This window comes from Oryctolagus cuniculus, chromosome 3 (genome assembly GCF_051225735.1).
Source record: "Oryctolagus cuniculus isolate XC-2025 breed Fujian yellow rabbit chromosome 3, ASM5122573v1, whole genome shotgun sequence".
In the NCBI taxonomy this organism is placed as follows: domain Eukaryota; kingdom Metazoa; phylum Chordata; class Mammalia; order Lagomorpha; family Leporidae; genus Oryctolagus; species Oryctolagus cuniculus.
The window spans coordinates 119,073,677-119,145,765 of record NC_142869.1 but is presented as its reverse complement, the minus strand read 5'-3'; positions in this window follow the sequence as shown (position 1 = coordinate 119,145,765).

The window sequence follows — 72,089 nt, the reverse complement described above, 5'->3', positions numbered from 1 at the left end:
AAGGAACCATGGAGCTAGTTTGGAGAACAGAAGGTGACCCTAAACAAAACACAGAATCAATGCAAGTAGGGAAACTGGGTGGCATCAGATGATGCGGTCCTCACCTTTCCTGGCAGGTGCTAAACAAAAAATACATCAAACCAAAACTCATTACTTGTTAAGGTGGATTCATTCTGAGAGGAGGAGCGTGGTGTGGGCAAGAGGTGCGGAGTCACCACACAGACCCCGGGAGCCGGGTGAAAGCAAGCCAGAAGTGAGCAGCCTGCAGACTCGTTTATTTCAGTTGGTACAGCAGCTGATATAGCCAAGGCAGCCAATCCAGTCAAGGGGCGGTCTATGCCCTAACCAATCACAGCCTGTTGCCAGGAAGTTTCTCTTGCCAGCAGCCATCTTGGCATGGCCTTCTCATTCCACCACAATTACTCACAACCTCTTAAAGTTTCTCATTACCCCTTTTCTTACCTTAGAGTTCTAGTACATAATAATCCTATTTCTTGTTGTGAGGAAATATGTATTCGACACCCTATTAATGTTAATTCTATTTCTTTTTCTGTGTTTTTAAGATTTACTTTATTTATTTGAAAGACTTAGAGAGAGAGAGAGGGAGGAGAGGGAGGGATGGAGAAAAGGAGAGAGAGAGAAAGAGAATCTTTCAGTCCCTGGTTCACTCCACCAATGGCTGCAACAGTTGGGGCTGAGCCAGGTCAAAGCCAATAGCCTAGAATTTCACACAGATTTCTCGCATGGATGCAGGGGCCCAAGCACCTGGGGCATCCTCTGCTGATTTCCCAGGTGCATTAGCAGGAAGCTGGATTGGAAGTGGAGCAGATGGGATTCAAACCAAATCAATATAAGATGTTGGTGTTGCCCAAGGTAGCAACTTCTAAGTTGTGAGAATTGACATCAACTTCATTATTTTCCTAGTATTTGAACTTGTATACCTTGGTCAATTTATTCACAATAAAAATAATGGTATTGGGATGAGAAAGAAAATAATGAGCTTTCTTTAAAGGAAAGGAGTGAAAATGCTAAAACTTGGACAGCATTCAGTCAGTTAGATACACAGATGATGTAAATGAGTTTCCTTTTTTGTATTTTTATATTTTTAAGACTTGCTGCCTCCAATAACCACGCACATGCAGGTGCTGTGGTACCCAGCGGAGCATACCCAAGAACGTGTGTGTCCTCTCCCTTACTAAGCAACTCTGAGGTCCCTGCTGTACCACTGCCAAGTGCAACTCCCTCCAGGCCCACAGGCACCAGCTGCCCGCCTTGGCACCACGGGGTCAGGTGTGGTGTCCACATAACTCAGGCACCCCCACACTCAGTGCCCTAGCAGAGATAAGCGAGGGCCACCCCAATGACAGTGGCAAGAGCTTCTTCTTCAGGGCTTGCCAAAGCCAGGGAGTCAGCCGGTGTCACCTGTGCTCAGCAGACACAGAGCAGACAGAGGGGAGAGAAAGCTTTAAAAGGCAGCTCAGTTCACAATAGCAAAGATGTCAGCCTGGGTGCCAATCACCTGGTGGTTGGATACATATAGATACGATGGAGTATCACTCAGCCCTGCCAAGGAATGAAATCCTGACCTTTGCCACAAAATGGATGGAAGTGGATATCATTATACTAAGCAGAATAAGCCAGACCTAGAAAGGCAAGTATCATGCTTTCTCTTTTTTGTGGTCATTAATATAGAGAGAGGAAGTATTTTTTTAAAGTGGCAAAAAGGATGGGGCCGGCACAGTGGCACAGTGGGTAAAGCCGCCACCTGCAGTGCCGGCACCCCATATGGGGGCTGGTTCAAGTCCTGGCTGCTCTACTTCCAATCCAGCTTTCTGCTATGGCCTGGGGAAGCAGTAGAAGATGGCCAAAGTCCTTGGGCCCCTGCACCCATGTGGGAGACCCAGAAGAAGATCCTGGCTTCAGATGGGTGCAGCTAAAGTCATTGCGGCCAACTGGGGAGTGAACCAGCAGATGGTTCACTCTGCTTCTCTCTGTGTGTAACTCTTTCAAATAAATAAATAAATCTTAAAAAAAAAAAAAAGAAAAAGAAAAGGAAGACATAGGGGTTTGCAAGTTCCTCCTCCCTCACCAGCAGGAAGTCTCCTGCAGGGCACATGCCCCACAGTCATCACAGTGTTGTGTGTGTGGAGCTGGACAGCTGCCCAGGACGCCTGCCAGGGGAGGCAGTCACACAGGTAAGTCAGCAAGGACACTAAGCAGGAGGACAGCTTTGGCAAAAATGATTGAACGTTTCAAAGCACCCAAGGCAGGGCTGGGGCAGCCACTGTGTTTGTCAGGGCACCAGGGGACAGGCAAGGAATTCCCAGGAGAGGGGACACTTGGACCCAGCGTTGGAATATGAGGAACCCCCGAAGCAGGCTGTGGGGAAGCAGGGGAGGAGGGCGTGGCAGCCCCCTGGGTTCCCTGTGCCTGGAGAAGCATAAAGAAGGGCTTACGGAATGAGATATGGCTGGCATTTAGGGACCGTCTACAATGGGGTGCAAAGAACAGAGGAAAGAAACCCCTCAAAGGTGGAGCCAGTCAGGGACAGGTGCAGCAGCAGAGACGAGGCTTGGAAGCAGAAGCGGGAGCACTGGGGAGCGGGTCTCAGAGTGTGCACTGGGAGGTCACAAAGGACCTGGGGCATCTCAGGTGCTGCTGGGACAGCAGCAATGGCCAAAGTTCAAAGGCCAGTCCTAGGGAGGCAGTGGCAAGGGCAGTGCTGCTGTGAGCCTGGGGCCCTGGGCAGGGCTCCTGGATGAGGTGGGTGTCTGGCTGCTGCTGCCCCTCTTTGTCCCCTGAGAGGAAGGCTTTTTCTTGGGCCCGCTCCCCAGGTCTCAGGACCAGCTGCGGGTAAACTCACTTATTCAAGCTTCCGTGGTGAGTGAGCAGCAATGCTCAAAACTGCCTCCATCCATCTGACTCCAAGGCCATGCAGAACAAAGCCACAGGCAACAACTCGGTAAATCCTGCTATAATGTGAGTGCATTGAGACTGCGCATGCCCCGGCCATGCCTGTCAAATCAGGCTGACTCTCCTCCAAGCACAGTCGGTCGGTGTGGGGTGACCCACATGCTGTGCTTTGCAGGACAGCAGGTGTCTTTGTCCCTGTCTCCTCCTCCTCAGACCTGGGAAAGCTGCCCCAGGCCTGAGCACAGAGGTCGGGGCTGCCGTTCCCTGATTTGGTGACCTGGCTGCACATCCTAGTATGGTTCTTTCTCTGTTAGAACTGGTGACATGTAGGCACGAGTTGCAAGAGAACTCATTCTTTCAACCTCATATGCGTCCTTCTCCCATCACACACTGCGGTTTGTCCTATCAGTCTTCTCCCCCTGATGCAGTGACCCTCCATCTGGGGAGGGCTTTGGCTGTCTGCTCAGCCTACCACAGCAGTGATGCTGTCACTAGTGCTGTAGGATTTAGACAAGAGAGGGACACAGATAATCTGAAACAGGTTATTCCCTTGAGCTTGAAAGTGCATCTTGCAACACTGAACTGTCAGTGGGAGCAGAACTCCCCCAGACAGAGAGCTGCAGAGGACGGCGTGAGCCAGGGTCCGCAGCATGCAATGTGTGGCGATGCATGTTGCATGCAGGAAGGGTCCTCCATGTCCCCATTTTTACCTCCTGGACACTTACCCTTGCTATAAAAGCCCCTTTAAAAGCTTCTCCAGGAGGTGGTTTCTCTAAGGAGCTCTCCCATCACGCTGTCTCCTTTATTTGTTACAATAGAGCTTTCCTCTGAGCAAGTTCCACTTGAGGCTGAGAACCAGGGGACACCCCAAGCTAGCAGACCCAATGTATCTGCTAACACTGACCTGTAGCTCTCCAGACTGGCTCAGAAGAGACCACGCAGCTCTGACTTCTAATTATTTGAAAGGCAAGGATACAGAGAAGGGGAGAGAGAGAGAGAGAGATAGAGAGAGAGAGAGAGAGAGAGAGAGAGAGAGAAATCTCCCATCTGCTGGTTCACTCCCCAAATGGTTATAATGGCAGGGGTTGGGCCAGGCCAAAGTCAGGAGCAAGGAACTCTATCCAGGTATCCCACGTGGGTGGCAGGGGCCCAAGGACGGAGCAACCAGGACTTGGAAGAGTGCTCCAAATATCATGTGATAATGTCCTAAGTGGTGGCTTCACTCACTAAACCACAATCCTGGCCACTGTGCCTTTGACTTTAACTGCTAGATTGCTCCACTTGGAAGCCTTTAACTTCTGGGTATCTGCAGCCCAACTGCCCTGAGGTTGCTATGCTATGGAGAAGCCCAAACTCAACCACCTGCAGATGCACCGTGAGCAAGCTGGGAGATCGCAGAAGGGAGAGATGCGGGGCTCCCTCTGATTGCTTCATCCACCCACCCTGCCTGCATGCACCCAAGGGATACTCTGAGCTGGATTGTCTCACTGCACGCCTCCTGAACGTGACCCATAGGATCAATGGGAGAGAATTACAATGATGGCTGCTGTTTTAAGCTGCTCATCACTATCCACCTGCAACACAGGTGCTTGTCTACTGCCCTTCTAAGCAAGGCAGAAACTGAAGGTCAGACAAAAGAAGTAACTCCCTTAGGCAAGGCCAGGAAGTCCATCCCCCGCTGTCCAGCTCCAGAATGTCTGCTTCTAACCAACATCCTGTGCTGCTTGTTGCTGGGATCAGACAAGAGGCAGCCAGGGTAGGTCCAGACAGGCTCATGCTGTGCTGGGGACCTGCTCACACTCAGTGCTCCTCCTCCATGACCGACTTGCTGCCACCATCCTGGGGCTGGCTCTGTGAGCTTCGGTCTGCCCTACACGTCCCCTGCACTAGCTGAAGGTTTTCCTTCCAGACAGCTGCAGTATCTGCTTTTAAGGACAACAGATGGTGTAAAACCTATTCTGAAAAAAAAAAAAAAACCCACGTAATCACATTGCATTTCTTAAACAGATTCAATAGCAATCAGGACCAAATTAGACAAGGATAATCACAGGTGGAGGAAGTCCTTTGTTGTCCTCGGGGTCATTCCTCACCCAGGGAAAGATAATGGGAGCTTGAAGAGAGCTGAGGGAAAATCAAACCTTTAAGTCTAAATTTACGTGTACAAAGCATGCAAGGCTTTCTGGCTGGCTCCTTTTAAGAGGAAGGGGCTTTCCCGTGTCATGAGTTTCAGCAGCACCACTCATGCCCAACCTCAACTCTCTTCTGCACCGCAGAATCCACAGGGGAGGCAGCACCTGTCCCACAACCCCTCCCCGCCACGAGGTGACCACCCCTGCTCTACCAGAGTTGTCTTAGGATTTTTTTAAAGTATTTAAAAATTAGAGCTCTTTCTTCTTTTTGAATATGTACAATAGCAAGAGAACATTTTATGCTTATGATTTGTTCTGTATTTGGGAAATGAAGCTCTAGGAAGATCACTGTTTTCACAGAGGAGAGGGACAAGTAGGAAGGGGGCGGGACCAGCACTGTGGGGCAAAGCAAGGAAACTCCTGGAGATGGCAGATGCTACACTAGTAGTTGTGCATTTAGTTTTTCTTGTATGCATTACAAGGTGTCTCTCCCCTTAAAAAGAGAGAGATGAGAGAGAGAGAGGGAGAGAGAAATTTGAAAGGCAATTACAAAGAGAAAGATCTTCCATCTGCTGGTTCACTCCCCAAATGGCCTCAATGACCAGGGTTGGACCAGACCAAAGCCAGGAGCATAGAACCTCATCTGAGTCTCCCACATGGGTGACAGGGACCCATGCACTTGAGTCATCTTCTGCTGCCTTCCTAGGTACATCAGCAGGGAACTGGACTGGGAGCAGAGCAGCCAGAACAAGAACCGGTACTCTGATGCCAGATGCCAACATTGCAGGCGGTGGGATAGCCCTGCTGTGCCACAACACGGGCTCCAAGGTGTCCCTTCTTCTGCCTCTCCTAGAAACCTTCCACACAGTGTGCTACTGCTGCTGCTGGAGTCTGGGTCAGGGTTTCTGTTGCTGTGTTTTTGTTGTGGTTGGTGATGGATACAATAAAATGCTGCCTCTAACCTCACCATGAGTGTGGGGAAGAGGCTCCCCACAGGCATCTGTCGCCTTCAGCTTACTCTGACTAGCCAATGAGTCGTTGGTGAGTTGGTGACAATGGTGGCCAATATTGCTTCGGTGACTTGTTTGTTTAGTTGGGTTGGTCCTTTTTACCTTTATTAGGGGATATAGCATACTCATCACTGTTTAATTGTAAGATCATTTTTCATACTGAAATTCCTTCGTATGCAATACAATTAAGTGAAGATTGGTGATAATACAACTGTAGAACAGCCGTTGTCATCCAGGTTGGTAATGTCCTTACTCAGACCTTGCTGCTGTCAGGAGATGCCCCCCCCCCCAAAAAAAAAAGTGTGCCATGTAGTTCAGTTTTTATTTTTTAAAAGATTTTATTTATTTATTTGAAAGTTAGAGTTACAGACAGTGAGAAGGAGAGACAGAGAGAAAGGTCTTCCGTGTCCGCTGGCTCATTCCCCAAATGGCCACAATGGCTGGAGCTGTGCCAATCCGAAGCCAGAAGCCTCCTCTGGGTCTCCCACGCGGGTGCAGGGGTCCATCTCTACCGCTTTCCCAGGCCAAAGCAGAGAGCTGGATCAGAAGAGGGGCAGCCAGGACTAGAACCAGCGCCCATATGGGATGCCAGCACTGCAGGCAGAGGATTAACCTACTACGTCACAGCGCTGGCCTCTGTAATTCAGCTTTTATGGGGAGAGAAATGCTTCCATTGCACAAATGCTCTGGCAACTTGTGGAAGCCAATAGAAGACAGCTTTGGTCAGCATGATGTGTGCAAATGGGATGCTCATATTCAAAGGGGTCTGGGCCATAACTCACTGCCATATACAAAGGAAGGAAGCTTATTTGGCTGATGGTTCTGGAGGCTGGGAAGGCCAAGGTCAAGGGACTGCACCTGCTGAGGACCTTCTTGCTGCACCATAAGAAGGAGGCCACCGTGTGCTGGCTCAGGTCTCTCGCCCTCCTCTTGTAAGCCTGTAATTCTATCATGACTTCCTCTAGTCCTGATTACCTCCCCAATGCTCCACCTTCACAGGGCATTAATGCAGGAATTTGTGAGTTAAATTCCCAGCATGGGAATTTGGGGGGACACAGTAAAACCACAGCAAAGGCCAAGAAAGACTTGAGCAGCAAGTGGAATTGAGATGCTGGGTGCTCTACAGGCCCAGCACAATGGCTCCCACACTTAAGCTATAGCACTGTCTCCCAGATGGCCATCAGACAAGGCTGCCGGCTCCATCTCCAGAGTTCCTGATTTCAGTTTGTCTGGGGTAGGTACCAACAGTTTGCACTTCTAACAGGTCCTCGGGTGTTGCTGTTGGTCCTGTACCACACCTAAAAATAGATGTGGCAGAAAACACACTGTGCTGTTGATGTGTGTCAGTCCTTGGGTCAAATGGGCTTCTTAATTTCAGATCACATTTGATTTCTCAAATAACATTTTTCCTTGATTATTCAATCAAAAACATCTTTGAAGATAATTGTAGGGATTAAATGGGATTGTGTCAATGATGTGGGTGAGAAGTGAAGGCATTTAATAAATAATAGTGAGATTACTTAAGTTTCATTAAAAACTTTCTCCTATAAATATTTGCCTTTTTTAGGAAGCTATGTGAAAATGTAGACATTTCTTGATATTTCATACTTTATTATTCATTCTTTAGAGAAGCATTTGAATACTTAGTGTATGCCAGACTTCAGGCTAGTTACTGGAATTTACCTGGCTATATAGTCATTGTATTAAATGGGCAACAAATCTACCTTTTGAACAACTCCTGATTGGAATAAGGCAAATTAGCTACTTATGAGCATGGAGAATCTGCATGAGCAGGGTGGGCACTAGCAGTTTCTTTCTGAATGAAATGGGGTGATAGAAACTGTATTTACTGATCAACGCCCTTGGGATATGAAGACAAGGGCAGGTTCAAGGTTTAAGTACCTGCACTTGTTTAGTCCTGTGATGGGCAAAATTCATGATTTCTCCAATTAGTAAATAATCCCAACTTCATTCCCTGTATTAAAACTGGTTATTTCCACACAGAATTACAGAGAAGTGTTTGCTGATGCAAACACCATGGATCTAAGGCAACAGAACAGATGCTATTGCTGTGATGTGTTGAGTCAGGCACCATCATTTTCTCTTGGCTGACTCTGGGAAGGGGGTCTGCCTTATCTTCCTCCTTAAAATGGAAGAAATTCAACTTGATTTTCAAGCTTCTTGGAAGTACAGGAAGTAAGACAGGCAGAGTTAGACAGAGGAGAGAGAGACAGAGAAAGGTCTTCCTTTTTCCGCTGGTTCACCCCCTCCCCTCAAGCGGCTGCTACAGCCTGTGCGCTGAGCCGATCCGAAGCCAGGAGCCAGGTGCTTCCTCCTGGTCTCCCATGCGGGTGCAGGGCCCAAGGACCTGGGCCATCCTCCACTGCACTCCCGGGCCATAGCAGAGAGCTGGACCGGAAGAGGAGCAACCAGGATAGAATCCGCCGCCCCAACCGGGACTAGAACCCTGGGTGCCGGCGCCGCATGCAGAGGATTAGCCAAGTGAGCTGCGGCACCGGCCAAATTTAATATATTTTCAACAATGATTTTGAGACAAGTATAGTCGTGCTATTTAAGAGACATGTGTTGCCAAGTCCTTGGGCCCTGCACCCGCATGGGAGACCAGGAGGAAGCACCTGGCTCCTGGCTTCGGCTCAGCCCGGTGCGCCGGCTGCGGCGCACCGGCCGCAGTGGCCATTGGAGGCAAAGGAAGACATTTCTCTCTGTCTCTCTTTCTCACTGTCCACTCAGCCTGTCAAAAAAAAAAAAAAAAAAAGACATATGTTCCTTGATCTCAATGATCTCTTCCCATCTGCAGAACACAGAATTCCCTCATTTGTATTTAATGTAAATCCCAGGGTCTCCAGCTGAATCCTTTTCCAAACCTCTGAGTTGGCTAAAGCAACAAAAATGATATTATTCTATCAGATGACTCTTATTAGGCAAGACAAGTCAAATATATACAAATATATACCTTAAATATAAATAAATACATACCTCAAAAAATCTTGGAAATTGACATTAAAAATAAGTTTATTGTAGTTCACAACATTGAAATACATTCACACAAGAGATCTGCAAAGAGTTCATGGAAAATGCATATTATGAAAAAAACTATGCATAAATTTCAAAAACTTTGCATCAAAATAAATTTGTCTTTTAATTCAACTTTCCATGAACACAACTATGCTTGCTGTTTACCAGCAAGTAAATTTTAGTGGTAAAATTAATCTGTAGACCCATTGGAGATTTTTTCCTCCTTTACTTTACACCTCCTGCTTTTATCTCTCACTTCCAACTCAACTCTGCTGGAGCACTCATCCAGCAGTACAGAGGGTATGCATGAGGCAGCTGTGGAGATGGGTGTGGCCACATTCCACAGACTTGTGGGATCCCAAAATCTCAGCAGGAGACCCACAACCACATTTCAGAGCATTCAACAACATCTGTCAGTTCTGTCTCCCACTTGATGTTTTAGCTCCTCCCATGTGTGGACCAGGTAGCATTGGGCCAATACAATTTTCCCTAGCCCAACTTGCGCCAGAGTCTGGCTTGAGGTGACAAATATTTGCCCAGATATTTGTAAAAAAAAAATCAGCAGCTTTGGGACTGGTGCTGTGGCATAGTGTGTAAAGCTGCCACCTGCAGTGCCAGCATCCCATATGGGCACTGGTTCGAGTCCCAGCTGCTCTACTTCTGATCCAACTCTCTGCTATGGCCTGGGAAAGCAGTAGAAGATGGCCCAAGTCCTTGTGCACCTGCACCCGCTTGGGAAGACCTGGAGGCAGCTCCTGGCTCCTGGCTTCAGATCAGCACAGCTCCGGCCATTGTGGCTAACTGGGGAGTGAACCAGTGGATGGAAAACCTCTCTCTCTCTCTCTCTCTCTCTCTCTCTCTCTCTGCCTCTCCTTCTCTCTGTGTGTCACTCTGACTTTCAAATAAACAAATAAATTTTAAAAAAATCAACAGCTTCATGGCATTTGTATACTATTCTTGACAGGGAACCCAAAAGAAAGAAAAGAAGGGGAGGGATTTGGGCACTAACACATCAGTAAACAACTCTTGCATTGACAAGATTATGCTTCTCAATAAATCAATTTCATTTTCCTCCCTTGTTTGTCACTGTTTTGAGTTAAAAAGCCTACAGCTTCATGCACAGTGACTAAATTGTAAAGAAGACCAAAAAGACCCAGGCTTTTTAAGACCCCACTCACCCATGGAAGTAGAAGGGAAAAAAACCAACCCTCAACTCTAAAGTCTATTCAAAAATTTTATGTGACTTCTGGTTTCAATTCCAATAAACAAAGAGCTTGGGTCACTTCCATGTTAACCATAAGAAAAAGTAGAACACACTTAAAAGTCAATATTTTTTTGGACCCTTCAGAGAGTTGAGGTTACAGGGCCAACTGCCACCTTCAAGTCTAGGAGGACAGATGCCCTCCCAATCAGACAGAGCTGGAATCTGCTTACCTGGAGCAGAGGCTACTGGAGCCAAAAACCTAGTGGAAGCACTCCATGGTGATTTCAACAAATTTCTGGATGCAAAATGTGGACTTGACTGACCGAGAAAACTCCCAAGGGTCACCATTCTCTAGGAAACCCATGAGCTTCTCAGAGTGAAGACCAAGAAAGAACCCCCATTCAGGGCTGTGACAAATGAGGAAGGCAGGAGTAGGCAGTGTGATCCAAGGCCAGAAATTTCTCCACAACGAAGACCTGTACCCCAGGCAGGACAGGGGGGATGGGCACTGCCAGTGATGGATCCAAGATGGGAAAAGGAATTACCCCACTCCAACCACCTGCATGTATGAGGAGAAATGGGCCAAAAGTGTCAGCACTTCAAGGCGACTGATTGGGAATCCTGAAGCCAAGGATTGGCGAAGGAGACAAGGCTTCAAAAAGCAAGATCATTAGAGAAATATTTGTGAAGATTCCAGACCACAAACACAAACAAACAAATAAAACCCTGAGGCTTCATGAGAAGGCTGCAGAATGCTGCCCCTACCCCACACTTCACCATTATTACATCAAGAGGACTCCAGGAATGAGCACTATGGTGAGCAGGTTGAGCCGCATCTGGGGATACCACATCCCAAATCAGAGTGTCAGTTCCAGTCCTGGTGCTTCTGCTGCCAGTCCTGCTCCCTGCTGATGAGCTGGGAAGCAGCAGATGATGACTCAAGCACTTGAGTTCCTACTATTCATCTGGGATAACTGGATGGAGTTCCTGGCTCCTGGCTTTGGCCTGATCCACTCCCACTGTTGTGGCCATTTAGGAAATGAGTAGATGCAATATCTCTCTCTCCCCCTCTCTCTCTCCCTCCTTCCCTCCCATCCCTGTCTCTATGCCTTTTCAATCAATTCATCTTTTACTAAAGAAAGACTCCAATATAATATCATACCAGAAAATTAAGACTAAAGGAGCTACAAGACACACAATCTCTGAGGACTATACAGGGAGTCTCCAAAGTAAAATGGAGCTAAAAACAAGAACATGAGAGAAATTTCAAACCCCTGGTAACTATAGCTACAGTAAGCATTAAACACAGCCCAACTGCTAACCAGATTAATATAAATCCTCACTCTAAAGGCCTATTTTTCTCATTTCTTATTGCCCAATTAAGATGGCTGGTTTTCAACAAAAAATGCAATTCATGTCAAAAGCTAAGGGAAAAAACCATCCCAAGAGGAAAATCACTTCAGAAGCTAGCTTAAATATGACATAGAGTTTGGAATTGTCAGACATGAAATTTAAAAGAATTATAGTTAATATGCTAAAGCTTCTAATTGAAAAAGTAGACATCATGCAAAACAAATGTTAATGTGAGCACAGAGGTGAAAAATCTAAGAATCAAAATGAAATGTTAGAAATCCAAAATATTGTTCTAAAAATGAAGAATACCTGAACAGACTCATTCGTAACACAGCCAAGGAAAGGAATCAGTTATCTTGAAAGCAAAATGGCAGACACTTCCCAAGTTAAAATGCAAAGATAAAAAATAATAAAAGAGAAAATATTAATAATAACAAAATAGAACAGAACATTCAGGAAATGTGAGACAATATCAAAAGATGTAACAGGAGAAATTAGTACACCAGAAATAAAAGAATGAAGGGAGGCAGCAGAAAATATATTTGAAATAATATTGACTAAGAATTTTCTAGAAATGTAAATTAAACACTATCCCTTGGATCCAGGAAGACTGGAGAACACAAAACAGGATAACTACTTCTTCCACCCTCTAATGCATGTGGGCATGCATTGAAACTGGAGAAAGAGGAGATCCAAGATGGTTGAGTAGGGTATTGCCACCCTAACTTCAGCAGCTCAGGGATACATAAAGAACAAAGGAAGGACCACATTTCCAGGGACCTGACTGACAGAAAATGTTGGTGAATTAGTGAAAAAATTATAAAGAGTCTGTGGCACAAAAGGGAAGAGGACAAGAGATCCTGTTGCAGCCAGCCACATGGTACAGCCAGCTGTAGGCTGTGAGCCGCCATCTCGGCACACCCAGGTAGGAAGAAATGGCCACACGCCCTGATCTTGCAGTTTTAGCTGGGAGAGAGTTCCACAGTCACCCAGGGCCTTTCACCTCAGCCTGGAGAGCTGACTGGGGTCTGAGCACCTGCCTGGCTTGGAGTAGGGAAGCTGCATTGCTTCCCTCCCTTACCCCACTCCCACAGAGCAGCATATAAGCAGCAAAAAGTTGGCACAGTGCATCCCTGTTCTTTTACGAAGATCAGAGTCAGAGTCAGGGTAAAGGACAAACCCCCTGCATCCTGCAACTCCGGAAGTTTTTGGGCATTAGTCCTGGAGCTACACTCAGACATTCTATGTGAGCCAGGTGATTCACCTTAGTTTCTGGGGGCTAACATCAGAATCAGCCTACCAAAAAAAATCCACTCTCTTTCTGAAAGATCTAGGTAATAATCCTACTATACCTTGCAACCCCAGGACTATAACAATTAGTTCTACACTCCTTGATGCCACTAGAATCTACCCAGCAGACCTAGGGAAGAACATACCTGCATTCCACCACTCTTGACTCATCCCCAACAGAGCAAAATCTCCTGAATACCTTATAGTCACCTTGTAGGACTGGAGCAGTGTTCAATTCACATCCCCTAGTCCTAAGACTAGTGCTGTTGGTATTCTAAGCCCCAGCACCAGTTAGGTTTTCCTGCAGGACCTGAGGAAGGGTCCCTACTCATCACAAGGTCCTAGAGCCACAACAAGTGGGGCCACAAGCCCTGGCATCACTCAGGCTTGCCAACAGGACAAGGGGACAGCCATCCTTATCTCTCTCAGCTCCAAGAACAAGGCCCTGGCTTTCAGTCACCAGGGAGACTGCACCAAACTCTGCAGGGTAAAAAAAAATACACCCTAGGAAACTGAAAATCATCTCAAAGCCACACTTCCATCCCTATGAACTGCAGCAGGCTAGATCACTTGCTCACTTATAGACACAACTGACATCTATTAAGACAAAACAAGTCAGAGACAACACTCCTGGGCACACGTAGAACAAAAACCAAAGCAACAAGCCAAGTGAAACCTTACATTCCAGCTACACCATAAACTCTTTTCCAATAAAATCTACTCCATAAAGAAGAAAAGATGGTTACACCAGATGTGCAAATGTCCATGTAGGGACACAGGAGACATGAAGAAGCAAGGTAACATGACACCTCCAAGGGAACACAATAATCCTCCAGAACTAGATCCTGAACTGAAGGAAATCTGTGAAATGATTGTAAGGAAGCTCAGTGAGATGCAAGAGAGTACAGACAGACAGATTAAAGAAATGAGAAAATCAATAAGTGACATGGGTGAAAATATTACTAAGGAGATTGAACTCATTAAAGAAGAATCAAACAGAAATTCTAAAGATGAAATCTTCAATCAGTGAAACAAAATACAATTGCAAGCTTTAGCAGCAGAATAGACCAAGTATAGGAAAGAATTTCTAACCTCAAGGATAAGAATTTTGAAATAACCCAACCAGACAAAAATAAAGAGAAAATAGTTAAAAGGAATGAAGAAAGTCTATGTGAGGGTCCGGCACTGTGGTGTAGCAGGTAAGCCACCACCAGCAGCGTTGGCATCCCATATAGGCACCGGTTTGAGTCCCAGCTGCTGCACTTCAGATCCAGCTCTCTGCTATGGCCTGAAAAAGCAGTAGGAGGTGGCCCAAGTCCTTGGGCCCCTGCATCCACGTGGGAGACCCAGAAGGCATTCCTGGCTCCTGACTTTGGATCAGCCCAGCCCTAAGTATTGCAGCCATTTGAGGAGTGAACCAGTAGATGGATGACCTCTCTCTCTCTCTGCCTCTGCCTCTCTGTAACTCTGAATTTCAAATAAATAAATAAATCTTTTTAAAAAAAGAAAGTCTATGTGAAAGGCAGGATACCATTAAATAACCAAATATTCATATTATAGATATTCCTAAAAAAGAAGTAAAAGAAAAAGGCATTGAGAATCTGTTAAAATAAATAATAGTTGAAAATTTCCCAGGTCTTTAAAGAGACATGGAGATCCAACTCAGGAATCGCAAAGATCACCAAGCAGACTCAACCAAAAAAGATCCTCTCTAAGGCATATTGTAGTCAAATTGTGAAAAGTTAAAGACAAGGAGAGAATCCTGAAGAGAGCAAGAGAAAAGCATCAAGCGGGGTAAAGGAAAACCAATCAGATGAACATCAGACTTCTCAGCAGAAACCCTACAGGCCAGAGGAGAGTGGGATGATATATTCAAGGTCTTAACAGAAAAAAATATTTCAACATAGAATATTTTATCCAGTGAAGCTATTCTTTTAAATTGAAGGAGAAATAAAGTATTTTCTAGGTATGCAAAAACTGAGAGGCTTTACCACCACCAGAGCAACCTTACAAGAAATTCTGAGGGGTGTTCTACATTAGAAGTAAATTCAAAAACACTTGATACCATGAAATTCATTAACAGAGCAGGTAAGATCAGAAACCAACAAAATGACAGGTTTTAGTTCTTACCTATCAATACTAATCTTGAATGTAGATGGATTAAATTCTCCAACCAAAAGACTTTGGTTAGCTGAATGGTAAATAAATAAGACCCCACTGTGTGCAGCCTACAAGAAACTTGCTTCACAAATACACACACAGACTTAAAGCAAAGGGCTGAGAAAAGATAAACCAGGTAAATGGCAACCAAAAAATGGGCAGGAATAGCTGTCCTGACATCAAATAAAAAAGGTTTTATATAAAAATTATAATAAGATATAAATATGGACATGTGTGTTGATAAAAGGTTAATTTAGCAACAAGACATAATAGTCATAAATATTTACATATGTACCCAAGACCACTCAGAAATATATAGCAAATACTATTAGACCTTATGGAGAGAGAGAATCCAACACAAGGACAGTGGTTGACTTCAACGTCCCACTCATCAATGCATAGATCATCCAGACAGAAAATCAATAAAGATACATTGGAGTTGAAACATACTGTAGAGGCCGGCGCCACAGCTCAATAGGCTAATCCTCCGCCTGTGGTGCCGGCACCCCAGGTTCTAGTTCCGGTCGGGGCGCCAGATTCTATCCCGGTTGCTCTTCTTCCAGGCCATCTCTATGCTGTAGCCCGGGAAGGCAGTGGAGGATGGCTCAAGTGCTTGGGCCCTGCACCTGCACGGGAGACCAGGAGAAGCACCTGGCTCCTGGCTTCGGATCAGCGTGTTGTGCCAGCTGTAGCAGCCATTTGGGGGGTGAACCAATGGAAGGAAGACCTTTCTCTCTGTCTCTCTCTCTCACTGTCCACTCTGCCTGTCAAAAAATAAATAAAAAAAAAGAAACATACTGTAGAGCAAATGGCCCTATAAGACATTTACAAGACTTTTCACCCAGCAACTACAGAATACACATTCTTCTCATCAGCACATGGAACATTTTCTAGGATAGACCACATATTAGTCCACAAACCAAGTCTCAGCAAGATTGAAATCATACCATGTATCTTCTCAGACCACGAAGGAATAAAACTAGAAATCAACAACATTAAGAATAATAGAACACTTATAAATACTAGGAAATTGAGCAACATGTTATTGAACGGTCAATGGATTATTGAAGAAATTAAAAAGGAAATAAAAAAGCTTTCTTGAAATAAGTTAAAAAAATGGAAATACAGCATATAAAAACCTATGGGATACAGGAAAAGCAGTATTGAGAGGAGTTTATAGCATTAAATGAGGAATATCTCAAAAAAAGGGGGGTTGTCTCAAATTAAAGGTCTCATGATGCACCTTGAAGACGTAGAAAAACAAGGATAAACCAAACCCAAAATGAGCAAGAGGCAAGAGATAATAAGGATCAGAGCACAAATAATTAAATTGATATTAAACAATAAATACAAAAGATCAACAAAAAAGTTATTTTTTGAGAAGATAAACAAAATAGATAAACATTTAGGTAGGTTAACAAAGAAAAAACTCAAATAAAATTAGAGATTAAAAAAAGACATTACAACTGACACCACTGAAATACAAAAAAAGCATAAGAAAAAGCATATGCTAATAAACTGGAAAACCTCAAAGAAATGGATAAATTCCTGGATACATATAACTTTCTAAGATTACATCAAGGAGATTTAGACAATGTAAACAGACTCATAAGCAGCAGTGAGACTAAAGCCATAATCAAAATCTTCCTTCCAGGAAAAGTCCAGGACTTGATGGCTTTACTACTGAATTCTACAAAACATTCAAAGAGAAAGTACCTCCAACATTTTCAAAACTATCCCAAAAGGCTGAAAAGGATGCAACTCTGCCAAACTCTTTTTATGAGGCCAGGATCACTCTGATACCAACCAGCTTGGTGCTGGCATTAAAACCAATACTGGTCGGCGCCCCAGCTCACTAGGCTAATCCTCCGCCTTGCAGTGCCGGCACACCGGGTTCTAGTCCCGGTCGGGGTGCCGGATTCTGTCCCGGTTGCCCCTCTTCCAGGCCAGCTCTCTGCTGTGGCCAGGGAATGCAGTGGAGGATGGCCCAAGTACTTGAGCCCTGCACCCGCTGGGAGACCAGGATAAGCACCTGGCTCCTGCCATCGGATCAGCACAGCACGCCGGCAGCGGCGGCCATTGGAGGGTGAACCAACGGCAAAGGAAGACCTTTCTCTCTGTCTCTCTCTCACTGTCCACTCTGCCTGTCAAAAAATAAAAATAAATAAAAATACATGGATCACTAGAACAGAATAGAAAGCCCAGAAATTAATCCATCAATCAGCTGATTTTTGTTTGGCAGTTATTTTTATCCAGGCTAGTGCTTCACAGGTTTCAGTGGATTTTTTCTTTTGAAAAGATGTATTTATTTATTTATTTATTTATTTGAAAGTCAGATTTACAGAGAAAGAGAGAGAGAAGAGGAGGAGGAGGAGAGCGAGGGGGAGAGAGGGGGAGAGAGGGAGAGGGAGAGAGGGAGAGAGGGAGAGAGGGAGAGAGGGAGAGAGGGAGAGAGGGAGAGAGAGAGAGAGGAGAGATCTTCCATTCACTGTTTCACTCCCTAAATGGCTGCAACAACCAGGACTGGGCCAGAAGCCAGGAGCTTCATCTGTGTCTCCTATATGGACTCAAGGGCCCAAGCACTTTGCCATCCTTTGCTGCTTTCCCAGGTACATTATCAGGGAGCTGGATCAGAAGGGGAGCAGCCAGAATTCGAACCAGAGCCCATATGCAATGCTGGCACTGTAGACAGTGGCCTGAGTCACTGCACCCCAGCACCAGCTCCAGGCAACTGATTTTTTAAACAGATTTATTTATGTGAAGGGCAGTTGAGAGAGAGAGAGAGAGAAAGAGAAAGAGAGAGAGAGAGTCTTCCATCTGCTTTTTAACTCCCCAAATGGTCACAATTGCTGGAGCTCAGCTGATCCGAAGCCGGGAGCCAGGAGCCTCTTCACCTAGGTCTCCCAAAACGGTGCAGGGGCCCAAGCACTTGGAACATCCTCTGTTGCTTTTCTAGGCATACAGGGAACTGGATCAGAAGTGGAGCATCTGGGACTCAAACAGGCGGCTGTATGAGACTTCAGCTTCAGAGGAGGGGGCTTTACTCGCTATGCCACATCAGCCCCCAGCCAACTGATTTTTTACTGAAGTGCTCAGATCATACAGTGGAGTTAGGATAACCTCTCCAACAAATGGTGTTGGTAAAACCAGATATTCCTGGACAAGACCCCCAAAGCACAGGCAACAAAAACAAAATTAAACAAATGGAACTATATCTAATTCAGAAGCTTTTGCACAGCAAAAGATATGATCAATAGAGTGAAAAGATATCCAACAGAACGGGAAAAATTATTTGCCAGCTACCTATCCCATAAAGGATTAACATCCCATCTATATCAGCTACTACAGAAACTCAGCAACAACACCAACAAACCAACCAATCCATTTTAGAAATGGGTGAAGGACTTGAACAGACAGTTCTCAAAAGAAGAAATACAAATGGCCAACAAATATATGAAAAAATGCTCATCATCACTAGCCATCAGGGAAATGCAAAATAAAACCACAATGACATTGCCTCCCTCTGCCAGAATATCTAAATTGCAAAACAGAGAGTAAAAATGCTGATGAGGATGTGGAGAAAGGGAAACACTTATACACTGTTGGTGGGAATGTAAATTAGTGCAGCCCACTGTGGAAAGCAGTGCAGAAATTTCTTTAAAAAACTAGAAATAGTCTTGCCAAATAATCCGGCAATTCTGCTACTGGGTATGTACCCAAAAGACATGAACACACTGTATCAAAGAGACACCAGCCCACTAGGTTTACAACTACACTGTTCATCATAGCCAAAGTGTGGAATCAACCAAGATGTCCCTCATCAGATGACTGGATAAAGAAAATGTGGTATATACACACAATGAAATATTATTATTCAGCTATAAAAAAGAAATGGGCTGGCGTCACAGCTCACTAGGCTAATCCTCCACCTGCGGCGCTGGCATTCCGGAATCTAGTCCCGGTTGGGGCACTGGTCCTGTCCCGGTTGCTCCTCTTCCAGGCCAGCTCTCTGCTGTGGCCCGGGAAGGCAGTGGAGGATGGCCCAAGTGCTTGGGCCCAGCACCCACATGGGAGACCAGGAAGAAGCACCTGGATCCTGGCTTCAGTCAGCGCAGAGCGCCAGCCGTAGCAACCATTTGGGGAGTGAACCAATGGAAGGAAGACCTTTCTCTCTGTCTCTCTTTCTCTCACTGTCTAACTCTGCCTGTCAAGAAAGAAAAAGAAAGAAAGAAAGAAAGAAAGAAAGAAAGAAAGAAAGAAAGAAAGAAAGAAAGAAAGAAAGAAAGAAAGAAAGACAGGAAGGAAGGAAGAAAGGAAGGAAGGAAGGAAGGAAGGAAGGAAGGAAGGAAGGAAGGAAGGAGGGAGGGAAGGAAGGAAGGAAGGAAGGAAGGAAGGAAGGAAGGAAGGAAGGAAACTCTACTATTTGCAGCCAAATGGGCACAACTGAAGGACTTCATGGTGGTTGAAATAAGCTGTACACAGAAAGACAAATACTGCATGTTCTCCCTTATATGTGGGAGCTAAAAGGAAGGAAGGAAGGAAGGAAGGAAGGAAGGAAGGAAGGAAGGAAGGAAGGAAGGACCTACATATATCAGTATTGCTGCAAATACACTTTTGTAAAACTTTGTTTTATACCTTTGTAAAGCTAATGGTTAAGAATGTTACACTAGTATAGTTTTGATGATCTGTGATTACTTTAAAATTGACTGTATATGGGTGAAATGGTCATTTTCCATTCAATTACTGTTTATAGTTGTTGTTTATATTCCCACTAAACTAGGGTCTTCTTTCTTTTTACTTGCTAAACTTCTGAGTCAGTGAGGTATTAAGCCTTTTTATTGTCATGTAATTCTAATATATGTGATCTCAAAAACTAAAAGAAGACAGAAAGAAAAGGAGCAGGAAGGAGGCTGGGAAAGAGAAAGTGAGAAAGAGGAAGGGAATAGCATTGTATTCTTAGATTTGTATCTACAAACAATACTAAATCTATTAAAAACTAATTAACCTTTTTATTAAACAATACGAAATAATAAATACATAAAACTGGAGAAAGCCAAAGGCAAAGAGAAAAGAAAGATCTTCAGTATAAAAGAAATTACACACCTGTATAGAGAATCAAGTTTAAGAATTCAAATGGACTTCTCACTGAAAACCATAGAAGAGAGAGGAAGTGGAATGAAATATCTAAACTACAGGAAGGAAAAAACAACTAACATGGAACTCTATATCGATCAAAACATTGTTTCAAATGTGGGAGAAAAGATTCTTCTCAAAGTCTGAGGGAATACATCACCAATAGGGCTGCCTTGCAAAAACTTGTTTAAAGGCAATTCACAAAAGACAATAATTCACATGAGACAATAGGATCAACATAAAGAAAGGAAGTGCATCAGCATATGAACAAAGAAAAATAAAATAAATGTCAAATTTAATCAATTTACTAGAAAGATAGAAGCTGAAAGAAAGGGGAAAAGAGAAGGGAGAGGCAGAGGAAGAAAGAGAGAGAGAGACAGAGAGAGAGAGAAGGGGGTGATCTCTAAATGCCCACAGTTGCCAGGTCTGGGTCAGGCTGAAAGCAGGTGCTGGGAACTCAACCCCTGTCTCTAGGTCATATGAGTGGGTGTTAGGGACTCAGCTACTGGAGACATCACCACTGCCTCCAAGGGGCACATTAGCAAGAAGTTAGAATGGGGAGTGGACAACATGGATTAAAGATCTAAATCTATGACCCGACACCATCAAATTATTAGAGAACATTAGAGAAACCCAGCAAGGACTTCATGGAAAAGACCCTGGAGGCACAGGCAATCAAAGCCAAAATTAACAACTGGGATTGCATCAAATTGAGAAGTTTCTGTACTTCAAAAGAAACAGTCAGGAAAGTGAAGAGGCAACTGACAGAATGGGAAAAAATATTTGCAAACTATGCTACAGATAAAGGATTAATAACCAGAATCTATAAAGAGATCAAGAAACTCCACAACAACAAAACAAACAACCCACTTAAGAGATGGGCCAAGGACCTCAATAGACATTTTTCAAAAGAGGAAATCCAAATGGCCAACAGACACATGAAAAAATGTTCAATGTCACTAGCAATCAGGGAAATGCAAATCAAAACCACAACGAGGTTTCACCTCACCCTGGTTAGAATGGCTCACATTCAGAAATCTACCAACAACAGATGCTGGTGAGGATGTGGGGGAAAAGGGACACTAACCCACTGTTGGTGGAAATGCAAACTGGGAAAGCCACTGTGGAAGTCAGTCTGGAGATTCCTCAGAAACCTGAATATAACCCTACCATACAACCCAGCCATCCCACTCCTTGGAATTTACCCAATGGAACTGAAATTGGCAAACAAACAAGCTGTCTGCACATTAATGTTTATGGCAGCTCAATTCACAATAGCTAAGACCTGGAACCAATGCAAATGCCCATCAACAGTAGACTGGATAAAGAAATTATGGGACATGTACTCTATAGAATACTATACAGCAGTAAAAAACAATGAAATCCAGGCCAGCACTGTGGCTCAATAAGCTAATCCTCCTCCTGTGGAGCTGGCACCCCGGGTTCTAGTCCCGGTCGGGATGCCAGATTCCGTCCCGTTTGCCCCTCTTCCAGGCCAGCTCTCTGCTGTGGCCTGGGAGTGCAGTGGAGGATGGCCCATGTCCTTGGGCCCTGCACCCACATGGGAGACCAAGAGAAGCACCTGGCTCCTGGCTCTTGGGCCCTGCACCCACATGGGAGACCAGTAAAAGCACCTGGCTCCTGGCTTCAGATCAGTGCAGTTCACTGGCCGCAGCGGCCATTGAGGGGTGAACCAATGGAAAAGGAAGACCTTTCTCTCTGTCTCTCTCTCTCACTGTCCACTCTGCCTGTGAAAAAAAAATGAAATTGGTCATTTGCAACAAAATGGAGGAACCTGGAAAACACCATGCTGAGTGAAATAAGCCAGTCCCAAAGGAACAAATATCATATGTTCTCCCTGATCGTTGACAACTAACCAAGCACCAAAAAGGAAAACTGTTGATGTGAAATGGACACTGTAAGAGTGACATGATCAGCCCTTGCCCTGACTGTTGATGTACAACTTAATACTTTATCCCTTTTAGTATTTTTTTTGTTCTACTTAATACTGTTGGTTGAACTCTCTAATTAACACACAATTATTCTTAGGTGTTGAAATTTAACTGAAAAGTGATCTCTGTTAAATATCAGAGTGAGAATAAGAGAGGGAGGAGATGTACAATTTGGGACATGCTCAATCTGACCTGCCCCAAATGGTAGATTTAGAAACGTGCCAGGGGATTCCAATTCAATCCCATCAAGGTAGCATGTACCAATGCCATCTCACTAGTCCAAGTGATCAATTTCTGTTCACAATTGATCATAATGATAGGTTGAAGAGTCAAAGGGATCACATAAACAAGACCAGTGTCTGCAAATACTAACTAATAGAATGAAAAAGGTAGAGAACAATCCAACATGGGAAATGGGACACACAGCAGACTCACAGAATGGCAGATGTCCTAAATAGCACTCTGGCCTCAGAATCAGCCCTTAAGGCATTCAGATCTGGCTGAAGAGCCCATGAGAGTATTGTAGGCATGGAAAGCCAAGACACTCTGGAAAAAAAACTAAATGAAAGATCTCTGAGAGTGAGATCCCAGTGGAAAGAACAGGCCATCAAAGAAGGAGGTACCTTTCTCTGAAGGGAGGAGAGAACTTCCACTTTGGCTATGGCCTTGTCTAAATAAGATCAGAGTCGGCGAACTCAAAAGGCTTCCATAGCCTTGGCAACTCATGACAAGAGCCTAGGGTGATTACTGACGCCGTAAACAAGAGTGTCAATTAAATCAACAACAGGAGTCATTGTGCACTTACTCCTCATGTAGGATCTCTGTCCTTAATGTGTTGTACATTGTGAATTAATGCTATAACTACTACTCAAACAGTATTTTACACTTTGTGTTTCGGTGTGGGTGCAAACTGTTGAAATCTTTACTTAATATATGCTAAATTGATCTGTATATAAAGATAATTGAAAATGAATCTTGATGTGAATGGAATGGGAGAGGGAGTGGGAGAGGGGAGGGTTGCAGGTGTGAGGGAAGTTATGGGGTGGGGGAGCCATTGTAATCCATAAGCTATACTTTGGAAATTTGTATTCATTAAATAAAAGTTAAAAAAAAGAATGGGGAGTGGAACCAGTACTCGAATGCAAGCTCTCTGATACAAGATGTGGGCATCCCAAGAAGCATCTTAGCCTCTATGCCAAATGTTTTGTTTTTCTAATTCTTAATCCATCTATAAACAACTATTTGTCTATGGCAATAATAGTAACAGTATATTGTGAAATTATAGCATATGAACAAATAAAATGAATGGCATTTATCCTCCAAAGGATGAGAGGGAAGAATAATGAATGCTGTATTATAAGGTACCTGCACTACACGTAAAGTGGTTTACTGTTATTCCAAAGATGTGGAAAGAACATTTAATCAAATTCAACATCCTTTTAAAATAAAAATTCTCAGCAAGTAAGGTATGGAAGATGTATGCTTCAATACAATTAAAGTATCTGTAGGTAACATCATTTGGAACAGTGAAAAATTGAAAGATAATCTTCTAAGATCTGGAAGAAAAGATGCCCACTATCACTGTTTCGATGCAACATATTACTGGAAATCCTAGCTGGAGCAATTAGGCTGGACAAAGAAATCAAAAACACCCAAAAAGGAAAGAAAAAGTTAAATGGTCTCTGCAGATGACATGATTTTATATACAGAAAACCCTAACATTCCACCAAAAATGAAAATGTTTATACCTGATAAGTTTAGAAAAGTTGAAAAAAAAACCAGGATCAACATAACAAAAATAGAGCTATTTCTATATGCTAACAACAGATTACTCAAAAAGTAAATTTAAAAAATAATTCCATATGCAATAGCATCAGAAAAAAATGATAATTTCCTTTGGAGTAAATTTAACTAAGGACCTAAAAGATATGCATGTAGAAAACTATAAAACACTGATAAAAGAGACTGAAGATAACACAAATATATAAAAAGATACCTGTTCATCAACTGGACAGGTTAAAATGTCCATACTACCCACAGTGATCTACAGATACAATGCAATCCCTATTAAAATTCTAATGTCATTTTTCACAGAAATAGAAAAAGTAACCTGAAAATTTATGTGGAACCACAAAGAAACATGAACACCCAAAAAAGCTTGGACAAAAAGAACAGCACTGGGAGAATCATATTGCCTGATCTCAAAATATATTATAAAACTAGAGTAATCAAAATAGCACTGTAATAGAGTAGAGAGCCCAGAAGTCAATCCATAAATTTTCAGCTAATTGATTTTCAACAACAGTGGCAAGAACACACAATGGGACAATACAGGCTCTTCAACAATGTTGTAAAAAATGGGCATCCACGTGCAGAAGATGAAGTTGTGCCTTTATCTCTCATCATATACAAAAGTCAACTCAAAATGGATAAAAGACATAAATGAAAAGCCTGAAACTATAAAACAACTAAAAGAAAACAGAAGTTACATGACAGTAGTCTGGGTAATCCAAAAGCATAGTAAAAATAGACAAATGAGATAACATCAAACTACAAAGGAAACAATTGAAAGCTTGCAAAGACAACAAATACATTGGGAGAAAATAGCTGTAAACCATGCAGCTCATATCCAAAATATACAAGGAACTCAAACAACCTGAGCAAGAAAACAACCCAATGAAAACATGGGCAAAGGATCTGAATAGCTATTTCTCAAAAAAAGACAAACAAAGGTCAACAAGTATAAGAAAAATGTATGACATCACTAATCGTTAGAGAAATGCAAATGAAAACCACAATGAGCTCTCAGTTCACACCCACTGGAATGGCTAAATCAGAAAGGTGAGAGAGAAATATTGGCAAATATTTGGGCAAAGGAACCATTATATGCTGTTTATGGAATGTCAATAAATATAGCTTTTTTATGAAAACAGTATGAAGATTCCTCAAAAAAATTAGTTACCATAGTTGATTCAGAAGTCGCAATTCTGAGCATATATCCAAAGAAAATGAAATGAGCATGTTGAAGAGAGCCTTCATTCCCATGTCCCCTGTAGCATTATTCACATTGGTTGTGATACGGTGACAGCCAAGGGTCCACTGGATGAATAGATAAGGAAAACGTGATATATATGCAAAACTAAATACTATGTAGCCGTATAAAAAGGAAAATCCGTTATCTTGAATACCTGGATGAACCTGGAAGACATTATGTGAAGTGAAATAAGCCAGGCACAGAAACACTAACATTGCATGTCCTCAGCGAAATGGGAAAATCTAAAAATGTCAGGTTCACAGCAGGAGAGACTGGAATGGCGGTTACCAGATGCTAGGGCAAGGGTGTGGGTAGGAGTGATGCTCGGACAAGGACAAAGCAGATGTTAGTTAAAAGAAAATTTGTATTTACATGGGAAAAGCAAATTCTAGTGTTGTATTGTCACTATAGTTTATAACTATTGTTTCAAAATCACTAAAGGAGTGTATCTTCTTTATTTTTTCATTTTATTTATTTGAAAAGAATAAAAACAGAAAAAAAAGGAAAGAATTCTTATCTGGCAGTTCAGCCTCTAAATGCCAACAATATATGGGGCTGGGCTGGGACCAGAGCTGGGAGCCAAGAATATAATCCAGGTCTCCTTCATAGGTGGCAGGAACCCAATTACTTGAGCTGTCATCAATGTCTCCCACTGTCTACATTACCTGGAAACCAAAGTTTGGAAGTGGAGCCGGGAATTGAACCCAGAAACTTCAACAACAGAAGAGGTGGACATCTTAGCTGCTATGTTAAATATGCACTCGCAGGTGCCAGGACTCTAGTGCAGTTGGTTAAAGCCCTGGCCTGAAGTGCTGGCATCACTTATGGGTGCTGGTTCGAGTCCCAGTTACTCCACTTCCGATCCAGTTCCCTGCTAATGTGCCTGGGAAAGCAGGGGAGGATGGCCCAAGTCCTTGGGCCCCTGCATCTACTTGGGAGACCTGGAAGAAGCTATTGGTTCCTGGTTTCAGACTGGCTCTGCTCTGGCTTTTTGTGGCCGTTTGGGGAGTGAATCAGTGGATGGAAGACCTCCCTCTCTCTGTAACTCTTTTAAATAAATAAAACAAGTATTTTAAAAAATCCATTCCCAATAGTAGATTTTGAATGATCTCATCATGGAAAAAATAAGAATATGAGGTGCTGAATATGTTAATTTGCTTGATTTCATCATTCCACAATATATGCCTATAACAACATCATATTGCATCAACTATGTATAGTTATTTTTAATAATTTTTATAATTATTTGTCAGTTAAAATAATGTCATAAAAGTGGACTTTAAAATTTAGAGTTTGGGGGCCGGCACTGTGGCTCATTTGGTTAATCTGCCTGTGGCGCCGGCATCCCATATGGGCCCGGGTTCTAGTCCTGGCTGCTCCTCTTCCAGACCAGCTCTCTGCTGTAGCCCAGGAAGGCAGCGGAGGATGGCCCAGGTGCTTGGGTGCCTGTACCTGCATGGGAGATCAGGAGAAAGCACCTGGCTCCTGGCTTCGGATCTGCACAGTGCGCCGGCCGTGGTGGCCATTTGGGGGGTGAACCAACAGAAGGAAGACCTTTCTCTCTGTCTCTCTCACTATCTAACTCTATCTGTCAAACAAATAAAAAAAAATTTGGAGTTTGAACGCTAGAGTAGCTGCTATTTTTTAAATGTTTGATATGATAAGACAGGAAATAAAATGGATTTATTTTAAATTCCTGATTAAAACTGCAATATAATACAAACGTACTAAACACATAAGTACCTATAAAGTAATAATCAGCAAAATAATGAAATAAAAACAATAGAACTAAAGGAGAAACAGACACATTAACCACTAAAGTTAGTGAGTTTAACACCTTTCTTTTGGTAATGGACAGGTGATACAGACAGAAAATCAGTGATGCTTTACTTGAACCACACAGCACCATCAATCAAGAGGATGTAGTTGACATTTTGAGTCTGCTTCACTCAACAGTGGCAGAGCACAGCTTCCCACGCTCAAGTGGAGCACTCACCAAGATCTGGGCCACAAAACATGCTGTAACACATTCAAGAGTAGAAGTTACACAGGGTTAGTTCTCAGACCATGGTGGAATTAACTGGAAATAGATAATAGAAATGGAGCTGGAGAGTCCTCAGGTATTTGAAAATTAAGCTTCAACATAACACATATGTCAAAGAAAAATCCTCAGAAACTATTTTACATCAACAAAAAATGAAAACTCATCAAAATTTGTGGAGTACAGTGAAAGTAGGGAAATTTATGGCAACAAAAATATAATAGAAATGAAGAATAATTGTTTAAAAGATGTATTTAGTCGTAAGTCAGAGTTACAGAGAAAGAGGGAGAAACTGGGCAAGAGAGCTCTTCCATGTGCTGGTTCGCTCCCCAGGTGGCTGCAGCGGCTAGAGCTGGGCCAGGCCACAGCCAACAGCCAGGAACTTCATCTGGACCTCCCATGCAGGTGGCAGGGGACCAAACGCTTGGTTCACCTGCTGCTTTCCCAGCCCAATAGCAGAGAGCTGGATCACAACTGGAGCAGCTGAAACAGGAACCAGCACCCATATGGAACGCCAGTGCTGAAGGCAGTGGCTCTACCCACTACACCACAAGGCCGGCCCTAAAGAAAAATTTTAAATGCATACATTACATTTCCTGCCGCGGCTCACTAGGCTAATCCTCCTCCTTGCGGCGCCGGCACACCGGGTTCTAGTCCCGGTCGGGGCGCCGGATTCTGTCCAGGTTGCCCCTCTTCCAGGCCAGCTCTCTGCTGTAGCCAGAGAGTGCAATGGAGGATGGCCCAAGTACTTGGGCTCTGCACCCCATGGGAGACCAGGATAAGCACCTGGCTCCTGCCATCAGATCAGCGCGGTGCGCTGGCCGCAGTGCGCCGGCCGCGGCAGCCATTGGAGGGTGAACCAATGGCAAAAGGAAGACCTTTCTCTCTCTCTCTCTCACTGTCCACTCTGCCTGTCAAAAAATAAAATAAAATAAAAACAATTTAAGACTAATGTAAGCACAAGAAAAGAAATAATAAAAATTAGAATAGAGCGATTAAGATGAAAGATGAACAATAGTAGGGAAAACCAGTGAAACCAAAAATATTTCCTCAAATTTATTTATAAGAGCAACAAAATTGCCAGGCTAATCAAGGAAAAAAAATGAAAGCAAGAGCTTGCAAATTACTCTCTTATAAATGAAAAAGGGGGGCTGGCACTGCGGCACAACAGGTTAACACCCTGGCCTGAAGTGCCAGTAACCCATATGGGCACCAGTTCAAGTCCCAGCTGCTCCACTTCCAGTCCAGCTCTCTGCTATGGCCTGGGAAAGCAGTAGAGGATGGCCCAAGTCCTTGGGCCCCTGCATCCGAGTGCAGACCCAGAAGAAGCTCCTGGCTCCTGGCTTCGGATCGGCTCAGCTCCTGCCGTTGCGGCCAATTGGGGAGTGAGCGATCGGATGGAAGACCTCTCTCTCTCTCTCTCTCTCTCTCTGCCTCTTCTCTGTGTAACTTTGACTTTCAAATAAATAAATAAATCTTTTTAAAAAGAAGAAGAAGTAAGAAAACAGTCTTTATTTCAGATGACTTGCTTTTCTACACAGGAAACCACCAACAGTCTGTAAAACAAGAAGACAAAAATTTTGCCTGGTATCAGTAAGAGATTTTAGTAAGATTGAAGGATTCAAGGTCAGCATTAAAAGTCAATTGTTAGCCGGTGCCGTGGCTCACTAGGATAATCCTCCACCTTGCGGCGCCGGCACACCGGGTTCTAGTCCCGGTCGGGGCGCCAGATTCTATCCCGGTTGCCCCTCTTCCAGCCAGCTCTCTGCTGTGGCCAGGGAGTGCAGTGGAGGATGGCCCAAGTGCTTGGGCCCTGCACCCCATGGGAGACCAGGATAAGTACCTGGCTCCTGCCATCGGATCAGCGCGGTGCACCAGCCACAGCGCGCCAGCAGTGACGGCCATTGGAGGGTGAACCAACAGCAAAGGAAGACCTTTCTCTCTGTCTCTCTTTCTCACTGTCCACTCTGCCTGTCAAAAAAAAAAAAAAAAAAGTCAATTGTTTTCCTGTACACCAACAATGAACAAATAGAACTGAATTTTTTTTTAATGGAAGGAGATTCCATATGTTCAAGCTTTCTCCTATCTTTTTTTTTTTAATTTTATTTATTTATTTGACAGGTAGAGTTATAGACAGTGAGAGGGAGAGACAGAGAGAAAGGTCTTCCTTCCATTGGTTCACCCCCCAAATGGCCGCCACAGCCAATGCACTGCACAGATCCAAAGCCAGGAGCCAGGTGCTTCCTCCTGGTCTCCCATGCGGGTTCAGGACCCAAGCACCTGTGCCATCCTCCACTGCCCTCCCGGGCCACAGCAGAAAGATGAACTGGAAGAGGAGCAACCAGGACTAGAACCCCGGGGCCCATATGGGATTCCAGCACTGTAGGCGGAGGATTAGCCAAGTGAGCCATGGCCTCTGCCCCAGAACTGAAAATTTTAAAAATACTAATTATACTAGTGTGTCAAAACAACTAAGGACCCAGCTGTAAATCTAACAAAATATGTACAAGAAGATCTGTATCCAGAAAGTTACAAAACCTTTAGGAAAGAAGTCAAAGTTCTAAATCAATGAAGAGATTTCTCCAAGTTCATGCATTGAAAAATTAAATTGTTAAGATGTCACATCTTCCCAGACTGATGGAGTTAATGCAGTATAATTCAAAGTCTCAGCAAACTACTTTGTAGATCTTGACAAACTGATTCTAAAATGTATAAAGTAAAATGCCTCTCTCAAGTAGAAGAACAAAAATGGGGGACTCACACTACACAATTTCAAGATTTACTAAAAAGATACAGAAGTGAAGAGAGCATAGTATTGGTGAAAGAATACATAAGGTCACAAACCAACCATTTTGATTATCTTAATATACAGAAGATCAGCTTAGTATACCTTAAGTAAGTATTTCAACAGTTTGCTCCCACACAGAAACATAAAGTGAAAAATAATAGATGATTTTTTTAAAATGATGATGAAATCAGATCAGACCTATTGTCATGTTTAATCCCAGTGAGAGTCAAGTTGGGAATTGAAAATTTCTTTCTTTTTTTTTTTTTTTTTTTTTTTTACAGAAGATCAGTTTAGTGTACATTAAGTAAAGATTTCAGTCGTTTGCACCCCCATAGAAACACAAAGTGAAATATACTGTTTGAGTACTCGTTATAGCATTAAGCCTCAGTGTACAGCACGTTAAGGACCGAGATCCTACATGAGGAGTAAGTGCACAGTGACTCCTGTTGTTGACTTTACCAATTGACACTCCTGTTTATGGCATCAGTAATCTCCCTATGCACCAGTTATGAGTTTCCAAGGCTATGGAAGCCCCTTGAGTTCTCCGACTCTTATCTTGTTTAGACACGGTCATAGTCAAAGTGGAGGTTCTCTCCTCCCTTCAGAGAAAGGCACCTCCCTCTTTGAAGACCTGTTCTTTCCACTGGGATCTCACTCACAGAGATCTTTTTGCCAGAGTGTCTTGGCTTTCCATGCCTGAAATACTCTCATGGGCTTTTCAGCCAGATCCGAGTGCCTTTAGGGCTGATTCTGAGGCCAGAGTGCTATTTAGGACATCCGCCATTCTATGAGTCTGCTGAGTATCTCACTTCCCATGTTGGATCACTCTCCCCTTTATTTATTCTATCGGTTGGTGTTAGCAGATACTAGACTTGTTTATGTGCTCCCTTTGACTCTTAGTCCTTTCATTATGATCAATTGTGAACTGAAATTGATCACCTGGAGTAGTGAGATGGCATTGGCACATGCCACCTTGATGGGATTGAATTGGAATCCCCTGGTATGTTTCCAACTCTACCAATTGGGGCAAGTCAGCCCGAGCATGTCCCAAATTATACATCTCTTCCCTCTCTTATTCCCACTCTTATGTTTAACAGGGATCACATTTCGGTTAATTTTCAACACTTAAGAATAACTGTGTGATAATTACAGAATTAAACCAGTCATATTAAGTAGAACAGACAAAAAAAAAATACTATGAGGGATAATGTATTAAGTTGTCCATTAGCAGTCAGAGCTATGCTGATCAAGTCACCATTTCTCATAGTGTCCATTTCACTTCAGGAGGTTTCCTTTTTGGTGTTGAGTCAGTTGTCACCGATCAGGGAGAACATATGGTATTTGTCCCTTTGGGACTGGCTTACTTCACTCAGCATGATGTGTTCCAGATTCCTCCATTTTGTTGCAAATGACTGGATTTCGTTGTTTCTTACTGCGGTATAGTACTCTAAAGAATACATATCCCATAATTTCTTTATCCAGTCTACCGTTGATGGGCATTTAGGTTGGTTCCAGGTCTTGGCTATTGTGAATTGTGCTGCAATAAACATTAGGGTGCAGACCGCTTTTTTGTTTATCAATTTAAACTCCTTTGGGTAAATTCCAAGGAGTGGGATGGCTGGGTCGAATGGTAGGGTTATATTCAGGTTTCTGAGGAATCTCCAGACTGATTTCCATAGTGGCTTGACCAGTTTGCATTCCCACCAACAGTGGGTTAGTGTCCCTTTTTCCCCACATCCTCGCCAGCATCTGTTGTTGGTAGATTTCTGTATGTGAGCCATTCTAACCGGGGTGAGGTGAAACCTCATTGTGGTTTTGATTTGCATTTCCCTGATTGCTAGTGACCTTGAACATTTTTTCATGTGCCTGTTGGCCATTTGGATTTCCTCTTTTGAAAAATGTCTATTGAAGTCCTTGGCCCATCTCTTAAGTGGGTTGTTGACAAACCAACCATTTTGATATCATAATCAATTGTGAAGTCATAAACACCATTGTGACATCACAAACCTATGATGTCACATTGTGACATCATAAACCATTATTGTGATATCATAATCGATTGTGCTACCATGAAAACCACTGTGATGACATATACCAATATTGTGATTTATATTACGAAGGATATAAAATTGTGATTTCATAAACCAAAAAAAAAATAAAAAGAAAGGATAGATAAGAAAATCAGTGGATCAGAATAGAAAATTCATAGATAGATGCAGCCTTTATGGCAACAGGAGGCTGGGAAGACCCCTACTTCTCTCTGGAACATGTGATTAATCGATTTTCCTTTTATATAAATCCTTAGAAAAACCCATGGTTTCTTTTATTGGAGAATTCTTTTCTTGTTTTTTTTTTTAATAAAGATTTATTTATTTATTTGAAAGGCAGAGGTGGAGAAAGGCAGAGGTAGAGAGAGAGAGAGAGAGAGAGAGAGAGGTCTTCCATCCATTGCTTTACTCCCCAGATGCAACTGCTGGAGCTGGGACAATCCAAAGCTGGTAACCAGGAGCTTCTGGCTCTCCCAAGTGGGTGCAGGGGCCCTGGGACCTGGGCCATCTTCCACTGCTTTCCCAGGCCATAGCAGAGAGCTGGATCAGAAGTGAAGCAGCTGGGACTAGAACTGATGCCCATATGGGATGCTGGTACTGCAGGAGGAGGTTTTACCCGCTACGTCACAGCGCCAGCCCTAGGGAATTCTATTCGAAAACAAGATCTGCACACTTGGTATGCTCACTGCTCTTGGAGCATCTTTGCTGCTAGGCATTCTGGGCTGACAGAGCAAGCAAGGGGGTGCAACCATGTGTGCACACATATCACTAAATACCTCTGCTTTCACCATCATGTCTGTATGGAAATAAACACTAGTTCATAACAGTAACTCCAATTCTAGCTCCTATTTGTTATCACATGGGTCATTCCAGCCTCCTTGCCACTCTACAATTCTGTAACTCCCCACCACAACAAGGACTGATGCTAAGACTGTGGCAAAGAATATGTATCTGAGTCCATATCAGTCAGAAAGTAAAAAAATGGTCAAATTAAGAAATCATGATAGGGCTAGGTAAAGGGACATAGGGCACAAAAGAGACCTTCCGAAGCCAAAGCTGGAACAAGTTGAGTAAATAAGATGAAGTATTATTGTACTATCACTCAGAGCATGATGTAAATACCCATGTATCCATACTAACATGGATGGCTGAATTGATAAGTAAAATGAGAGCCTACACAAATCTCTCAAGCAGAAGAATTCTAAAAATAAAAATGCAAACATAACAAAACCTTCGGTTGCACAGAGCATATTTTCCCATCTGTCAGGTGCAGATGGGGCATAACAACTTCTTTCCAAGGAATTCATTGGAAGGGGAAGAAAGGGTAATTTCATGGCTTGACTTTAGCCAGGTGATGGAGCTTCAATAGCAGTGTCATGTTGATAGCATGTACCTTTGATGTGATGTGTTGAAAATTGTACTTTACATCTGTGGGCTTCCTCCTAAAAGTCCATAACACCAGTCTACGTGTAGGAAAAACAGACAAATCCCAGTTGTCCAGCACATGACCAGTCCTCTTAAAATCTCTCAATACTATTTCCACTTAAAAAATAAAAAGGAAAGTCTGAAAACCTTTCAGAACCAGAAGGAGCCTGAGATGGCCGATGACTCTGTGTGGTACGTGGGCCTGCATGCAATCCTGGAACAATAAGGTAGAACCAAGGAATTCTGGACACGCATGGATGTTATAAAGGATGTATCAAAACTGATCCATCATATGAAAAATTATCGTAATAATGTAAGTAGTAAGAACAGAGGAAGCTAGGTCTAGGATATATGCAAATTCTCTGCTTAGCCCTGTAACTTCTCTAGAAATAAAAAATCAATTACAAAATAGTTGACATCATAATCAAGAGAACATTAGCCCAATTTTTAATCTTCTGAACATCCCAGGAAACTCTGAACAATTCCTCTTAGGTCTGGGATAATTGTCTTCTCTGAGAATAGAACGTTAGAAACCACAATTCCACAGCTTTCCCGTTGGATCCCGCAGGTGCTGTGAGCTTTATTTCTGCAATGAATTTCTGCATTCAGCAATCTTTCCTCCCTATGAAAGATCAGACTAGCCCCAGAATCTAATTAAAAGTCTCCATTCAGGGGACTCAGCAGGAATCGAGGTAAGGAGTATTTTATCATTCTGGTCCAGGGTGATCATCAGGGGATAACACCTGATCTTTACGAAAAAAGTGCTCATTTCTTCTGTTTAAACATAGCTTGCTGTACATCAAGAATGTATCAAAAGGTTAAAGCTTGTGATTTTGTTTTCCAATAAATGCTATAAAAACATTAAACATGGATTCTTTTGGAATGGAATAAAAACAACTTGCTTTTTAAATCATAGTCGTATATTTGGCAATAAACAAAGGAAAAGTATGTTCTCCTGAATATTCGTATGCAGTTACATTAAACCGGGGGTGGCTGTTTTGCCTAATGGTTAAGATGTCCGTAGGAACACCTAAACCTTTTGGAGCGCTTGGATGTGTTTCAGCTCCAGCTCCTGACCCAAGCCTTCTGTTAGTATGATCTCTGGAAGGCAGTGGTGGCGGCCCACGTGATTGAGACAACTGAGTTTCCGCCACATTGGAAACTTCACTTAGGCATCCAGCTCTCAGTTTCCACCCCAGCCAGGGACCACTCTGGGAGTGAACCAGAAGTTAGGATCTTAATCCCCATCTCTCTATCTCTGCTTTACAAATGAACTAAGGAAAAAAATGTTAAAAGTTAAACTGTGCTAATTTTGAAAGACCGAATTCTGAAATGCTACATTAAAGAAAGTAAATAAACTGGAAGAAATTATGACTTGGTTCGTGTATTTTTAGGAAGTGCTGTTTCTACTCCACTAACTTTAGAATACGGTAATATGGTATTTGTGCAGAGACTAGTTATTGAAATTGCTCCCCAAATTACCACAATCATTGATTTGGATTTGGGAGTATTAGCATAAGAGAACACTAAACATTCTGAAAACTTACTGCCCCAGGCACCTAGAAATGCTAGACAATGGCTTTCATAAAACTTATATCAAATACAGGATTTAGCTTGCACAAAAGAATGCTAGTGATGAAGAAATCCTGAGAAGGCTTAAACGGAAATGAAGCAAACAACAATAAACACAGAGCTAACACAGCAACTGGCCTTGGGGAGATAGAGGGTGAGAGGATCACTTGTCTGCATAAAATCCCTTCTTGGAGACAGTAGACCGATCATATGTTGGAGTAGCATGAGAGAGGGAATTGGATCTAAGACTATTATCTAAATATTTTTGCGTCTTTAGTGAATTATTGAATTTGAAATAACTCACTCACCAGCAAAAATAGGTTAAGATCCCTCCTTCCCAATCTTAGCTCATCTCACCAGTGCTCAGAGCAGGAAGATAGAAGCTAGAAAAAATTTTCCAGAAGAATATGTAATAAACACTGTTTCAAATTGAAATTTGATTTTCATTTCTGCTACCAACATGATGCTTTGGAATGGTTAATTTTTATGCACAACTTGACTGGACTATGGGGTGCCCAGATATCTAACCAGGCATTATTCTGAGAGTTTCTGTGAAGGTTTGTTAGGGTCTGATGAGCATTCATATTGGTAGATGGAGTAACCCAGATTACCTTGCATAGTTTGGGTGCATCTTATACAATCAGTTGAAGGGCTGCATAGAGTAAAAGGTTAATATTTCTTACACTAAAAAGCAATTGTCCTGCCTCTTGGCTTTTGAACTGGGACACTGGCTGTTTCTACCTAACAGCCTTGAAACAGATGCATCAGCTCTTCCTGGTTCAACAGCAGCTTCCAACCTTTAAGTTCAAACTGGGACACTGGCTCTGTGTGTCTTCTACAAGACAGCCTGCATTACCATGTGACCCTACAGCTGACACTGTAGTGAACTATGTATATGCTTTCCATTTCTCTGGAGAGCACATGATCCTAAGTATTAATACAAATTTGGTCTCAGGGCCGGCGCCGCGGCTCACTAGGCTAATCCTCCACCTTGCGGCACCGGCACACCGGGTTCTAGTCCCGGTCAGGGCGCCGGATTCTGTCCCGGTTGCTCCTCTTCCAGGCCAGCTCTCTGCTATGGCCCGGGAGTGCAGTGGAGGATGACCCAAGTGCTTGGGCCCTGCACCCCATGGGAGACCAGGAGAAGCACCTGGCTCCTGCCTTCAGATCAGCGCGGTGCGCCGGTCGTAGCGCGCCAGCCGCGGTGGCCATTGGAGGGTGAACCAACGGCAAAAAAAAAAAAAAAGGAAGACCTCTCTCTCTCTCTCTCTCTCTCTCTCACTGTCCACTCTGCCTGTCAAAAAACAAGAAAAAAAAAAAACACACATTTGGTCTCAGGCTAGTGGTGCTTGGAGTACCCTGCAAAGCCAATTCCAAAGCTCTTTGTTGGGAACTTCCTCAGGGCAGGCCAGGAAGGATTTCCACAAAGTTCACAATCCTAGAAGTGTGAAATGGATGGGAAAAAAACTCATACATAATCTTTAGTGAGAATCAGAGTAAGGAGCATATTAAGACTCCTTTAATTTCAGATGATAGACTAATAGGAAATTACATGTTGAAAATGATTAAACACATAAAGCAACAAATCAAAACCACAAAAAAGAACATTATGAAAAAAGCAACTCAAAAGAAAACAACAGAAAGTGGAAGAGTTGCAGAAATAAAAAGAGAAATTAAGAGATTTGAAGATAGATTTAGAGGAGCCAGTTTATTTCTTACATGAGTTCTAGAAAGATAAAGGGCTGGTTTCAAGAGCAAGTGGCTTATATTTTTCAAATTTTATTAAAATATACTTTCTCACATTCAAGAAATGCAGTGTATTCTATTCTAGCTTAATTGAAACATAACCGAGGCATTGGGATGTTAAAAGTAGTCTATTAAAAACACACTCCCTGCAATGGAAGTATAACTATACTCATAGCAGACTTCTCAATAGTAACAACAGATTCCAACCTTCTTCAATGCACAGAGAAAATATAATAGTCAATCTATACACATATTTATTAGTCAAGAAAATAGGCCAAATGAATATATTTGTGGACAAATATCCTGTTTACCACTCACAAACTTTAGTCCAAATAACACTTAAACAATGCAATTCAGTAAGAAGGACTGAATTTTTTTGTTACTTTATTTATTTGGAAGGCAGAGAGACCGAGAGAGGCACACATCTCCCATCTGCTGGTTCAGTTCTACTCCTCAAATGCCCACAACAGCCACGACTTCAGCTGGGAGACAGGAGCTCCATTTGAGTCTCCCACATGGGTGGCAGCAGCTCAGCTACTTGAGCCATCATCTGCTGCTTCCCAGAGTGTGCATTGGCAAGAAGCTAGAACTGGGAGCAGAGCCAAGACTCAGACCCAGATACTCGGATCGGGGAGGTATGCATCCTGAGTGGCATCTTAAACACTATGCCAAATTCCCAGCCCAGAAGAAAATTTACAGTAAAGGAAAGAACATAAGAGGAAGAAGAAAAATGAGTGAAGAAATTGGTGGATAGCTGAGTAAGTCCAAATGATTAATTTTATGAAAGAATAATAATGACACCTAACTTGAGACACAGAAAATGAGGTGAAAATAATGTACTGTATTTGTATGAGAGGACAGGATCATCATTAAATATATAAGTCAAGTCCCTGCATTATTTAGGAAATGTTATAGATTATTAATTAATGATAGAATTTTTTAGGTCAAGTGTGACTATTAAAACACAGCGGTAGCTACAGCAAGCGAGAAGGAATACAGATGATAGCAAATGCAAGCATGTGTCTCAAATGGAGGAAAAAGAGATTTAAACAGTGGGGAAGGAAAACATCTTGCTATGACCCATGAATTCAGAGGAAGATGATATTAGAGAAGAAAAGCGAAAACAATGGAAGTGAAAAGTAAATGTAAGAGAGGGAAAATAAATCCAAACCTGGTCAGATAGGGCCATGGACTGCCACATCAATCTTCCCTCTGCTCCTCTGTCTGCTTCAGGCACATAGCCATGACAGATAATCTGTCAAAACCAATTTCAATACAGGCTCAGAAATCATAATTAGACAGATGGAAGCCATACTAGCAGTAACAACGGAATCCTTCTAGAAGAACATGAATATTTTTTAACATACAGAGAAAACAAAATGGTCAATCAAAGTATATACACCTAAATTCTTATTATTATTCAGAGACCATTTCCACAAACTGTATACAATCTGGTCACTTTAAAAAAAAAATTACAAGGCATGTGAAAAAGCAAGCGTGGCAGGGGTTCCTGCAGCTACCCATGGGCTCGGTGATGTGCTGGAAGGACCACTGGGCTCAGCTAAGCTTTTGCACCATGGCTGTGGTTCATCCCTGTGTCTTGATACAGTTGATAATCAACAATGAAACAGTACATGAGTAGAGTACAAGATTTATATGGATAAGCTTACTGGCAGCGTAGGTCAAGTTTAGTCAAAGCTGGAGGCTCACCTGAGCATGGTTGGCCCCTGATAGCTTGTTGGGAGACATACATGTAGATGCACAGCTCCTTGTGATGGACCTCAGCTACTCAGAATCCAGTCTCCCAGAACAAAAACAAGTGTTCATCCTAAAATAGCACTTCTGGCATAAACTGTCTGATCAGATTGACACCACACAGCCCAAGGCCTCTGGCATATCAGAATATCATATCAGGTAAAATGTTCATAAGTTCATAGCTCATCTCCTAGGAGTTGGCCATTTAGGAGTTGTCATTTGTAAACACCAGCCTAGCCTGGGAATGTGTAGAGTTCAATTCACCTAGGTCTGCTAAGCTAACTTTTCTCTGCACAGCAAACCAGCAGGAGTTGGGGGCCAGAGGGCAGAGAAAGCAATCATCAGACCCATATTCAGAAAACAACAAAATTAGAATTATCAGGCAATACCTTTAAAAGAGCTATGACTACTATGTTAAAAGTTGAAAACAGGCAGAGATGTGCTATTTAAACAGAAAGAGGATGAAGAAAGAATAAAATGGAAATGTTAGAAACCAAAAACACTATGGCATCAATAAACAATGCCTTTGAGAATATAATCAATGAGACAGAACAGAGGAATGAATGATTGAGTTTGAGGACAACAAAAGCTTCCCCAAACCAAGGCAAATCCTTAAGAATGAGGGGAGAGAGAAAAGAGAGAAGAAGCAGCAGCAGAAAGAGGGACAGATAAAAAGGAGGAGACGGAGAACAGGAAGAGGAAGAGAAGGAAAAAACATACAAAAATGCAGGATCATTTTGACAGGTGTAACGTACAAATCATTGTAAGAGCAGGAGATGGAAAAAGAGAAAATGGAGCAGAAAAAAAAATTGAAAAAGTAATGACTGCGAAGGGATTAAAATAAATGGCAGACACCAAACAACACATCCAAAGAATTCCAAAAACACCAAGCAGAATAAATATTAATAAACCATGCTAACACATTTCAAACTGCAGAAAAATAAGAACAAGAGAAATTTTGCAAAAAGCCAAGTGAGGGAGGAACATTTTCCCTAGAGAAATAAGGGTAAGAATTATAGCAGAATTTGCTTCAGAGATCATGCAAGAAAGAAGATAGTGGAATAAAATATTTATAAGATTAAACAAAAAAATACATAAGCTTAAGATTCTATATTCAGTAAAGTCATCCTTCAGATGCAAAGGAGGGAGTGACATCAGCTATATGGCCAAGTAGAGAATTTGGATAATCACTCCTCCCCGGAAAGAACACAAAATTTGACCCAACACAATGCCAAAATTAACCGTATCACAACTGTGAAAGACAGTCAAAAATGCACAACATCCAAGTGAATTATTTCTACTTGTTTGAAGCACAGAGAGACAGATATACACCTGTGCCCCCACCTCATGCATGCACACACATACATGCACACACACAGATCTTTCATACACTGGTTCACTCTCCCAGATTCCTAAAACAACCATGAATGGACCAGACCAAAGCCAGGAGCCAGAAACTCCCTCTGGTTCTCCCACACGGGCAGCAGAGATGCAGGTACTTGAGCCATCACCTACTGCCTCCTAGGGTGCAGGTTAGCGGGAAGCTGTATTGGAAGTGGAGCTAGAGCCCTAACCTGGGGACTCTGGTATGACAGGCAGTTATCCCAAGTGCTAAACTAACCATTGTGCAAACATCTGTCCTCCAGGTGAATTCTTAACCAGGAGACAGTCTACTCTATGATGCTGGGAGAACTTTGAGGCATTTCATTGGCCCTCCTCCATGCCACACTCTGATCCAGCAGTGGTCCTGAAGATGCCACCCCGTCTCCCTGGCATGCATGTATGGCTCCAGGAGAGCAGAGCAGGCCTTGTCCTCAAAGCCCTGCAATGGTCTGTTTTGACCCCTCTGGGATTCTCCCGAGGTTTTATGCAAGGGACTGACTTTTCTTTTCCCAACTCAAAACTCCCTCAAAGTGTGGAAGCAGCTATGTAGATGATGGAAGGAGGGAGGGTGGGACTGAGTGATGGAGGGAAGCATCATTATGCTCTTAAAACTGTATATATGAGATACAAAAAGAAAGTATTACAAAAAGTAAAGAAGCGAAAGAAAGGAATGACGGGGGTTGAGGGAGGAAGGAAGGGAGGCAAGTATCATTATCTTCTGAGAATTGTGTCTATGAAATACATGAAATCTGTCTTCTTTGTACTAACAAAAATTTTTTAAAAACTATATTACAAAAAATAGATAAATAAAAGGTTGAAATGTAAGTGATAAGTCCCTGCCACAAGAGAAGAAAGAAAAAAAAAAGAAAAAAAGTTGGGAAAAACAACTCACAAATCAATCATTGCAATACATGACATCAACAGAAGAAAGGATAAAAGGCATATGAGCATCTCAATGGATACAGAAAAAGCATTCAGTTAAATTCAACATCCAAGCATGACAAACACCTCAACAAACCCGGTACAGAAGAAACATCCCCCAACTTCATAAAGGGTATGTATGGAAAAACCCACAGTCAACATTATATTAATGGTGAAAAAGCTGAGGGTGTCCATTCTCACTGTTCTTACACAGCATAATACTGCAGTCTTAGCCAGAGCCATTATGCAGGAGAAAGCAATAAAAAACATAAAGACAGGAAAGAAAGAAGTCAAACTAACTCCTTGTTTGCATGTGATATGATTCTGTACATAAAGATACTATAAAACTCTGCCCAATGGACTATTGAAACAGATAGACAGATTCAGTTAAGTTGAAAGATACAAATCAACACTCAAAATCCAGTAGTATTTTTGTACACCAATAACAAACTCACCAAGAAAAAATCAAAAGAGCAACTGCAATCATGGTAACCACAAAAATATATAAAATACATTGGAATAAATTTAACCAAGACCTTTACATGGAAATTATAAAATACTTATGAAAAACATTGAATAGGGCACCAAAAAAATGGAAAGTTCTCTCATGTTCATGTATTAGAAGAATTAATATTGTTAAAATGCTTACATTACCCAAAGTGATTTACAGATTCAATGCAATTCTCCTGAAAATACCAATAGCATTTTTCACAGAACTAGAAAAAGTAGTCCTACAATTCATATGGAAACACAAAAGACCCTAAATAGCAAAACAATTTTGAACTATAATAGCAAAGCCAGGGGTATCACAATAGCAGATTTCAAGGCATACCATGGAGCTATTGCAATCAAAACAGCATGGTACTGGCATTAAAAAAAAAAAAAACTCAGAGACCAATGGAACAGAACGAAGTACTCGGAAATTAATTCACATATATACGGTCAGCTGATTTTTGACAAAGTTGCCAAGATCATACACTGAAGAAAGGCTAGGTTATTCAATAAATAGTGCTGTCAAAACTGAACATGCATATGTAGAAAAATGAAACTAGACCCCTACCTCTCACCATATAAAAAAAATCAACTCAAAATGGATCAAATACCTAAGTGCAAACATGATACTGTGAAATTGTTATATAAGAAAATAATGGGAGTATAGCAAACTCAGAAGCTTCAGCAAACAAAGGAAACTATACAATGAAGAGACATTTGACAAGAAGGAAAACAACTGCAGCCACTTATCTAAAAAGAATTAATATCCAGAATATAGCAGAAGCTCAAAAACTCAGCTAAGAAACAGACAAAGGATCTGAATAGACATTTCTCAAAAGAACTACAAATGGTTAACAAATATGAAAAATGCTCAATATCACCAGCCACCAGGGAAATGCAAATCAAAATCACAGGAGATATCACTTCACACATGATAGAGTGGCTATTATCAAAATGATGGAAGGTATGGGGCCAGCGCTGTGGTGTAGCAGGTAAAGCCACAGCCTGCAGTGCCGGGATCCCATTCAAGTCCCGGCTGCACCACTTCCCATCCAGCTCTCTGCTGTGGCCTGGGAAAGCAGTAGAAGATGGCCCAAGTCCTTGGGCCCCTGTAGCTGGTTGGGAGACCCAGAGGAAGCTCCTGGCTCCTGGCTTCGGATCAGCACAGCTCCAGCCGCCGCTGGGGCCAATTGGGAGTAAACCAGTGCATAGAAGACCTCTCTCTCTCTCTCTCTCTCTCTCTCTCTCTCTCTGCTTCTCCTTCTCTCTGTGTGCAAATCTGACCTTCTGGTGAGAAAGTGGAGAGAATACTGGCTTTAGGAATGTAAATTAGCACAGCCACTATGGAGAACAGCAAGGAGATTCCTTTAAAAGCAGGGAACAGAGCTGCCTTGTGATCTAGAATGACACTGCTGGGTTTATATCCAAAACACATGAAATCATTGTATCAAAGAGATACTGCTCCACCATGTTCACAGCAGCTCTGTGTGCAAACATACACATAACAGAAATCTCGAAAGGAGGGGATTGGAGGAGTGGAGGCATGGGCTGGCACTGTGGCATAGAGGCACTATACATAGTAGGTTAATCCACCTGCAGTGCTGGCATCCCATATGGGCACCAGTTCGTGTCCCAGCTGCTCCACTTCCAATCCAGCTCTCTGTTATGCCTGGGAAAGCAGTAGAAGGTGGCCCAGTTGCCTAGGTCCCTACACCCATGTGGGAGACCGGGAAGAAGCTCCTGGTTCTTGGCTTTGGATCAGCCCAGTTCCAGCCATTGCAGCCATTTGGGGAGTGAACCAGCAGATGAAAGACTTCTCTCTGTGTCTCTCCTTCTCTCTGTCTGTAACTCTACGTCTCAAATAAATAAATAAATAAATGCAGAATAAACAAAAGCCCACAAAGAATACTTGAAGAAACAGTGGCTACACATCCAAGAAACATGAAATGTCAAGCAGGAAGAAGTTAGAGAGCAAACGAAGGGCCTATTTTAGTCACACTATCAAAAGACAGAGAATTCGGAAAGCAGCAAAAGCAAAATGACTCAATACAGACAACAGGTCCTTACTTAGATTAGCGTCTCCTGGAGGCAAGAAAGCCGGGAAAGATGGGCTGAAACTGCTAAACAAGCCAACAAAATGCCTGCTAACCAGTTCTGCATAGGATAAAGCCATCATTCAAAATGGAAAATTGGCATATTCCTGGGTAAACAAACATGGAGCGGAGAGCTTGTTCCTAGATCTGCCCCACAAGACACACTCAGGCTGAAATGTCGGGACATCAACTCAGCATCATAAGGACTGATCAGGAACACTGGTAAAGATGACAACATAGTAAATACAGAGACAGCATTACTGCATCTGTGATTGGTACTTCCTTTTTTCTATACATTTGAAAAGGCAGAGGGGTAGGCACTTGGCTCAGCAATTAAAATGCTGGTTGGGATGCCCACACCCCAAGTTGGAGTGCCTAGGTTCAAGGCCCGGCTTCGCTCCTGATTCCAGCTTCCTGATGAAACAGACCGTGCCAGGCAGCAGGGGAGTGCCTGGGCAGTTGGGTCCTTGCCATCCACATGGGAGACCCTGATCTACTTACTAGCTCCTGGCTTCAGCCCAGCCCAGCCCAGCCCCGATTGTTGCAAGCATTTGAGGATGTACCAGCCTCTGATGAGAAATCTCAGTCTGTCCCTCTGCCTTTCAAAAAATAAAAATGGGTAGATACAGAAACGGTTTTGAAAATAAATAAAAGAACAAAGAAAATAAGGGGCTCAGTTAGCGTGTGAGTACACTCTAACGATGCATTTTGTGACAATAATAACAACAGCAAGGAGAGACCTGGACTAACAGAGCTGACCCCATTTCCTTTGAAAGTCCTGAAGTCGTTGATTGTGGCAGGTGCACCCTTGACTGGCAAAAAAGAATAAACATGAGGGTCAATGCCACTCAGAAACAGCAGCAGCACAAGGGCCATGCTCTGCTTCGCTGGCGAGGCCACAGCGAAGGAATTAGGAGGTGACCTGGAGCGAGGAGGTGAGCACGATGCCGCGGTGGAGCCCTCCCAAAAAAAGCTCAGCCCTATGGGGAGTGCAGGCAGCCGCCAGGCCTGCAACCATGGGGCCGGGCGCCTGTAGCCAAGGCCAGAGCTCTCCCCTGCAGTGGCACTGACCACCCAGTGTGTTCTCCAGAGATGAACTGGATGATGCCTTTGCTTAGCTTGTGAGGTGGCACCTGAACGGCATAGCAAACATGGGAAGTCTAACTCCTGGGTGGCTGCAGCTCTGGACAGACCCCGTCCCGGGAAGTGAGCAGGGGTCCCTGGGTGGGCAGAGCAGAAGCCTAGCGGTGACCCCCAGCACTGCTCCCACGATGGCAGAGTCCTCCCGCTCCTCAGAGCAACACACGCCCTGTCCCAGCCACGGCCCCCGGCTGCTGAGACCCGTCTTCCGGGGGCTGGGCTTCTGTTCCCCCCATCACCTGCCACCGTGTTCACTATTGCGTTCTTGCCCACGGCAGTGACCCTGGCTGGTGGAGCCCTTCGTCAGCACCAGAGACGACACGCGGCTCCACTTCTGACCTAACTCCCTGGGAAGGCAACAGAAGAGGGCCCAAATGGTTGAGTATCTGTCACCCATGTGGGAGACAAGGACGGAGTTCTGGTTTCCTGGATTCAGCCTGGCCCAGCCCTAGCCATTGAGACCATTTGGGGAAGCTCATGGAAGATCTCTCTCTCTCTCTCCCCCCCTACCACCCCGACTCTCTCTCTCTCTCCAACTCTGACTTTCAAATAAATAAATCTTTAAAAAAAATACACTTACTATATGACCCACAATCCTACTTTTAGATACTTATCCAGGAGAAATAAAAAGTTGCGTTCACACAAAGGCCAGGAGCCAGGAGCTTCTTCCTGGTGGGTGCAGGGGCCCAAGGACTTGGGCCATCTTCTACTGTTTTTCCAGGCTACAGCAGAGAGCTGGATTGGAAGTGGGGCAGCCAGGACTCGAACCGGCACCCATATGGGAAGTCAGCACCTTAGGCAGTGGCTTTACCCGCTACGCCACAGCACCAGCCCCTGAGCTTTATATTTTAATCCATTAATCTATATGCATCTTTTTTTTTATTTTTTTTGACAGGCAGAGTGGACAGTGAGATAGAAAGACAGAGGGAAAGGTCTTCCTTTTGCCGTTGGTTCACCCTCTAATGGCCGCCGCGGCCCGCACACCGTGCTGATCTGATGGCAGGAGCCAGGTACTTATCCTCGTCTCCCATGGGGTGCAGGGCCCAAGGACTTGGGCCATCCTCCACTGCACTCCCTGGCCACAGCAGAGAGCGGGCCTGGAAGAGGGGCAATGGGGACAGAATCCGGCGCCCCACCGGGACTAGAACCCTGTGTGCTGGTGCCGCAAGGTGGAGGATTAGCCTAGTGAGCCACGGCGCCAGCCTATATGCATCTTTACTCATCAATTCCATACTGTGTTGATTAGTTTAGCTTTTGAATTAATTCTCAAAATTAGATATTTGAATTCTTCAATAGTATTCTTCAGTATTGTGTTAATTATACTGTCTTTTGCCTTCCCATACATAATTTAATATTTGATTGTCATTAGGTACCAAAATTTTACTTGCATATAGAATTTGAAGGACCCCACATAGTCTAAGTGACCTTGAAAAAATGTACAAAGTTGAAGGACTAACTTCCTAGTTTTAAATCATACTACTATGCTACAGTGATCTAAACAATTTGGTACTGCCACAACAGGTCCACAAACTTAAATGGCGAGTACAGGAACCTTCTATTAGTGGTCAGCTAATTTTCAATAAGTATGCTAAGACTATCCAATGGGAAAGGAATATTCTCTTGAACAAATGTTGCTGGGAAAGGTAGATGTCCACAACCATGTGGTGAGCTGGACTCCTATTTGACACCATATACAAAAACAATTCAAGTACATCAGGCACTTAAATGTAAGAGCTCAGTTATAAAACTAAGTTATAGGGGCCGGCAGTTGTGAGCATTTGGAGAGTGAACCAGTGGTTGGAAGACCTTTCTCTCTGCCTCTCCCTCTCTCTCTCTGTAACTCTTCCTCTCAAGTAAATAAATAAATCTTTAAAAAAAAGAAGTGTAACTTTATGAAAATTAAGGTTCTTTCTGAAAACAATAACAAAAAGGGCATGAAGCAACAAGTCTTAAACTGGGAGAGAGTATGTGTAAAACACATGTATAATATAAGACTGGCATCGAAAATATACAGAATATCTCAAAGCTCAACAATAAAAATTTTTTAAATAGACAAATGGTATAAACAAACACCTCATAGTATTAGGAAATTTCGTTCCAATATCAAATATCATCATTAAAATTAAAAAACTACCAATACCATATGCCTCTCTCACTCATTAGTGGTAAGAACGAAACATGATTCAACTACATTGGAAGACAGTTTTGCAACTTCTTACAAAATCATGCTTAGCTTTAACCACAGTCCAATCATCCTAGTCCAGGGACTTACCCAACTGATTTGAAAACTTATGTCCCCATACAAACCTGTACACAAATCTTCATAGCAGCGTTATTCATAATCGCAAAAAAAAAAAAAAAAACACCAAAACTATAGGCAACCACGATGTAATGCCAGGAGTGGGTGGGTAAATGCACTGTGGTGCATTCATCAAATGCATAAAAGGAATCAGAAATAAAAAGAAAGGAGCCATCAAGCCACAAAACGACACAGATGACTCTTAAATATACTTTGTTAAGTGAAAGAAGCCGGGATGGAAAGATTACACATGGTGTGATTCCATTATAGTCATTCCAGAAAAGGCAAATCACAGAGATCATAAAAAGTCAGTGGTTGCCAAGAGCTTGGATTGGGAGAGCAGGTGCAGTGTTGGAAGCAAAGTAATGGCTGTGAACGATACTATAATGATAAATGCTATGGACTGAATTGCAACCCCTTCTGCGAATTCATACCTCGAAGTCCTTACTTCCAGGACCTTAGATGGCACCTGTTTTTTGAGACAAAGAAGTGGTTAAGTCCAGACGAAGCTGTTAGAGTAAGTCCTGATCCAATGTCACTGGCGTACATAGGAGAAAGGGAGACGAAGACAACATAGAGGGAAGACCACGCAAGGCCGCAGGGAAAAGATGACATCCACACACCACAGGGAGGGGCCGCAAACCACCTGCTAGTGCCTTGATCTCAAACTTCCAGACTCCGATCTGTGAACAAGTCAGTCTGTTGTTCAAGCCACCTCTCTGTGGTGTTTTACTATGGCAGTCCCAGCAAATGAACTTGGTGGTAGAATCATAACAGGCACTCGCTTTTGAGACCCATACAACTTTGCTAAATGGAGTGTAAACCTTCATATGTGCAAAATCCGGGGGGGGGGGGGGGGAACAAGCACAGACATCCAGGAGGTTGAGGGACCCCAGTGTAGAGCATGGACTATGACAAAGCAATCTAAGATGTTGCAAACTCATGAAACAATCTCATGGCAGGAGTGGGGGAAAAGGTGTGGCCCAAGTGATTCTGGACAAGTGGTGCCTGCGATGGCAGAAGATCTTGTGGATAAGCCTTGCTTTCAAACTCATAAGAGTTGCCACGGGTGTGACCAGGCAGCCTGCATGCTTTCTTGAGCCTGAGCAAACTCTTGGTTTCTTTCTCCTTGAAGTCCAGCCTCCGTTTCCTTAGAACATTCACTTTAAACAATGCCTAGGTATGAGTTCTTTCTCTGTGCACCTTTAGAAACATGTGCACACCTTCTCCCAGACTCCTGCCAACTTCCACAATCCAGGAGATGTCTTTCCAAGTACATGGGAACCCGGTGACCCTTTGAAGCACAACCATCAAGAGGTAGAACACCCGCATCTCCTCCTGTCTGTGGGATGGAAGGAGCTTCGCTTTGATGGGTGCCTGTTGTCAATCACAGAAGGCCTAATCAGAGAGAAGAACAAGCGCAAACTCGGGCTCAACACATCCCAGGGACCAACCGTGCCTTCAACACTCTCCAGTACCTTGCCACTAGCTCCCCCTGGCACTGAGAAGTCCTCCCACCTCTATTTCAGCAGAAGTCATGAGTGATGTCTTCCCTGATCACCTGCCTCTGGCAGAGTAGGAGCTAACATCATGATACCATTACATGTACACCGGTATTCAGTAATTGAATGCAAGGGTGCCTGATGCTGGGAGCAGGCTCCTCATGATCCATGTGGTAATGGCCTTGAGTTAGAAGCATCACTACAGACTCATGGGAAGCTGCACATACATTCAGATAGTACTTGTGGGTATGTGCAAATACACAGATTTGTATACACACAGGTGTTTTGCTCCATCATCTGAGAGGGATTAATGGTAACAAAACATTCATAGCAATGAGCACACTTGACCTTGGATCGTGGTGGGTTTGTTTTTGTTTTAAGGATTTATTTATTTGAAAATTAGTTAGAGAGTGGGAGAAACAGAAACAAAAATCTTCCATCCACTGGTTTACTCCCCAGATGACTGCAACAGCCAGGGCTGAGCCAGGCTGAAACCAGGAGCCAGGAGCTTCATCCGGGTCTCTCACATGGGTGCAGGGGCCCAAGCACCTGGACCATCTTCCACTACTTTTCCAGGTCATAGAAGAGAGCTGGATCAGAAGTAGAGCAGCCAGGACTCAAACCGGAGCCCGTATGGGATGCTGGCACTGCAGGTGGTGGCTTTATCCACTATACCACAGTGCTGGCCCCAGGTAAATCTTATTATTGTAATTTGAATAATCCAGACTCAAGAGCTTACAGTACTACATGATTTTCATTTCTATGGCATTTTGAAAAAGTCAAAGCCTAAGAACAGAGAATACATCAGGGGCTGTCAGAGATGAGAGGTGCAGGGCAGCGTGAGGGAGCTTTGTGGGATGGGGAAAGTTTCTAGCATTGTGATTGCAGTCCTGATTTCAAGACTCTCTACCTTTGTCAAAATTCACAAAAGTATACTTCAAAAGCAGTGACTTTTACTATATTCATTTTTTAAAAAAATTTAAAAAGTAAAAATAAAAATTGGATAATGATTTACTCTAGTACAGGGCTTTGTGTCCTTCATTCTACTCTTTGTAGTTTAAAAATGGCAGAAGCACACATGATATTTACATTTTTGAAAAAAGTTATTAAATGGCTGTAAAAATTAAAATTAAAAGAAAAACTAAAAATTAAAAGAAAAAAGTTATCATGATTGGAAAAGAAGTGGTCACACCATCCTTATCTTGAGATTATGATGGTTTACATAGAAAAACAAAAGGGGTTCCGGCACTGTGGCATAGTAAAGCCACGGCCTGCAGTGCCAGCATCCCATATGGGCACCGGTTCTAGTCCTGGCTGCTCCACTTCTGATCCAGCTCTCTGCTATGGCCTAGGAAAGCAGTAGAAGGTGGCCCAAGTGCTTGGGCCTCTGAACCCATGTGGGAGACCTGGAAGAAGCTCCTGGCTCCAGGCTTTGGATCAACACAGCACCTGCCGTTGCAGCCAGTTGGGGAGTGAACCAGTGAATGGAGGACCTCTCTCTCTCTCTCTCTCTCTCTCTCTCTTTCACTGCCTCTCTTCTCTCTCTGTGTAACTCTGACTTTCAAATAAATAAGTAAATTGTTTAAAAAAAAAAAAAGAAAACAAACACAAAAGGGAGCTGCTAATGAAATTAAAGCCAGAGAAAATTAACATGCTGACAAGGTTGACATTCAAAAAAAAAATTATACTTGTGCACATCAATAACTACAAATTGAAATATATAATGCAAGATATCATTTTCAAAATGGCTAAAAATCTGTAGAATCCACAGGAGTAAATGCATGAAAGCAAGTATAGGAAACATTAAGCAATTAAAGAGGAGCTGGATGTATGGAGAGATGCAATATGTCCACAGCTTTGATGCTTCAATATTGTAAAATGTCGATTTTCAAAATTTTCAGATTCAATGTAACTCAGGTAAAAATCCCATAAATATATTCTCTAATTTAAACAGATCCAATAATCCTGTACAGGAGCCAAAGGGAGAGAACCAATGAGGAATGTTTTGCAGAACGTGGGTATCTGAGCCTACAAGGGTAGGCGGCAGGGGAATCAGCGTGGTGCTGACATGGGGCCATAGATGTAGACTCGTGGAGAGCAGAAAGCCCAGGTGTATGATCATGTACACACTAGGGTGGGAGGACATAGCCTGTGCTGTAGATGGACCTAAAGTCAGCAGCACTTTAAAGGTTTCAGTAGAAAATGGGGACATACTTTTTCTGACCTCAGGTTGAAAGCTTTCAAAATAGACAGACTAGGAGCAGGCATCACGTACAGCAGTTAAGGCAGCATCCAGGATGCCTGCATCGCAAGTTGGAGCGCCTGGAGTTGAGTCCCAGCTCCACTTCCGATTCAGTTGATGTGGCTCCGAGACAAAGGTTATGGCTCCAGTTGTCAGGTCCCGGCCATCCATTCAGGAGACAGACTGTGTTCTGGGTCCTTGGCTTAGGCCTGACACCACACCAACTGTTGCAAGTATGTGGGGATTGAATCAGGGGATGGAAGAGTCTCTCTCTCTTTCTCTCTCTCTCTCTCTCCCTCTTTCTCTCTCTCTCTGTCATAAATAAAAATAAAACTTAAAAAGACAACATGTAAAGGAAAAGATTGATAAGTTGATCATTTTTGACATATTAAAATAAAAACTTACACAAAATATATAATCAAGTAAAAAGATGAGACATGTAGCATTTTAGCCAACCGTGTAACAAAAAAGGATTTGGGTCAAATATGCCTAAGAAATTATACATAGAGGCTGGTGTTGTCACTGCCTGCAGTGCCAGCATCCCATGTAGGCACTGGTTTGAGTCCTGGCTGCTCCACTTCTGATTCAGCTCTCTGCTATGGCCTAGGAAAGCAGTAGAAGATGGCCCAAGTGCTTGGGCTCCTGCACCCACGTGGGAGACCTGGATGAAACTCCTGGCTCCTGGTTTTGGCCTGACCCAGCACTGCCCATTGTGGCCATTTGGGGGGTGAACCAGTGGATGGAAGACCTCTTTCTCTCTCTCTTTAACTCCAACTTTCAAATAAATAAATTAATTTTTAAAAAAGAAAACATTAATAAAAAAGCAAATAATGCTAAGCAAATGGGAATTGTACGTGAGTAATGACAACCAGAATAGGTACTATATATAGAAAATGCTGGACTGGTGCCAATAACCCACGAGTGAAAAAATCAAAATCCTAACGAGATAAAATTTCTAAAAACTGGACCCAAACAGCTGTGGAGCAGCATAAACATTGACACGAGCACTTTGCAAATGACTCTGCAGATGTCCAGCAGATTAGATTGTGGGGCCACCATGTGCCGAGCAGGTCCCTCTCGGGTACACAACTGGAACTATCACTTCCAAATTCTTCCTCCCTGGCTTCTTTTGGGAAATCCATTCTGTACCATCAACTAATAAATACACTGAGACACAGATATGTGTGTGACATGAGCGTGTGTGTGATGTAGGTGTGTGTGAAAGACTTGCCCTTACCATGTGATGCACTGTTTCTTTTCACTCTATTGTGTCGCTTTCTTTATAATGCTCACCTGACCCACCACGTGATTACAGGACCCACTAGTAGGTTAAACCTCGGTATTTAAAGCTTAGAAAGACATTGTAGGGGCCGGTGCTATGGCTAACCCACTGCCTGCCATGCTGGCATCCCATATGGTCGCCGGTTTGAATCTCAGCTGCTATACTTCCAGTCCAGCTCTCTGCTAATATCCTGGGAAAGCAGCAGTGCTTGAGCCCCTGTACCCATGTGAGAGGCCCAGAAGAAGCTCCTGGCTCCTGGCTTTGGCCTGGCCCAGCCCTGGTTGTTGCAACCATTTGAGGGGTAAACCAGCTGATGTAAGTTCTCTCTCTTCCCCTCCCTCTCTCTCTCTCTCTCTCTCTCTCTGTAACTCTGACCTCCAAATAAATGAATCTTTTTAAAAAATAAAAGGCCCCAAGGCTCTTATCACACATCCTCATATATATATATACACACACACACATATATATATGTGTGTGTGTGTGTGTATCATAATTTTGTTGATAACAAAAATTTGGAAACACCTTAGATGTCTTTAACAAAATAAATACACAATGGTATCCAGGGTATGACCATACCTATATTGTACATATATGTACAGTATACACACACACACACCATTTAGTAGACATTTACAACATGTAGTAAAAGTTTCAAAACATGCATGAAAATGTTCAATGCCTGCTACATAACAGGGAGAGGAAAAAGTACACAAAGGTTCAACTGTATACCTGAAAAGTTATGCCATACGAAAAATAGGGCCAAATGCCCACAATTAGCAAGATATACCTTTTTGCACACTTTGTATATTTTTTAAAGATTTTGTTTATTTATTTGAGAGGTAGAGTTACAGACAGTGAGAGGAAGAGGAGAGAAAGGTCTTCCTTCCATTGGTTCACTCCCCAAATGGCCATTACGGCCAGAGCTGCACCAATCTGAAGCCAGGAGCCAGGTGCTTCTTCTGGGTCTCCCACATGGGTGTAAGGGTCATGCAGTTGGGCCATCTTCTACTGCTTTCCCAGTCCACAGCAGAGAGCTGGGTTGGAAGAGGAGCAGCCGGGACTCGAACCTGCGCCCATACAGGATGCCGGCACTGCAGGCGAAAGAATAACCTATGGCGCCAGCCCCTGTATATTTTGTAACTTGAGAAGTGTTAGGTAGGAAGTTAGAGATTAGCCTGTGTGTGTGTGCGAGTCTGCAGAAGCTCATCTTGGAAGCAGCCCGGTATTTTACACTTCGAAGTCCTGCCCAGACCTCCATGACTTTCCAGGGGTCTCAGCCTTCTCCCCAAGGAAAGATCCGCAGGAGAACCCTCTCCTCAGCACCAAATGAGTTACCAGGCCCGATAACAGTGAGCAATACAACCTTCACCTCTTTCTTCCAAGGCAAGCACCCTAGGGGCAGCCTCTGCCCGGTGCCAGGTGGGCCTCCCAGTCAGATAACGCTGAGCAGTGAAACCTTCAGAGGAATTTTTCCTAATTCACACTCAGCAATCCCTTGTCCTGGAGGAGGAGGCGGAGGGGAAGGAGAACAGGGAGGAGCTGGACCCCTTTCCTTTTCAAGCCCCAAACTGCACTCAACTCTCTACTCTCTGCGGAGCCACCCGCCTGGCCTGCCGGGTGTATTCTCTCCAGTAAGCCATGTAACCTTGCTTTCCCCAGTCTGAGTGACCAGGCACTCTCTCGGGTTCTGTCCCGTCCATTCTGATGGAAGCCCTGCCACAATAAACCTTGCTGCCTTGCTTACCACTGTTCTCTGTCTCACGTTCTTTCTTGTGTGAAGCCAGAGCCCAACCAACCCATCTTCCACCAACAGAAGAGCGAGGACAGATGGGCTTGGCTGAGAATGGGACAGGAGACACACCATCGCTTGAGAAGTAGAAACAGGCAGACAGCTCGTAAATTTGCTCTTCTCTGGGGAAAGCCTTAGCCCTGGACTCCCCACTGTTCCCCAGTACTGACCACTTCCCAGTTCATTCTCACAATCACATCCATTTCACAGGTGAGGCAAGTGAAGCCTAACAGCCTGTCTTGAGGCTTCCAGCAGGTCCACAGCTGGCACGGCACACAAAATCTGCCCTCCCTTCCAGGGCACTGCCTCTGAACACAGATGTGAGGCTCCGCTCTGAGGGGAACCCCACAGTGAATGAGCGTGCTCCCCTTCCTGAAACCCAGGAACGCAGAGATCACGTGCTTTGCATCTCACGTGCTGGAAACCTCAATACCGCACACGGAAGCCGCCTGGCGTCAATGGGGCAGAGAAGACCTGGGCTTCACAGGCTCAGGGTCCCGGTGATCTCAGGGAGGAGAGGCATTCAAGTGGGACACAGGAGCTCAGAAATCAGCGGCGGGTACTTGGCCCAGTGCTTAAGATGCCTGCGTCCCATGTCAGAGTACCTGGGTTCAATACCCACCTCCACTCCCGACCCCACCTCCCAGCTAACACAGACCCTGGGAGGCAGCAGTGATGTCTCAAGGGCCACCCACGTGCGAGAGCCAGGTTGAGTCCTCAGCCTCAATGTGGGCATTGGGGAGTAAACCAATGGATGGGAGCTCACTTTCTTTTCTTTTTTTAAAGATTTATTTATTTATTTGAAAGTCAGAGTTACACAGAGAGAGAAGGAGAGACAGAGAGAGAGAGAGAGAGAGAGAGGTCTTCCATCTGCTGGTTCACTCCCAATTGGCCACAATGGCCAGAGCTGCGCTGATACGAAGCCAGGAGCTTCTTTGGTCTCCCATGCAGGTGCAGGGCCCCAAGGACTTGGGCCATCTTCTGCTGCTTTCCCAGGCCATAGCAGAGAACTGGATAGAAAGTGGAGCAGCTGGGACTCAAACTGGTGTCCATATGGGATGCTGGCACTGCAGGCAGCGGCTTAACCCGCTACACCACAGCGCCAGCCCCTGGGAGCTTGCTTTCTCCTCTCTCTTCCTCTTCCTCTTTCTCTTTCTCTTTTTCTCTGGAGTACATTTTTTAAAAGAAGTTTGTTAAGAAAACCAGACATCAGCCCTAGCCTCAAGTCTAGCTTCACAAAGGAGGCACCTCCGTATCAGAGAGTCCTGGGGCAGGGCCAACAGCTCAAGGATCTAAGGACCTCCCTAGCACCCACAGACGTGTGTGCTGCTCTGCACAATGCACATGGTGCTGTGAGTGCTGGCTGCCAAGGCGGGCACGCAGAGCCACTCTGCATGTGAATCACAGTCTATAATGCATGTGTAACACCATCGCCTCGCGCTGCCCTTTACAAAATTGCTCAGCGGGAAAAAACCACGATTCCAGGCAGACGGCTGCCCTCAGAGAACCGGTTACCTGGCCCTGTTGCCACAGCAATGACATGCCCCGCCCCTGCAGAGTTCTAACTAAGGCAGACCTGATTGGATCTGCCCTGTGGTAGCACCTGCTCCTCATTGAAGAATCCCCAGTCCCCCCTGCACCTTGCTTCTTGGGGGCTCTGTGCCTCGGTTGCTCTGGTCCCTCTCTGCAGGCCTCAGCCTCACCACTCTCCGGAGATCTAAACCAGAAGAGCTCAGGTTTTTTTTCCTTGTGGCTGCCTTAACAGTTCTCAGCCCACATGCCAATTGTATTAGTTTTTCTACTTTAAAAACGTAATCTAGAATCTTCTTAGAAATGAAGAAGGCTTGTTTAGTTAACAACAGGAGTCACTGTGCACTTACTCCCCATGCAGGATCTCTGTCCTCAATGAGTTGTATTGTGAGAGTTAACTGTAAAACTAGTTGTCAGTTTTCACGTGTGTGTGGGTGCAAATTGTTGAAATCTTTACTTAGTACAGAGTTGGTCTTCTGTATACAAAGTTAATTGAAAACGAAAGTTAATGGAGAATGGGACTGGGAATGGGAGGGGGGTGGGAGTTGGGGCGGGAGGGTGGGTATGATGGGAAAAATCACTATATTCCTAAAGTTGTACCTATGAAATTTGTATTCCTTAAAAAATAAATTTAAAAAAATAGTGATTTAAAAAAAAAAGAAAGGAAGGAAGAGGGCTTAGTTTGGCCTACAGTTTTGGGGGTTCACAGTTCAAGATTGGATGGTCCCGCTGGTCTGGCGTTGGGTGAAATGCTGCCAAGGGGGAGTGTGTGTGGAGGAACAATCTCATGGAGACCCAGGGAGCAGACATGGGGAAAACGCCTTCCTCTATCCTCCTGGTGGTCTCTCCTCATGAAGCCAGCCCAGTCTGATAGGGGGTCTCCACCCCAGCAACCTGATCCCATTATTTCCAAGACCATGCCTTCAGACACCAGTGCTGGATCAAATGTCACCTTAATCCACCAACTATTCACATTTGTCCATTCACTGCTAACATAAATAGGGGTACAGGTGTGTGCATGGGTTTGGGGAGACAAATTCTGTTCAAAATGCAACACTGAACATAGGTCCCTCATCCCCTTCCAGGACTGTGCAGAGACAAAACTCAGCAAATGCTGAAAAGAAATGCAGGGTTTATTCCTCTCTTGGAAGCCCCCCTCTGTACCTCTCTGGCTGGAGGTCTTTGACTCTAATAAATCTTGCTTTTAAATCACCCTGCTTGTCAACTGGGAAATTCTTCTTCCGTGTGAGACAAAGAACCAATATAATATTATTGTCTCCACCACCACTTCACCCATAACATTTGGATGCCGTGACTCAGGTAGCAACTCCAACGTGACACGGATCCTGTTCAAGTTCAACTCCAGCCAGCATCAGATCATCCCACTGGGCTGGTGAGCATGTAGACGGCTCTTGCTTTTTGCCTTTTTTTTTTTTTTTTTTTTTTTTTGGAGAGTCTTACTCTCCTTCATAGCAATGCTTTGATCTTCTCAAAAACACTGGGTCCCTGCCAGCCAGTTAAAAGCGATTAGCCCAGCTGCTGGGCTCAAGACTCAGGGGTCAGTCTCACTGATTAAGGCCAGAGCAATCCCCTGGAGCTGAGACTCCACGCTAAGTCCTCTCTTCTCCAGTGGGGATCAGCCCTTCTCGTGGCACTGGGAAAGGGCTCTGAGATGACAGAAGGACTCTGGCCGAGGTACTCCCCGGTGTGTGGTTTTGTTTTGTTTTGTTTTTTTTATAGTCAGAGTGGACAGTGAGAGAGACAGAGAGAAAGGTCTTCCTTTTTGCCCTTGGTTCACCCTCCAATGGCCGCCACGGCTAGCGCACCGTGCTGATCCGATGGCAGGAGCCAGGTACTTATCCTGGTCTCACATGGGGTACAGGGCCCAAGCACTTGGGCCATCCTCCACTGCACTCCCTGGCCACAGCAGAGAGCTGGCCTGGAAGAGGGGCAACCGGGACAGAATCCGGCACCCCGACCGGGGCTAGAACCCGGTGTGCCAGCGCCGCAAGGCGGAGGATTAGCCTAGTGAGCCGCAGCGCCGGCCACTCCAGGTGTGTTCTGAAAATCTCTTGGCCAGACCCCCGTACCTGACAAGCCTGTGTGGGCATTGGGCTATGAAACACTTCCCCTCCCTCTTGTGTAGACCGGCCCTTCATGTGGGACTGGAAGAAGCCCTTGATACAGCTGATGGGTCCTGGCTGGGGCCATACTCCGGTGGTTCCAGGGGTCAAGCTGGGCACCGGACCCCAACAGCCAAAATGGTACTGGGCTGGGAAGTGCACCTTCCTGCCAGGAGCAAAGCCCCTGCCCTTTTGGAGCCCCCAGGAGCTGTAGGCCAGAGGCTCCACTCTTCATTCTTCTCATCTCAGCCCTGGGAATGCTGGTCTGCTCCAACTCCGCTTCCTTTAGTGGGCATCAGCCCGACATGCAGACTGGGAGAAGGGCTTGCAGGAATTTTGAAATTCAAGCCAGGGCCACTCTGGCATTTTTCAACAACTCCCTGACTGGACAACAGACCGTGATGGCCCGTTAGGGTGTCAGCCAAAAACTGCATTCTGTTCTTCCTTCCTTGGGTATTAATTTGCTGGTGAGACTGGGCACAGCTTGGCATGAGGCCATGGGCTCTGGGCTCCATGGCTCAATGAGTTTTTCCTTTGCCCAAGATCCTGACAAGATCTCCATCTCTCTCTGCTCCTCTAAATGTTTTCTGTAGCTCACCACATCTCCTCAATTCCTACAAACTCGAATTCCTGGTCCCATTGGCGGGTATTTCCTGGATATTTCATTCATTAGCTCTGGGTTACAGTTTCATTATTCCTTTTTGCAGACAGGTAGCTTTTCGATCTAGACTCCCATTAGGTGCAGTCCCCAGGTGACCTGAACTTGCGTGGACAGTCTCAGCGTGTCTCTGGTATCCCCTGTCTTCCTTCTCAAGGCCCCTCTGTTGGGTCACTTCTGTCTGGTCCTTCCTATGTAGGACCTACTTCATGGAAGTTTCTGGGGAGAATTTATGTCCCCCACTCTGCTTCGTTGTCCCTTCACCTGCCTAGTCACCCACCTAAGTGGTCACCAGGACTGGTACCCTCTCTCCAAACTCTAGCTCAAAACACCTCTGCTAAGGCTCTCACCATGAAAGCTCATCATCAAAATCAGGCCTAGTAGATGAGACTCAAGGTTAAGAGGCGTAGAACACCCATTTTTCCTTATGTATAAGAACAAGGGGACAGTATATAGTTGACCAAGCAGAGGCCCAGTCTAGCACACTACCAGTAAGGGAACTGATCACTCCCTGTGTGTGCTATTCTGACAAATATATACCCTAGGCTACAGACATGGAAGGCTGTGACAGTGGGTGACACGTGCTAATCCCACCCTCACCTTCCTCTCTTCCCTATGGACTTCAGTACACGTGTGGACACTACAAGCAATGAGAGAGTTTTTGAGAGACATCTTAAACTCAAGAGATTAAGACCAGAAGGACCCATCCATTTTTATTCTCTCATTCCAGCCAGGGGACAAAGCATCTGCTTTGAGATTTCTTTGAGCCCTGAGCTTACAGAAACTACGTCATCCTTTTCTACACCATCATCTGGCCTGCTTACAAGCTAGAGGATGGAGAAGTTAGCCCAAGTGAGTTGTGAAAAGCACCAGCCCCTCTCCTCTGAGTCCCGTCTCTCGGAACTCTGCCCCCTGCCTGGCCTCCAGCCTCTGTTCCCCTGCATGTGCTCCAACATGCATTAAATTCTTTCCCAGGCTGCACAGGGTCCTTGGGTCTATCCAGTGAGCCACCAGGGCCCCTCTGTATTGCGTCTGACTACTGCTGAGGCTTCAATCCCAGTGGAGGAGAGTTTTCCTCAGGTGACCATTGTTCCCATTGTTGTAATTTTGCCCCCGGGGTTTCTAGGCAACAATCTAGGCCCAACAACTTCAGATGCTGTTGAATATACATGGATTAATCCAGATGATGAAGTCTTGGACTTGAGACAGCCCCTGAGCTGGCCCCGCATCCCTGAGGCTGGTTTGACTGACAGCACCACAATTAGACATGTCCAGTACTGGCTTTTGGTTCTGGGACATAAGGTTATTGTCTCTGCAGGGCCTCCAGTTTTTCTCCCTCAACCCTGCCTCCTCTTTGGCTCTTACAGGAGCCTCCTGGTAGGTCGTTGCCCTTTATCCCGCCTCCTCTCAGATCTCCTTAGGAACCCTGGGGGGGGGGGGGGGCATCTGCTCTGACGGATACCCTCTCCCCCTCTCCCATTAAACTAACAAAATGGTGAACAACCTCCAGTGCACTTCTTGTCCCTGGGACATCGGCCCCTGGCCCACAGTCACCCTTGGGACCTGTCTGGCAGCTGCCTGAACCTTTTGTTCCAGAGGCAGTCCCAAGTAGCTGACTGCTGACTAGGCATCGCTGGCCAAGGTGCTCTTCTTTTGGGTAAAAAGACTCAAATTCAATTAGAATCTAAAAAGACAGCTTTGGTAAATAACAATCTCATTCGTGAGAATTTGGTTCAACTGTAACTGGACATCGGTTTCAAGGACTTCCTCTCTTGGATCTAGGAAGATTGCTGCCTTCAAAGATACTTCTTTGTAACTTGCCAAACTTGTTGTGCAACTTGGTTTAACAAGTTTCTGAAGAAATCACAATGGGTAATCAGTGCTTGTTATAGCCCCCCTAAGGTGGATTTTGCAATCTCTGGTTTAATGTCGCTTATTTATAGCTAGAGTGTTATAAAAATGAGTAGAATTCCATATAACTATAAGTTTGACCTTAATTCATGTAGAGGTGTGATATGATATCAGCATCTTCAGTCATCCAGGAGTAATTGCTAACTGTAAATTGGGTAAAAGTAAATGAAGTAAATGTGTCTAAATGTAACTTATGGTATTCTCAGCATCCTATATTCTATGGAAAAACTATTTGAGTTTGCTAAGATACATTTTCTTAAACTGTCCATAAGAAAATAGTTCAACACTGCTTGAAAGTAACTAAGGTTGAAATTTGATGTGTTTTCTTATTTAGAAAATGTTGTCTTAATTTGGAGATTTCTAAAGGGTTATTTCAAAATGTAAATCAAGAAAAACAATGGGGTTTTTACAATGTATATATGTTAGTAAATATTTTTAAATAATCTTAAAAATCTGTTTAAAAACTGCATCTCCTTTTAATAGTTTTTGTGCCCGGTGCCGCGGCTCACTAGGCTAATCCTCCACCTGCGGCACCAGCACACCGGGTTCTAGTCCCGGTCAGGGCGCCGGATTCTATCCCGGTTGCCCCTCTTCCAGGCCAGCTCTTTGCTGTGGCCCGGGAAGTGCAGTGGAGGATGGCCCAAGTGCTTGGGCCCTGCACCTGCATGGGAGACCAGGAGAAGCACCTGGCTCCTGGCTCCTGCCTTCGGATCAGCGCGGTGCACCGGCTGCAGCGCACCAGCCGCAGCAGCCATTGGAGGGTGAACCAACAGCAAAAAGGAGGACCTTTCTCTCTGTCTCTCTCTCTCTCTCTCACTGTCCACTCTGCCTGTCAAAAAATAAATAAATAAATAAATAAATAAATAAATAAAATGGTTTTTGTTCAATTGGTGACTGTCAGTTTTTTAGCCAGCTCCAGTAAGCTGTTTTCTCTTCCCTAGTTCTGACTCTGTTAACATTCTTCCAGGTCATGGGATGATTCCATGTGCTATCTCTTATATTTAAGGTTTTATTTGCAATTCTTGGGATGACCAAAGAGACAGATTTTGTGTTCTGTTGAAGTAGTCTGTTGTGTTCTTAATGTCTCTGTTAAGTTCTGACTGTTTAAAAACAGCTGATTTTTTTTTATTAAGAGTTATGGCTTGTTTGAATATATACTCATTCTAAAGCATTTGAGTAATCACTCTGTAACACTGATCAAATATGGTCCATATTATGTCATGATGTCAATGCATCACACTTCATAAAGATGTCTTCAGGCTTCTTGGCTTCCTTCACAGGCCTTAAAAAAATCAAAGTTCCAAATTCTTTGGACTTTGATATTCCCAGTTGGGCCCCTGGAAATATCAAAGAATATATCTCTCATCTTGTAGAGTACCAACTAATCAGGCTATTTAGATTATATTAAAGGTACTGTCAAGATGTGAAATGGTGCTAAATTTTAAGTTATGATAATATAAAATGCTACTGATACAAATGTCCAAAAGTTAAAAAATATAATGATCTTGTGTTGTTACCAGACATGATGGTTACCTTAAAAAGAAAGGTCAAGAGGCCTAAAAGGGATGTCTTATAAATCTACAGCTGCTTACAAAAATACTCTGCGGAGTAAGCAAGTGGCTCTTCTTGTTGGTTAATAAGTTTATAATTTTAAACATTGCTATTTGAAGCCTTTTGTCATCCACAGTTTTGTATCCTCCAAACACTAAAAATCAAATTACTGTTCATGGAATTTAAAGCATTATTGGTTCTGTGTTTACCTGTGTCTTTTTTGAGGTTCTAAAGGACTTCTTCTTTTCCCTGACCCCTATTGTATTCACTACTTTGGGACAGTTTGGTAAGCAGATAAAGCCAGTAATGGACTACAGGTTCCAATTGAGAAAACATATGGCTAATTCAGGTTACTAAGGGCAGGAAGTCATTCTAATTGATTGATGGTAATTTAAAAAAAAAAAAAAACAGCTGAAGATTTTAAGAAGCCATTACTGAAACTGCTTTATTGTTCTATCTTGTAAACTGCTAAACTAACTGAAGACACTTTTTTGGTTCATGTGACTTAAATAAATCTCTGTATCAGAGATGTTTTAAATTTGTTGATAGAAAGAAACTAAAATGTTTAAGCCATTGACATACTTGTGCTTGGGTTTTGCTGATCAAACAAGTGACACTATTTGTTAGATATTTAAGAGATGTTTCCAAATACATGTGTTCTTGTCTTAAAATTTATAGAGGGCATTGGACCTTCTGGTAAGTATTTTCATAAGTTATTATGTGACAGTTAAAATTGCTTACTAAATTTTCATTTGACATTGGTTATTGCCAGTAACTGATCTTGGAAGACTGACTTGTTCCCTCATTTCTCTATTCTCTTCAAGATGAGAAACTGATTGTCTTCTGAAGGACTCTGTATTGGGATGAACCATTTGATCTTTAGACCTTATAAAAGGAATGGCTAACATTTTTCTGTAATAATAGCATAGCCAAAATGAGAGCTTAAATTATGATTTCACAGCTAGATTTACTTTGCCATGGGCACAACAAACAGGTAAAACCTCCCTTTTCAAATCAAAGAAAGGAAGAGAAAATTTTACTAATGACTTCAAATTTTATAAAGAAGGTGGTTATCATGTTTGGTGTTAAAGTGAGTGCATAGTTTTCCTCATGGGCATTGTCTATCTCACAGAAAATCCACTATCAGGACATGCCTGTGACTACAGACTTCAAGCTTTGGCCACCTAAGATTAGAGATGGGACTGAGCACCCCCTTGACTTGCATCCTCTTAAAGGTTTCCTCTGGTCTACTTGAATGGAGACCATGAGGAAGAGGAGCAAGCTACGCTGTGGTAGCAATGTAAAGATAGGTAGCAGGCCAATCAATGGCTGCTTTACACAGTGATCAGCCATCAGGGAGACCCAACAGGCCAGTCCACCACAAATGGGTTTGGTTTTCCATGTGGAAATCCAGGGCTTCAGATAGACATAGAAGTCAACTTTTGGAGAGCCCCAGCAGCTCTGCCAGCAAGAGTTGGATCACTAGAAATAGAACTGCCTTGAAACTGAAATGAAATCAGGGCCCTTTACTCAAAATTTTAAGGTTAGTATTTGAGGGTTCTTGCCATAGGTAAGAATTCTAAATATCAGCTGCTTATAAATGAAGCAGGCAACATGGTAAGATTTTTAGCATTTATTCAGTAAGAGGAATACACAGGAAAGTGAGGACTTTACTTAGGGGAAAAGGAAGTCTAGAAATGTATGCTGGGTCCATACCAACCAGAGCAGGCCGGGAGCCACATGGCACAAGCGTGCAGTTAGGAGCAGCCTCAGGTAGTGTAGCTCAGGCAGGAAAGCACCCAGAGGTGCTAGACAACAAGGGAAGGGGCCCAGGTGCTTCAGGCCTTTTATTTATTTCCAAAGGGGAGTGGCTACATCGTCTGATTGGCAGGTGGGTGTACAGGTGAGGTCAGGTAGGGACGTGAGACCACAAAAGGGGGCAGAATGAAGGCATGGTCTCCAGCTCACAAATCTATCCAATTTAATCCTCTCTGCCTGCCTGTATCAGAAGGACACCCAGGTCAGAGCCACAGACCTTGCTGGCTCTAAGCTGAAAAGCCCTTCACTCGGCCCAGCTTCCAAAGTAACCACCGCTGTTGAGAGGACAGCCAAGTAGGGTCAGCAACATTGCAAGCAGAACTGTAAATTTCCTGTTAGAGATGCCACCTGCCTTTACCTGGCCAGCTCTCCTCGCAGGCCAGCTAGGTAATGGAAATAAACAGGGTGCCTTCCCTAAGGAGGTTCGCACCTCCCTTGTCTCTTCTAGTACCCCATGTGAAGAGATAGGTTTGGACCTCGTAGATACCTGGTCAGACCTTAAAGCCCACCTGACTATTATCAAGACCCTCCTGTCAGTTTCTATTTGCCTCTCAATGTGAAAACTTGCTAGTGGTTTAGAGAGCACCTTTTTTTATATCCTCTAATAATGACTCTGTCCTTTGTTTTAGACCCTGTGAGTTTAATCTGCTTGTTGGATTCATTTTCTCCAGGCTTGAAACAGTGAAATTCTAGGTGGCCATGTACATGAAACCTCGGATGGAAGCAGTTTCTGCAAGCTGGCATGGACATCTGCTTGAGAAGCCACCTCCTGCTGGGACCCTGTCTTAACTGCTTTTCCCAACGACGCCCCTTTTCAGCATGAAGCAGCCAGAGCCATCATGACCCAGTTCTCCTAACAGAAGTTAGGGTCTCTTCTTCTAGGGGAGGCAGGGATGTGAGGAGTCAGATCGGTTAATAGGCAGTCAGAGTGGTCCCAGTGGAATTTTGGGTGCAGAGTGCCTGCCTTCGCCCAAGGGTTGTCTTTAGCAAGGTCAAAAGTGCCTGCCTGCCCAGGCAAGAGAGTGTCAGTTCCACCCTCCTGGGCTCACAGTTTATTGTGAAAATAACTTATCTATCCCACCATTCTGGATGGCTCTTTTTTATCATGAGCAAGCCAGACAGGATAAAGGATTGCAAATCAGGCCTTTTGATGGACTTTGTCCCTGCCTTGTAACTAATAAGTTTTTTTCTTCCTAAAAATCTTTTTTTTTGACAGGCAGAGCGGACAGTGAGAGAGAGACAGAGAGAAAGGTCTTCCTTTTGCCGTTGGTTCACCCTCCAATGGCCACCGCGGCCGGCGCGCTGCAGCTGGCGCACCGAGCTGATCCGATGGCAGGAGCCAGATACTTATCCTGGTCTCCCAAGCACTTGGGCCATCCTCCACTGCACTCCCTGGCCACAGCAGAGAGCTGGCCTGGAAGAGGGGCAACCGGGACAGAATCTGGCGCCCCGATCGGAACTAGAACCCGGTGTGCCGGCGCTGCAAGGCGGAGGATTAGCCTAGTGAGCCGCGGCGCCAGCGGTTCTTCCTCAAAATCTTGCTTAAAAACCCCAATACCATGGACTCCTTCAGCTTTTATTTGTCTTTTGGAAGCCCCCATCCATGCCATTCTGGATGGAGGTCTCTAGCTCTCATAAATCTTGCTTTTAAATCTAAAACACACACACACACACACACACACACACACAGATGCAGGAAACTTTCAGAAGTGTGCCCCCTTGTGGCGGGGCCCAGGCTCCAAGCCACAAGAATGGGCTCTGCAGCAGGGTCCTGTGAAGAAGTCCACTGTGACTGCTTATTTTGCCCACTAAGCTCAGCCTCCTCCATCTCTAGGAGCCCACACCACTTTTCCCGTAACCCAGGAAATTCTTTGGGTCCTGAAACTGTCACCGGAGGAAAGGCCGAGGAAGCCTTGGGGTTCTTGTCTTTATGCAAGAAAGTATTCAGGCATGAGACAGAGAGCAAAGTGATAAGGCTTTGTTGGGGACAGGGCATCTGTTAGAACGGAAGGGACAGAGAGCGAGTGCCCGGTCGCTTGGACTGGGGAGAGCGAGGTTACGTGGTTGAGTGGAGAGAATACACCTGCACAGGCCAGGCAGGCAGCTCAGCTGAGAGCTGAGAGCTGAGCACGCAGTCTGTTTGGATTCCCTAGATTTTTAAGGGAGTCTGTTTACCCACCTCCCCCTCTCCTCCAGGACAAAGGATGGGGAGTCCAGGCAGGAAGGTTATTGGGTGAAAATTAGCAAAGTCCTCCCCAGATTTGCTGGCCCCCAGCAGGTAGGGGGCTTCCCTTAGGGTGTGTCTGAGAAGGTTTTATTGTCCCATGTTATCAGGTAACCTATTTGGTCCTGAGGAGAGAATTCTCCTGGGAGCTAGTGTTCCTTTAGGGAAGGGCTGGGACCACCTGGAAAGTCATCAGGATCCAGGCAGGACTTTGAAGTGCAAGATGCTGGGCTTCTGGAGCTTCCGCAGTAGGTGCTGGTCTTCAGGCCTTTCTCACACACACACAGGCTCAATTTCTGACTTCCTACCTAACAAAATGTACGGATGTCTGCTAAAAATGCCACTCTGTTCACTGCCCCACTGCATCAGCAGTCAGCCTTGTGATAGCCCAGGTATGAGCTGGGGCTGCGATGACAGATACCAGAGACTGGGTGCCTTCTGCAACACAAGTCTGCTTAGCCACGGATCAGAAAGCTGCAAGTCTGGGAGCAGGCTGTGGGCAGGGTTACTTTCTCTGGTTTCTCTGGAGGCCTCTTTCCCTGCACTGAAGATACTCTTCTTTGGGGAGAAGCCACCTCCTGCTGGAACCCTGTCTTAAGTGCCGTGCCCAACGATGCCCCTTTGCAGCATGAAGCAGCCAGAGCAATCATGACCCAGTTCTCCTAACAGAAGTTAGGCGGTGAGGGGGCCTTACATTGTTAGGGAACATAAAGGCTCCATACATTGGGGTGGCAACATAACCAGCCTCAAGTGGGAGTTGCACAGAGGGAAGATTGATTTGCTTGTGACAAGCAAAGGGGACTGTGGAAGGTAGAGCTCCCTAGAGAAACGGATTCCCGGAGAAGCTGTTTGCCAGAGGTTTTACAGCAAGGATTAGAGGAACAACGCACATCTTCATATGTGTGTGTTCAACACCCTGGCTCAGCCTGGTCTCTTGCGGCTCTCCTTGGCTGGGGTGGTCTGGTGCTCTCTCAGCACAGCGCCGCAAGACAAGCTTTCCTGGAGCAGCCTCTGGCGAGTAACCATTTCAGATTCTCTGGCCCTGTTCCTGTGTCCCTTTAGCCTGAACCCCATACTCTTACTAACAACATGGTCTTTTCTGTGTGTGTGCCTGGATCCTAATCTCCTCTTCTTAAAATGGATTACAGCCCACAGCAATGACTTCTTTTTATCCTAATTACCTCCTAAACGTCCCATTCTGGAGCACTGGATTTCAGGCTTCAATATGAGAATATTGTAGAGACACAGTTCAATCCATATCACATCCGGACTCTCCACGTACCCTGACCCTTGCAAGCTATGCTGTGCCCCCCGGAGACTCCTCCTCGTACCCATGAAATTGCACTTGCAATGTGCAGTAAACACTCACGTGTTTGCACCCAGCCCTCCGTAGCACCACCCCCACTGCAACACTAACCCTTGAGCAGCAAGGTGCTCTCTTGGCCTGGTCTGCAGGCCCCAGGCTGGCCCCACACGTCAGGGGGTACACTTTTGCATGCATCAGGGGACCTGTCCTGTTTCTGACTGTACACACCTTCCTCTCACCACCCAGGCTACAGGCACCGAAGCTTAAAAGCAAATTTGATCTTTGAAGTCTCCTTCCTACTGTCAACTATGATATTCTCACTGAGAAAGCACTAGGAAATGCAGGAAGCTTTTTGGAGAGGCAGAGAGACAGATCGATAGATTTCCCATCTCCTGATTCACTCCTCAAAATGCCTGCAATGGCTGGAGCTGGGCAGGGGCCATGGCCACGAGCTGGGAGTTCAATCCAGGTCTCCCATATGGGAGGCAGGAATCCAACTACTTGAGCCATAACTGCTGTTTCCCAGGACCTCCATTAATAGGATGTTACGGGGCTGACCCTATGGCGCAGCAGGTTAACGCCCTGGCCTATAGTGCTGGCATCCCATATGGGTGCCGGTTCAAGACCCAGCTGCTCCGCTTCCCATCCAGCTCTCTGCTGTGGCCTGGGAAAGCAGTAGAAGATAGCCCAAGTGCTTGGGTCCCTGCACCCGCATGGGAGACCTGGAGAAAGCTCCTGGCTCCTGGCTTTGGACCAGCTCAGCTCTGGCCATTGTGACCATCTGGGGAGTGAACCAGTGGATGAAAGACCTCTCTCTCTCTCTGCCTCTCCTCTCTCTGTGTAACTCTGACTTTCAAATAAATAAATAAATATTTTTAAAAAGCAGGAAGTTGCAGTCAGGGACCAGAGCCAGGAATCAAACTCAGTTACTCTGATGTGGGACTCAATCACCTTAACCGGTAAGCTGAACATCTGAGCCAAAACGTAGGTTTCAACATCTCTGTCTTTCTATCTACGTTCGAAGGAAAGGGTGTGAATCAGCCTCGGCACCTGCATTCTGCACCTGCCACCTGCACCTGCCACTTTCTCTGAGCTCCTCGGTTATTCAAACACTATCTTCCCAGGACCCTGTTCTCAGGTCACAGCTTATCTGTAAATATTTATGGGAATCTATCTTTCTTGAGCATATGTAAGCTTCTTGAAGCCTGAGAACCTCCTGAACAGTACCAGAACATAGTACAGTGCCCCACTCGGGTGCTTCGTAAACCTTCTGATTGGCTGATTAGGGAGCCTATGAGCAGATGACAGCTGGAGTCAAAGGGCCTCATCCTTCGGTATCCGTGGAGGATGGGATCTAGGACCCTGTGGATACCAAGATCCATGCTGCTGTCCACAATTTCAAGCATCAGCCAGAGGCCTTGGGACGTATCTGTCATGGTCTATGTGCTTTGGGGTCACTCTCAGTGCACACTGAAGAGCTCCATGGAAAGGTGGCTGAGAACAGGGACCTACAGGGGACAGGCATGGGCTGGATGGAAACTGACTGGGGGCAGAGCCGGTGGAGGCTGGAGGGGGCCGGGGGAGTGTGCAGAGGAAGGGGCACGGGAGCCAGCAACCCGGGGAGTACACCAGGGAAGGGCAGTTTCACAAGACTTGTCACGTTTCCCTGTTAGGTGTTATCCCACTCACAACGCTCATCACCACTTCCTTGCATTGTCGATATCCCCAGAAGGGGGTAAATTCTTGGAGGCAGGCCCTTGCTTCAGTCCTCCTCTCGTGTTGTAATAACTAACACACAAAGGAGCACGCTGGAAATATGTTACAGGCACGTGTGAGTGAGTCAAATGGGAAACGCCCTCAAGTTAGATGCCCAAGCTGATTCTCTTTCAATTTATTCCAAATGGTCCCTTATTCCAAGCACTGAGAAGCCCTAGAATTCTGTTCAGTCTGCAGCATTGGCAGATCTCGGTATGTATGTGATGTCGAAGGAGCCAGTGAAGGTTGCCACTGAGAGGGGAGATGTGAAAATAAAGGCAAAGAATACGACTTGCGTTAGCTGTGAGCTTGCAAGGGAGCACTGGCACAGTGCCTTGGAGGCAGGCGCTAGATACCCCCAGGTCCCGGTCTTGCAGCCTCACTCCCTTGACTGTCTCTTTACCCTCCATTTATGATTGTGAAACAACCAAAATCAAGTTGCTGAATTGAGTGCGTGGTGCAGTTGACCCAACAGGATCCTGGAACACGAGATCCACAATGTTGTTTCTCTCCAGTGGAGATAATATCTGAATGTTCCATCTTGTCTTATGGGGGATGGGGATCTTTTCCAGGAACCCCAGGCCCCAAGCAGTGAGCTACCACCACCAGCATGTATTCCCTGGACTGACTGGATCCCACTTTGCCATCACTTAAATTCCCCCAAAGGACATAGCATCACTGACCACAGGAGAGCTCGGAGCACTGCCGACTAGCCAAGAGCTTGGACGTGAGCTAAAGTTGCACCTGTCAGCTTCGACTTCAGTCTGAAAAGAACCTTTTCTCTCACCCCTCAGGGAGCCCAGGAATGAAGCACTAGCTGCCCCACTGCTCACTCCGTGCTTTGCAGTAAATGCTTACTGTCTTTCACCTCCCTCGTGTCAGTTATTCGGTTATTCAGAGCTGCAAGAGACCAGTGTGTGTGTGGGGGGGGGGTTCATATAGCAATGACTCCAACCAGTTTGAGGTGCCTCCTTTAACAAGCTCAGGCTGGGCAGAGGCCAGGTCTCACTTTGGTGTCTGTTTGCCACTTAGCGGATTCATTTTTACATACTCATCTATTGGCTGAGTGACAAATAAATGAATAAATCGATGAGAATGATAGAGCGAATAGAGCGTGGTAAAGGAATATATTCATTGCCAAAAGCCATATGCATATTGTAAGGCTTTTTAAGATGCTGATTAAAGCCAGGCCCACGGGCGATATATCTGTTTCATTTTCATTTGTCCAGACCTGGTTCTGGCCCTGGTTTTCATCTGATGTGCTGAAATCATCCCTGGTGGATGACTTGCCCGGCTCACACTCAGAGACGTTATAGGGAACAAGAGTATTGTCACCAGTAGAGATGTCCCCCGTGGGCACCTGCCAGGATGATGGGACACGTGACCCGCGGCTTTGCCACAACTGCAGCCAGCCTTTCACACTGCTGGAAGCTGGAAAATAATGTAGCATCTCAACTTTTGGCCTGATCCGTCAATCTGAAAACATCCGTGGGCTGGTGCCTTGGGAGGCAAGGAAAGAGAGGCAAAGGAGATCGGGCATGGGCTCCAACTCCATGCCATGCACCATCTTAGGTGATCATGCACAGCACGCTTAATCTCTCTGTGTCTCATTTGCTTCTGGAAAATAATGATCCTGCTCAATGGGTGAGAATACTATACCCAGAATGCACTGGCACATGGGAGAGCTCAGTAAAAACGTGTTGAAATTGTGTGAACTCAACAATGAGTCAGCAAATGCTTGGGGTACATGGAGCACAGAGAGTACTCAGTACACAGAATCCTGCACTGCCGGCGCCTGTTTCCTTTGATCTGCTGGGGTTGGGGCACATCACCTACGAACATGGCAGTCAGTGGGCAAGATCACGTTGCTTCCTTCAGAGTAGCCCAATTCCGTTACCAGGGTGGAAGACAGAATCCGACCCTAATTCACAAGTTCCTAGGGGCCATTCCCCCGCTGCTCAATGAAACCCTAGACAGAGGCTGCAATGAGATCTTGCAGATGTGACTAAGTCCCCAAATTAGCTGACTTTAAGAAAGGGATAGTACCCTTAGTGGGACTCGCCTAATCGGCTGAGTCCCTAAATGCTGGGTGGTGGACTGTTTCTTGCAGAAGAGGGGGGCATGGGGGGCTGCCGGGGGCTCAGGGTAACTCCCAGCAGCCAGCCAGTGAGATAACTGGGGAGAGAGAGCGAGTGCCCCAAGGATTGATTGACTTTTGCCGCAACCACTGAGATTGGAAAAGAATGCCACATAGCTCTGCCGACACCCTTCTCACAAGACTGAGACGAGAGGCCTGTGCTGTGCCCCGGAGAGTGTGGTCATTTGCCAGGCAGCTGTAGACAACCAGTGCACGCTCACCTTTCTGTGGTCAAGCTTACTTTCTCGAGCTTTAAGAGCCTCCCCATCTTCAGGCTGCCATAAACTAGAAAGACGCCTATGCTCACATGATTTTCCTTCAACGCTTTGCCAGGGAAGGGGCCGCAGTGAGGCTCAGGGCAAAACCACCACAGCACTCTGGCCTTCCCTCGGGTTGCCAAGATCAGACGAGACTTCACACTGCTGGAAGAGAGTGCTCGGGCAGGCGCTGTGGCGTAGCAGTGAAGCTGCCGCCTGCAGTCCCCGCAACCCATATGGGTGCTGGTTAGAGACCCAGCTGCTCCACTTCTGATCCAGCTCTCTGCTATGGCCTTGGAAAGCAGTAGAAGATGGCCCAAGTCTCTGGGTCCCGGCACCCACGTGGGAGACCCAGAAGAAGCCCCTGGCTCCTGGCTTCAGATCGGCAAAGCTCCGGCCATTGCGGCCAACTGGGGAGTGAACCAGCAGATGGAGGACCTCTGCCTTCCCCTCTCTCTCTCTCTCTCTCTCTCTCTCTCTGTGTGTGTGTGTGTGTGTAACTCTGTCTTTCAAATAAATAAAATAAACCTTTAAAAAAATTTTTAGAAAAGAGAGTGCTCACAGGTGACTTTCTGGGAATGAAATTGGCAAACACTTACAGAAAATTTGCAAAGCCTCAGAAAAGCAGAAAGAAGAAAATAGAAATCATCAGCAATTCCACATTCAGAAGTGATAGCTGTTAATAGACTGAGGCCGGCTCTGTGGAGTGGTAGGCTAAGCCTCCACCTGTGGCACTGGCATCCCATATGGGCATGGGTTCGAGTCCCAGCTGCCCCACTTCCGATCTGCTATGGCCTGGGAAAGCAGTAGAAGATGGCCCAAGTGGTTGGGTCCCTGCACCCACGTGGGAGATCCAGAAGAAGCTGTGTTTCCTGGCTTCAGATAGGTGCAGCTCCAGCAGTTGCAGCCATCTAAGAAGTGAACCAGCAGATGGAAGATCTCTCTCTATCCTTCCCTGTCTCTATAACTCTACTTCTTAAATAAAGAAAGAAAATATTTTTAAAAAAAAGATTGACAGCAACAGATTCCTTTTCAGCCTTGTTATACATTTATTTCAACAAAGTTAAAACATATTATAGATTCTTAA